Source organism: Odocoileus virginianus, chromosome 14, assembly GCF_023699985.2.
Source record: "Odocoileus virginianus isolate 20LAN1187 ecotype Illinois chromosome 14, Ovbor_1.2, whole genome shotgun sequence".
Lineage (NCBI taxonomy): Eukaryota > Metazoa > Chordata > Mammalia > Artiodactyla > Cervidae > Odocoileus > Odocoileus virginianus.
The window spans coordinates 46,767,000-46,839,088 of record NC_069687.1 but is presented as its reverse complement, the minus strand read 5'-3'; positions in this window follow the sequence as shown (position 1 = coordinate 46,839,088).

Below are 72,089 nucleotides of genomic sequence, written 5' to 3'. Positions count from 1 at the left end.
GCAGTTGCCAAAAACGCATAAACGTAAAACACTGCTGAGGCCATTCATCCATGATAGGGAAAAACAAAAAACAATCAGAAACTATACATCACAGAAATCCCACAGATTTTAAGCATCCCCTTTGGATGGAGGATGAGATAATTACTGAAAAATTGCCAGGGGCTTATAAGCCTGAAAACAAAGGCTCAACAAATGTCATGAGATGATACTCTCATGAACATCTTAAAAAAAGGAAATGATTGGACATCTCCCACTGGGAACAGGTAAAGATGCCATGTGATCTAATAAGACAAAGTCTCTCCAAGGTCTTACTCTTAGAATAGAATCAAATTAAAACCATAATGTGTCCACCCTGACTTCTGGTCTCCTGCCCATATCCCAGGATATAGGAATTTGCTCTCCTATTGGGAGAAAGCCTCTTCAGCTGCTCCTTTGAAAACAACCAAAGCATCCTCTTCCTCCCCAAGTGTTCAGGGTCTTCACGTAAGAACTTGGTCTCCTTACTCCTCTCACCAGAGAACAGGTGAGCTGATGATAAAGAAGAGATTTGTGCCATTTCCCCTCATATATGACAGCCTGGAATTAGGATCAAATAGAAACCTAGAGTTTCTGGCCTCATGCGATCTGGGGAGATACTAAATCTTTCCAAGTTATGTTTGAAAACAAGGAGGTTGAACCAGCTAATCTTTGAGATCTAAAGCCAATCCTTTCTGCCTTTCCAATCTTCTCCCCACCCCTTCTTCCTTCTCCCTCCCTCCTTCCTCTTACCTCATCTTTTCTATTTTTTAATTTCTATCCCCTTCAGATTATAAGATGCTCAGTCTGTGATTATGGATGAGCTGTTTTACAATCGTTCCATATCAAGAACAATAACAATAACAGAGAACACAAACTTGAGCACCAGAATTCTCAGTGTCAGAAGGGGTCAATAAATGAAACTTCACTGAAACATAAAAGGAGGGGATACTTCGTAGTAAAGTTTCTAGGAAACTTTGTAGATTAAAAAATGCCCCTACTACACCTTGCCTACCATCTCTACCTCATTCAACTCCCCCTCCAGTCAAGGCCCATTGAGAAAAGCATTTCCTACTTCTGTGGGCCAAACACCTCCTAAACACCTGTTGAGTGATACATAATTAGTACTTCCTTCTAACTGTATAACCAATTTTCCAAGGATAATTTTTCAGGTATGTGTGGTGGAAAGGAGTCATCTTCCAAAACCACTCTAATTCTCTGTGTTAATGTTTAACCATCTCATCTACCTAGAAGACCAGCCATGAATTTCATACCCAGGCCTGGAACACAAGTCGGATGCATGGCATGGCTCAGAGACACAAACTTTAGCTTCAGACCAACAGGTTTGAATGGCAGCTCCTTTTGTGAGTTATATCTGAAAGGTAGACAAGCTGCTGAATATTTTGATTCTCAGTTTCCTAATTTGTAAAAAGGAAAATATCAACTCATCTGCTTTTTGTGAGGTATCAAAAATCTGGAATATGGTTCACATTTATTAATTTAGAGCAGCATTCAATAAATCATAGCAATCATTAAGGTTATTATGATACATCCTAAAAATACTTGTTTTCACAAAGCAGAGGTTCAACTCCAATGGAAAAAATAATCTTTTTTTACATATAGTAAGTACAAATACTTGTCAGATGTTCCATGTCAGAATTCTGATAGTCAGAATGTGTATAAAATATTCATGTCTCCAGAGCATGTGTACACACACACACACACACACACACACCCTTTAACTTTGATCCAGGTTCTCAATTCTCCATCAACAGAACTTATCACAGCCAGCAGCATTATCAAACTGCAAGAAACATGTCTGAGAAAATATTAATAGTAACTATGTGTCTCTAGTATCCATGCCATATTGAGAACATGATACTCAGATTGACTTAGAGGATGCCATCAAGGTGACCCCAGCTTCTTTTGTGAACCCCTCAAGAGATCCAGAAGGAAAAAGAAATATCTTTTGCCCTCTTCTCCTGCCTCACTTAGAAGTCTCCCATAAGAATTCTAATCCCATCTCACTGCAGAATGAGAGGAATAAGCAAGTTTACTAAGAGACCCAAGTCAACAGTTACATTTTCCTATTGTATATTTTTCATACCATACAATATATGTGAGGGGGTTTGCCCTGACATATCATTTGTGAAGTTAACAACACCTAAAAAAATCTACAGATATAGAAAAGGCTCTTTTTCACCCCCTGGGAAACCAAGTGAGAAATTTAAACATATCCAGCTTTATTTCAGCAGAATCACTGAAATAGAAAGGAAAAACCTCAGGGTAGAAACAAGAGTTCCTCCCCACCCCCTGCCACCACCACCACCATTCATAATTGTGTGCCTTTGACTTGTAACCTCTGAGTCACTACTAGATTTATGAGGCCCGCCATCCACAACCCCTCCTGAGGGAATATGCCCACCCACAGGCCCTGTGGTATAAATGACCACATTTGTACCATGTGACCTACAGTCAACTGGATCAGGGGTTGTGCCTTTAAATATATGGTGATCCATCCATAGGCTGGACTTCAGTCTTTGACCTGGAGGAAAAAGATGACCTGAACCAATTAAATTCCATTCTTCAGAATTCAGCACTGAATTATGCCAAAACACAGGGTTGAGGCAGCTAGTAGCAGGGGCAAGAGCTAAAAAGGGCATCAGGACACGTCATGTGGCAGTAAGGAGCCGCAGAGAACACTGCAAGATGACGGCATATATAAGCTGACATTTTCGGGGAATGGAAAGTACAAGAAAGCAGTGAGCGTGAAAGTCATCTGGTTGATGGGAGGGAAGAAAGGGGATAAACAGAAGGGACTGAGACTCACTCCAGCCTTATCTACCTTCTACCTTCTTCCACCCTTCCAGGTAAGCCTCGTGTTTCACACCTCAGTTCACCCCTCCTCTTTCTTCTTTAGCTCTATTCACTTTCCCAAGCAGACCTCACTGGGCATGATACCCCTCCATCACACGCAGTCCTTGAGCTAGGTCCCAGGTTCCGAGAGCCATTTACCTCTCCAGATAAACATCAAAGGTCTAGACTGAAATGTGAGATTTGATATAGAGTGATGCAAAGCATGAAAAGTGGGACAAGACCCCAAAGAAGGAGCCAATGTGAACTTTATAGGCAGAATATCATTCTGACATTGCCACGGTTATTGAAAACCATTGGCAGAGCTGAAACAGTTTTCCGTGTATATAGGACTATTTTATTTGTTCTTACTAGCCCTTTCCAGGCTGAATCATTCTCACTGTGTAACTTTTCCTCTTAAATGTGTTTTGAATTCTAATGATGGTCATTTTCCAAGTTCAATTCTAAACCTTGGAATTTGGTAGCAATCAGTGCAATTTTGCTTCATGCTATGCTCTTCAATGATAAATTGAGAGAACAGAGAAATCTCAGGTCTCTTTTAGCTCTAATATCTACAAGTTAAGATGTGCTAATCATTAGCGTGATAACTAGAAACAAAGCAAATAGAAAAAAAAGACATCTTGGTTTTAGTATCTGTGCTCTAAAGTAGGGTTTCGGTAGAAACTCCTTACTGGAGCAGGAGCTTAGGAAGAAACATGAGGATTTTTAATTATCTTTTCAGAATATGCTAAATATGAATAAAATAAATTATGTTTATTCAGAAAAAAATAGGTAAAAAGGAGGTCTTGGCAATGGAGTTCGAAGGGCTTAAGATATGGCCTTGCTGCGCTGAGTCACTCAGTCACATCCGACCCTTTGCGACCCCATGGACCCCGCCAGGCTCCTCTGCCCATGGGGATTCTCTAGGCAAGAATACTGGAGTGAGTTGCCATTTCCTTATCCAGGGAAAATATGGCCTTACTTACCCTGAAAATTGAAAGTGTTAGTCACTCAGTTGTGTCCAACTCTGCGACCCCACAGACTGAAGCCCACCAGGCTCCTCTGTCCATGGGATTCTCCAGGCAAGAATACTGGAGTGGGTTGCCATTCCCTTCTCCAGGGGATCTTTCTGACCCAGGGATCAAACCCAGGTCTCCTGCATTATAGGCAGATTCTTTACTGTCTGAGCTGTCAGGGAAGCCCTTACTTATCCTAACATTTTATAAATATGGTCTCTAAAATCTGTCAACCCCCCATGGCTATACTCAACAATTCTCAATGAGTTCAAAGATAAGAAAGATCAGGACTTACTGTTTTGGATTTTAGATAAGGAAACAAGATGTCCTAGATACTTAAAGGGATTGATAATCTGTTTAAACATGCCAACTAATCAGGTGAATCCATCAAACCAATCAAACCCAATGAGCATGTAGCCATGTTGAAATATTCAAGGCTTTGAAAAATCATCAAATACAAAAGAAAAAACAAAACACAAATATTCGTGAAGCCTAATTTTTAAGGGCTTTTTTACCTTGTCTATACCTCCAGGTTTATTGTCCATTCAGATGTTGAAGAGCTTAGAGCGGGAATGTGCCTTCACATGAGTGAGGGATGTCAGCTCCCTCCAGCCAGCTGACATGTATGGAGAGAAATCCTGTGTAGGGTGAGGCTGAGCACTCAGAAAACTGCAAAATTGAGCTTTGGCGCCCTGATGAAGCAAGACAGAGCCCCTGGTTATGCACAGCTCACAAAAAGATGAAAGAGACAAAAAAAACAAACAAACAAACAAAAAAAAGATGAAAGAGACATATTTTTAAATAGCAGTCATGTAACTTTTTATGGTAATGACAAGTTCTTACAATCCAAAGCAGAATATGAAAAAAAAAAAAAACAGCTAAAATTTAACACCCATGAAAAGATTATGAAAACAAAATCTTTTTCTGTTTTTTTTTTTTTATCATAAGGAAGAGTATGTCTCAACTCTACCTCTATATTCCAGAACAGGTCAAGACCACCTCTGTGGAAAGAGGAATCAGCAACATAGAGGAGAATATTTTAGAAACTTGCAGTATATAAATGTCAAGTCAAATCAGGCTATTACTTTCCCCTTCATTGAACCATAATTCAGTGAGAGTTTTATTATGAAAATCAACTAGAAAGCACAGGTCTGTATATCTCTGCCAAATGCTGAGTGCAACAGGGTCCCTCATGTCATTATAGTAAGAAAACACTCTATCTTGAGGATAGGAACCAGAGCTGATATAAAATTTTAATATGTTCATATTGCTTAATACAGTGATATCTTGAGAGAACACACAATAAATAACACTAGGAAATGGCACTGTTCTGCTCCAAGTTAACCAGAAGGAAAATGTGCTCTGAACTTAACTATAAAGCATTAATCTTCCGAATCAGTCTCTAGCTCTATGGTTTTCAGTACACTTTGTTTATGCTTATTTTTGTTGCTTTTGGTTGTGTATTTTATGTCTGCTTCTTTTTTGTATTACCATGTGTATTACCCTTTGCAATTAAACTACACTGCAAATTTTTCAATGTATACTTCACATTTATCAAAATATCTTAATTAATCGGAAAAGATGCGTCACTAAAGATTTTCTTGTTCACACCAACACAAATGACTTAAGGGATTAATGTTTAAGCCTCCTTATATAACCAATAAGTTATCTGAGCCATTTCCCAGGAGTTTAGAGACACTCTGGAAGACTTAAACCTTCTAACTACCTACAAAATGAACTCATCAACTTTATGAACTTGCCATAAAGCCCACTCATGTTCCTTAAATATAACATTTAATATAATCATTGCTGCTGATAAATGCTGTTCAAACAATGAGAACATGGCAGAAGGTCTGAAAATCTTTATTCCTAACAAACATTAAAAGAGCCTCTTTAGAATATACAATTCCAAACCCAAAACATTTTATTTTCCTGTTAGAGTAATACCCACTTGAAGGACCTTAAGCTTGGTACAGTCGATGTAACTCTTTTTTGCAAGGCATAAAGAAAAACCAGGTCCAAACCTCTATTGTCATTCTCCTGCAACAACTTGATTTGAGTTGAGCAATAGCCAAGGATGCTGCCAAAGCCACAATCTGAGCTCTTCCTATAACATGGCAGAATGGGAGCATCTCCAAATAGCAGAGACTCAATCCACCTTGCTGCGTGGAGCCCTCTCCAATAGCCCCAGCATGGTGTGATCCAGACTGCTGACGGATTCTCGGGATGACACACCCACTGGCCTTTCAGGCCATCACTGGGCAACCCCACCTTGGGGAAAGGTTTTCTGTAGACCTTGCAAAGGATCTTTTCAATCTATGCATGACATTGCCAGGCATATGACTAAAGCATCCTACCAGTCTCTGGTTCTTCCTGTATTTTCCCCACACCTATTTACCTCATCTGGGTCAGAGCACCACATTCCTGTCTTGCCTGGTTCTCTGAACCACAGGCTGAGTTCACAGCTCCTGATTTTCACTTCAGCCCTAGATTGCTCTGACAGCTATTCAGTCGTGCTTCTCACATACTACTTAGCACTTTCACAGAGACATCATTTGTCATTTGTTCTCTGGCTCCAAAGAGCTATAAACTATAAGCAAGAGGCCCTCCTACCTTCTGCCAGCTCCTGTTCTATGGGCCTTGAGCACCTCTCCCACCAAGGAGCCAGAATCAGACCATGAAGAGCTGCACCGTCCTGAGACTTCTACTCACATGACCCCATTCTGGTGGTTATAAGGTGGCTCAGCGATAAAGAATCCACAAGGCAGGAGATGCGGATTCAATCCCTGGGTCAGGAAGATCTCCTAGAGAAGGAAGTGGCAACCCACTCCACTATTCTTGCTGGGAAATCCCATGGATAGAGGAGCCTGGCAGGCTGCAGTCCACAGGGTCACAAAGAGTCAGACACCACTGAGCACAGTGACCAGGACCATAAAAATACAGCACATGGTTTACCAAGACGGGAACTGGGGGGTTTCTTTGAACAAAACGAGTTGGATTTCAGAGCCTGCCCAATCTCTCAAGACCAGAGGCCCTGGCAGGAGAGAGGATATGAGGCTAGAACCCAAGGCAGTGCTGCCTTTCCTGTTGAGGCCACGCCTCCTTGCCTTGGTCCTGAGCCAGCGCATCCAGCTTGCTTTGGACTTTGCTCCCTCCAGAGGAAAGTCCATCTTTCCTCTTTCTGTGCCTCTCTTTCACAATCAACCTTAGCACATTTTTCCTTCAGACCTCAGAACTCAGATTCCACCAGCCAGACATGCCAACTTCACTCTAAGTGTATGTTTTAATCTTCTCTACAACTCTGCCACTGTTGCCTTCATCCAGGCTGGCATCACTTCATACTCCCCCTCCTGTCTCCTGCTTGTTAGCCTCAAAACCACATAGCCAGAGTTTTCTATAGCACAGAACTGCCCATATCTTGATCCTCTACATAGAAAACACTGTCCGTCTCACTGGTCATCATGTCCTTTCACTTTGCACCAGAAAAAAAACAAGTTGCATATCGCACCCTGAAGACCTCAAGCCAACTGATTTTCTCCAGACCTGTGTTCAGGCTGTCTTCTCTGCCTACAGTGTCCTGCACCCATATCCCCACTCCAGACTTGAATATGTCTTCTTCATTCCCCAAAACTCTACTTGGACATCACCAGCTCCAGTGAGTCTTTTTTCTCAGTCTCTTAACACTAGAGAGAAGGTTGTGGACTCTTAACACCCAATGCCTCTCCCTAACAGTGTTGTATTGATTGTGACTGTCTACTTAGGTATTTGTGTGCTTCTTGAGGGCAAAGCATGTACTATCTCTCTGAACAGGTAGCATATAGCAGCAACATGTAAAATGTTCATTCTATCTAAGATATTATAAAAAAGAAAATGAACCTGCATATTCAAATATCTGAACAGTTTTTTTTTAATATAGGGCATACCAAGCAAACACATGGGAATAAATGGTTTTATAATCAAGGGTAAATCAGGTAAGTGTTATAGTGATTGAATTGATGGTACTATATGAACATGAATCCCTTATGAGAATGATTTAGCAAAACCTGGAATTGATAGTTCGGAGTCAATTAGAAAATAGAAGGTGGCTTGTATTGAATAGAGTTTATGTTACATGTAAGTCAGAGTACTAGGAGACCTTAGATCTCACAAAAATGTAAACTATACTGCAGAAATAATCACTCTCTAAGCATGGAAATCAATGAATAAGAGTGAATAAGGACCATAAAGTAACACTGTCTTCAGTAACTTATGGAGTAAGCCTTCTTTCAACCACAAGCAAGCAGCAGCCACTAGGGAAAAGCAGAGATCTCTATCAGCCCCTGAGGAGAAAAACAATACCTTCCGGACGAAGACTCCTGCCCAGAAGAGCCGGGGCCTCTGATAAGACAGAGGGAGCTGCGCTCCTTGTAGCCCCACTAACTGTGCCCTGGGAATCCAACTCTGACCATACAACTAGAGTGGTTTCAATACTGGGATAAGTACTGTGACCTGACTTCTGCATCCACTGTTTTTATCTACTTCAATCAGGCAAGATATGCAGAGACAACATATTAGAGAAGATATGGCAGAAAAAACAAACCTGCAGCTAAACAACAGGGATAGCAACCTAAGAAAAACATGAATTCTAGCTTTCCTTTTCTTCCCTCTCCCTCTCTTTGTTCACCTCTCCCCATACGAAGAAATGGAATCTCAGTAGACCCAGGTTTGATCCCTGGGTCAGGAAGATGCCCTGGAGAAGGGAATGGCAACCCACTCCAGTATTCTTGCCTGAAGAATTCCATGAACAGAGGAGCCTGGCAGGGTATAGTCCATGGAGTCAAAAAGAGTCTGACCCATATAGAATTCATCCCATATAAAGAAATCCCTCTTTCTTTTTCTTTAATCTTTCTCTTTTCTTCATCACTCTTATACTTTTCTTCTTTTTAAAAATAAGGAGAAACTGAAAGGGGAAAAGTATGAGATTCTGTGGATTTGGGAGTTTTCATTGGTTCGTTGTCTAAATCTTGGGAATTTTCTCTGGCACATGTACCCGTAACCTCCAGTTATTTCAACAACCATTACTTATAAATGTCTAGAGTTCTTCCCCCAAATCATCTCTCATACCACAGGAGCCTCAATAGCTATATTCAAAAGATCAACATGGACAATTACTATATTCACATTCTCTAGTGGGTTGAATGGTGTCCCTACCACTGAAAAGATACATTATCCAGAACCTGTGAATGTGCCCTTATCTGGGAAAAGGTCTTTGCAGATGGAATTTGGTTAAGGATCTTGAGGAGAGATCATCTTGGTCACCTTAGTTGCCACTACATCCAAGGATACATCTAGAAGCCAAGGAATGCCAAGGACTGCCCACAGCCATCAGAAGTTAAAAGGGAAACATGGAATGGACTCCCCGTCAGAGCCACCAGAAGGAACCAACACTGCAGGTACCTTCCTTTTGGACTTCTAGCCTTCAGACCTGTAAGAAAATAAACTTGTTGCTCTAAGTCACCTGATTTATGATCACTTGTTACGGCAGCCACAGGAAACTAATACATGCAATAGTTATCAAGTCATCTATATAATGCCTGCTTTACCAGCAAGCATTCTATTGTTTCGTGGTTGGAGGAGCATGTTTCCTTAAATACTCCTGAAGATCCCTCCATTTCTTCTGGAGGTCTGAAAACAAGTGCTCTTGGTTACTCACTTGCTCTTTCCTGTTGCCATAGGCGAGGGCCAAATGATGCCATCCCTTGGCCTGACATCTCTGCCCTAAAAACTGGGAACTTCAGTTCTCCTGCAGATACTACTGCTGCCAGTATCAGACGATGTAACGCAGAGAGTAATTTACAACTGCCAGCAGATGTGGCTGATTTTGCTGTCCACATACTACATTGCACAAGACCAAGGGGGTCTATTTACTTTTTTCCCACATGAAAGGTAACCCCTGGGGGCTCTGTAGTGCAGTGAGTGGTCCTTCTCATGGGGCCCCTATAAAACCAGCCCCCTTACCTAGCCCCACCCGTCAGGTCCCAACTTCATTCCAACTGTTAGTCGCTCAGTAGTGTCTGGCTCTTTTTGACTCCATGGACTGTACCCTGCCAGGCTCCTCTGTTCATGGAATTCTCCAGACAAGAATGCTGGAGTGGGTTGCCACTCCCTTCTTCAGGGGACCTTCCTGACTCAGGGATCAAACCCAGGTCTCCTGCATCTTCTGCATTGACAGGAGTATTCTTTACCATCTAAGCCTCCAGGGAAGCCCTAGAGTGAATTTAAGTAGCCCCATTATAATCCAAAATCAAAACAACCATGAAGGCCAAAAGCAAAATCTCCCCCTTGACTCAGTTTAAAGCTCACCTTCTCAGGAGCAGCCTCTTCTGACTCACAGTGGAGATACCTCACCTTTCCAAGATAACTTCATCTTCAACCCCATGTAACCTCACCTCGCACCCCCAAAAGCAATGATATCAAAATTCAGCTGCCCCACATCTCTTCATTCCTCAGAGTTTGGGTTATTCAGTCTTGCGATCACTCACTGAAGACGATAGTATCTGTCTGCATGATGACCATCACTAATTCCCTCCTTCCTGAACATGCACGTTAATCTCATGGTGAAAGGTCAAAGATATTCCACCCCCTTCCACCCTTGTCTGGTCTTTGATGCTTTGACCAACAGGAACTGAAGAGGTGAGCACTTGCCAGCTCCAAGCCTAACCGTTAGGAGGACGGGCACTGTTCACTTTAGAATTTGCCACCGGAGAAGCCACTGAGAAGCCCAGTTGTATACAAGGAAGCCTAGCCTAAGCTTCATTTGTTCTGGCCCCATTTCTTTATATGATGGTTCCCACAGTGTGTGGTGAAGAGTAGGTTTAGCTATCTCTTCTGCTGTATTTTTTTAATCTCAGTTTTGGGGCTCTCATCAACCTTCAAACAAGATACATACCTACATACCCTTCCATTAGAACAAACAGTAATTTACCCCCATAGCAATATCTAAATCCATACTTAGGGGAAAAAAAAGTATTTCTTAGAAACATATGCACAAAAATGTACCTCTGATTCAACTGTCCAAAATAATTGCTATCACTAAACCATTAAAGTACTTACAATCAAATTACTAGTTTCTTCTCAGTTTTCCCCAAGTGGACACTTGCTTTTGCATTTGCCTTTAGTTAAGGAATCTATTTAGTTTTCTCTGCACAAATAAAGAAGTCTGCCCAAAAACAGTGGTCACATTTCGACCTATTTTAAAACTAACACTATACACAGTTTAGAAATGACAATTATTTCCTTCTTCATCACTTGCATCAAAGTTTTAAAAGCTTTGGGAATTATAGATAGGGTACCATGTTACATTTATATGCCTGTGAGCTCAAGTTTTATTCTGAGAAACATTCAAAAGGATGTGAGCCAACATTGCATCACTCTCAACCCTTGATTATCTCTAGAAAGTGTTAATGCACAGAGAAAGGGAAGGAGAAAGCAGAGACAGGGAGCAGATATGGAAAGGACTGTCTCCGGGGGGTCAGAGCCGTTTCAGGAGAAACATTGAAATGAAGACATGAAATTCCAACTCCACTCTACTTCTTTCTCCTTCTTTACTTCCTGGCGATTACACGCACTTCACAAACACAGCGCTGGGACCAGAATACAGTGTAGGAGCAGTCTTAAACTTCAAATGTGCTTCAGATTTTCCAAATATTTGAAATATTCCAAATGAAAATATTCCACTCCTTGAGAGCCAACCCAAAACTGTCCCTTCTGGTGTTCCACCAAGGGATGGTGTTCACATTGTCATCTCTCTGTCACCACCGTTCGTAGTTATAGATAAAGCTGAGTTCACTGCTAAGGTGCAAAAACAAATGCTCAATTTATCCAAGTTACATGCAAACAATAAGGACAAAAACAACTGCTTATAACTTAGCATAAACAAAAAAAGGTTATTCTGAAAGTCTTATTCTCCAATCATTTATAAAGGTAAATACCAGCTTGCTTCAAATACAGAGTCTATATTTATTGTTGTTACTTGACCAAAAATAGACATTTTTAAAAGAAGTAACAAAAGCTCACAAAAGCATCTGTTTTACAATCCAATATGTAATTACAAATAAAAATGTTCAAAATCAGTAACACATTTAGACTAAGGGTCTTTAAAATCCCAAATGTGTACCATTAAACTAAACAATAAATAAAGAAAATCAACACCCCTACAAGAAAAACAGAGTTAACAAAACCTTCACAATCCAGAGGCACTACACTTAAAAAAAGATTTATTAATTATTTCCCTTTAAAAGTACAAAATTAATATATTGTCCCTTTTCATAAGCTTTTACCTGAATGAAAGTTGTGACTTCATAAAATATTAGACTAAAAAGGAGATTCTAGGAATTCCTGGAAATGGAGACAATATTTAAATTCAACCATGGATTAGTAGCTTAAATATATAAAGATCTAGAAAAATAAAACAAGAAAAATATATGAAATCTAATAGAAAAATGGCAAACAGCCTATTCATGTAAACATATTCATCATGGCTCTGTTTAAGCCTTTGTCTAAGAAGATCAATATCATCTGTGGATCTGTTTCTATGGTCTATAACAATTTATTCTCTTTCCCTCTCTGTCTGACCCCCCACATCATTTGTCAAGGATTAATAGTATGCCTTGTAAACTTTGGCTGAATGCCAGAGGTTGTACATGAAACTGTAGAGACTTTGAATAATGTTGTCTTTTGTGGAGAGGGTTTAGCCCTTTTCTCTGAAGATGAAATAGAGGTGGCCACCTTAATCCAGTCATGGCCTGAGTGGTGTCATGGATGAGTTACAGTTCCGGCAAGGCTCTGCCTACCCCTGTATTTCTCTCCTCCTAAGATAAGTGCCCCAGAGTTCCAGATAAAATGGCCCTCTTCCCTCTCTGTGTCTGGTACCCTAATCCTTGTTTTCTCAGCCCACAGGCCTGCTGAAAATGCCACTCTGTTCTTGAAGCTTTTCTGCTTGGCTTTCTTAGCCTCCTACCCTTTAGTATCAATATTCAACAGCTGGCTTGAGGGGAAAAGAGGTAGTGTGTTACATTCATTTCCCTACCCATCCCCTCTCAAAATGATTCTGACTCCTCAGGTTCTAAGTGATGACTTTCAAACTCCACTGGACTTGTAGAAACTCTGCTGATTTTTCTCCCTCTTAGTAACAGTTCTTTCCCCAGATTTGCAATGTCTTCCCCACACCCGGAATTGGCAAATGCTGAAAGAAACCTTCATTTCCCCTTTCCCTGGGATTTTTTCCCTCAAAATACTGACTGCCTCAAAAGTTCTCCAACGCCTGTAAATATGTTTTTTAATCTGGCTTTTCTAAATCCCTTAACCTTTGGTGGGAGCCTTGGGCTGCTGTAAGCACTCAATCATACCTGGAGGCAAAAGCTCAAGGTCTATGAATAACACACAGAGAATCGGAAATCTGGCATATTCATAGCAAGTCTATGAACGCCCTGTGACCCAGAGATCTCATTTCTTGTGCAAGTGTGCTAGTCATGGAATTGTTTGTGGCAGGGACCTGGGGGCATCTTAGGTCACCATCCCTTGGTCAATGGATAAGTACAAAGGATGGACATACACTATAGGGTGCTGTGAGGCAGGGAGAAGTAATGAGCTAGACAGAAACACAGCTGACCTTAGACAATGTGGGGGTAATCCATGCATAATGTATATTTAGCCCCTCTGTATCTGCAGTTCCCCCACAGATTCAACCAATCATGGACCCTGTAGTGGTACAGTATTTACTGTTGAAAAATATCTGCGTATAAATGGACCCATGCAGTTCACACTCACATTTTTCAAGTCAGTTGCATAGCCAACTGGAGAAACCTCAAAAGTACAGAAACAGAGCAAAATTATTCAGTCTAAAAGTGAAATTAAGCACAGACACACATACACAAACACACACATAACATTATATACAGAATATACACATACTTAAGAACACAAACACATTAGAATAAGTGTCTATGGAAGTAGCTCTCAAGGAAGAAGGGGAAAAATACAGGAAAATAAAGAGCAAACACTTTTAGAGATGGTATTATGTACCTGGCATTGTTCTAAGCACTTTGCATTGACTAAAATCCTGTCAACAGTGTGGGGAGACAAATGTTATTATTATCCTTTTTTTATAATTGAGGAAACTGAGGCATAGAGTGGATAAGCAACTTACTCGAGCTCACATAGCTAGTAAGTGGTAGAGCCAGAGGTGAAACCTGGGAAAACTGGAACGAGAGGCTACGCTATGCTGCCTCTCCTGGGAGGGAGGCTTCAGATCAACAGCAGTATTGCTGCTAAGGAATGTGGTGACTTCAACACTCCACCCCAGAGGTCCTGAAATTAATCAACTGATTACTTTATCTATTACTAGATGAGAACATCTGGTAAGCCTGACTACATTGAAGGCTTCAATTTCTTTCTACCAGAAGCTCATCTTTCATGGATATTTTCCTCATTTTCCTTCAGCATAGAGTCTAAATCATTTGAAGTGTATAGTCAGAGTTGAACAGTGATTATATTCTCATCAGAAGCATATGGTTTATATTGTATGCTTCTTTTACTTGAGAATCAAAGACATGACCTTTGGCTATGTCAAGCCTCACAGCTCCCCTCAGAGAATGGGGACTCATAAGAACAAAAATAAAAGATACTATGGAATGTCCAGGAAAATATCAGAAAATTGAATGTACAGAGGAGTCCAGGGGTTCAATACTACATATTGATTTGGGTCCTAGGAGAGGTTCTAAAAATGCTTCTTAAGGCAGAAGGTTAAAAACAGATGTTAATGAAAATAATTCTGGGGTTTCTGGCCTTGAATACACTGAAATCAGTAAACAGAATACTAGAAAAGGTGAGAAAGGAGGATGAGATCGTAACCACTGTTCACAAGAATCTGCCTGTTGACTAATTAAAGCAGTTTTCTAAGAAAGGAATGCAAAAACAAGGATGATGGAGTGGGGAAAAAAGAGGGGAGGTAAGACAGAATGAAGAGGAAAGGGAGGAAGTGCGGAAAGTAAGAAATGGTTGGGAAAGCAAAGAAAGTGGGAGAAGGAAGAGGAGAGGTGGGAAGGATGTGAGAAGATGGAGGAGAGGAAGGGGGAGTTAAGATGCCAGAGCACAAGGAACAAAGTATCCATTCTGTTTCATAAAAGTAACTTTTCCCCTTACAAAGTGGCTTGCAAGTCTATTCCTCTGGGAAATCCTATCACAGTGAAAATCAATTGCTTTTACTATTCCCACCTCCTCTAACACACTCACTCTCTCTCTCACACACACACACACACTTTTTTCTTCATTGTATTGACAGTCAAAGCTTAGATACAGATTTCAAGTAAATGATACCAGATGTCCCCCCATCTCCTGCCGATGCTATTCACATGCACATACATCACCACATGTGATATGTGGGCCATTTTCTTATTTGCTCTCAGATCCAGAGCCTGTCTGTCCCCTCTTAGCTTTAGATCCACTGCAGCTTTGTATCCCTTTGCTGACTAGTTTCTGGTTCGTTCAGTCAATGAGTAGGGGGCACTAGCGGATTGGAAAGGGAGAGAAGCCAGGGTAGGTGTCCCCACTCTCCTCACTGGAGGCAGTGTCTCCAGTGGTGCCTATGCCTCTTGCTTGACCTCCGCTCCTGCCAGACACGCCTTCTCCAAGTTTTCAGCTGCAGTCCAGTGGCCCTGACGCCTAGGCTCTAGTAGCCCTACCTCCTCCTGTTATCCCTCCAACTAGAGATGCTCAATGCCTCTTCAGTAGTCAGCTCTGAACTGACCTGCCTCCCCTTGTCTTCAGCTCCTAAATCACCTCTATTTCCGGGTCCCCATCTGCAGTTCCCCCTACTGGGCACAGCCCAGATTTCCTGCCTGGAGCCTGTCTGATACACTTGCAACCAAGATCAGTGGTATAGGATGACACACAGCCCACCCCTCCTGTTCTCAACTCTTTTATGTGGTAGGCATATCAACTTCTACCCCAAGGGATCCACTTCTTAGTCAATCCTAGGAACCTGTGAGTTGTTTTTTACATGATAAAAGGAACGTTATGGCTATGATTAAGTTATAGGTCTTGCAATGGGGAGATTATCCTGGATTATCCAAGTGGACCCAATCTAATTCCAAAGCTCTTATAAGTGAAAGAGGGAGGCAGGAGGTTCAGAATCCAAGAAGGAGATATGATGGTGGAAGCAGAAGTCAAAGTGATATGATTGCTGGAGAAGGCCAGAGGCCAGGGATGCAGACAGTCTCTAGATTGTAGGAAAAGCCTAGAGCATTCAAGCCCCTCCTGTTACCTTGATTTTAGCCCAGGGAAATCCATTTTGGACTTCTTACCTCCAGAATTATAAGATCATAAATTTGTATTATTTAGGAACTTCCCTGGCATTCCTATGGTTAACACTCTGTATTTCCAATGCAGGGGGCACAGGTTCAACCCCTGGTTGGGAGACGAAGCTCCCACATACCACATGTACAAAGAAAGAAAGAAAAAAAACTGCATTATTTAAAACCATTAAGTTTGTTCTAATTTGTTTCAGCAACAATGGGAAACTAATACATTCTGCAAGGGTCACCTACCCGAGGGAGCACAGAACACTGAAAGAAACTGTAGACACTTCTGGGAGAATCCTGGGCATCGTGGGCTCACAGGCAAGAAAAAGGAATGGAAAAAGCAATAACCCCTTCACTGAGGGTCAACAAGTCTCAACACCAGTCTCAACAGGAACATATGTGAGGGTCTTAATACAAACTAAGGAATGACAAAATTCAACTCAGAGCCAATATGACAAGCAAAACACCCGACTGGATGTAACAATGTTACTGGAGCTGCCTGCTCTTCCACTTCACAGTGTCCTCTCTGTAAGGATGCCAGGGAAATTTTCTGAGTTCAGTATCAGAAACCATTATGTTTCACCTATTTGACTACTTTGATCTTACTTAATAGATTCTGTGAAATGTGTTCAAGCCATACTTCCCCTTCTTATTTGACTCTTAGAACAGTTAAGGCTTAAATTATTTCACCTGTGACCACAGGCCAGGCCTTAATGAGATGCCTTCTGTGGACTAACCTCACTTCTGACTCCCCTGTCCCTTCCTACCTTTCCTCACATTTCTTATTTTAAATTTATTTTATCCTGCATGCTTTATCCTGCATACCCATCAAAATAAAATGAAGACCCTTTTGACACAAGTTAGGATATAGTAAGTGAATAAACAAATCAGTTATCTACAATGGATGCTACTGGCAAGAGAGAATGGAAGGAGAGAACGACATGAATGATACATGACGAAATGGCTAAGGCAATCAGAAGTGAAGTTGAGACTGGACAATATTGAGATAAACGTATTTTCAGTTAAGTGAAGATGTATTTTGAAGTATTCAAGTCAGACAAAGGAGCCAAGAGTTCTCTATCATCCCTCCACCAAATCTCCCTCGGCTCTCTGATCAGGACTGCAGACAGACAGACAGAAGAACTGCCAGCGGTGTGATGAAGAGCTGTAGACACTAGGAAATCCCCGTTGGGGGTGGGGCACTCACAACAAATGAACGGATGTCCTCAGATGTGGTTCTTAGCACTGGCCGATATTAGCCTAGATATTTTTCCTTCTTTTCCTGAAAAAGACAAGAACACACGCATACTACGGAGCCTACCAAACTGCAGATAAAACAGACCCAGAAATGTTCCTTTGGACTCCTCCATGTGATTTCCTACCTTCAATGAGATTTTGCAGGCAGGCTTTGTATCTGCGTAAAAACAGCCATGGTCCAAGCAAATGCTATTCATAATGATTATTTGAAGATTTATAATAGGGAGGGTATAATCACTACCTGAATTAACAATATAGACTAAAGGCATCAGGTAACTGAGTTTCAGACCAAAAATAACTTGACAGCAGGGAACATAATTGCTTATTTATACAAATGATCTGTGCACCCAGGCATTCTGTGTAAATAGATCATTATAGCCTTTTCCAAGACATTATAATCCATTAAGTAAATTAGACATGCATTACAAGTCCTAATGATACAGCCCCATGACCAAATACCTCCAGAAACATTTATCCAGTTCATCTCTCAGACCAGCCTAACTCAAAATGAGAGCATTCAGCTGAGAAAACTACCAGGCGGTTCTGTTTTGAGAAAAGGTAAGAGCTGGATCTCAAGGTTCAGGGAGTTGATACCTTCCTTGTGCTACTGAGCAATAGGTGATTTTTCAGAACCAACCCCTCCCTTTGAATCGCTAAATGATGAGATTTTTAATAACTACCAATAAGACTATGGACAGGAACTTGAGCAAACTCCAAGAGATGGTGAGAGACAGAGAGGCCTGGCCTCCTACAGTCCATGGGGTCACAAAGAGTTGGACAGGACTTGATGACTGAACAACAATAAAACTTTTCTCTTCATTCATTGCATAATGGTTTTCTTCTGAATGGCTTCAGTAGGTTTCATCTTTCATCCTTACTACTGTGACTCTTGATTGACTAAGAATAATAATTCCCAGGCCTTTCCCAAACAGTTCTGCCCTCATTATCTCTTGCCTGGATTATTCTGGTAGCTTCTTACTGGTTTGCTGGTCTCTGGTCTCTCTCTCTCCACTCAATTAATGCTTAGCAGCAGATGAATCTTCCTTAAGCAAAACTAGTAAGTATACTCTGTTTTGCCACATATGCAAACACATATTTTATCGTCAATTATTAATCTGAGAAAAACTAGATAATTTCCCAGATTAAAATCAACCATGACGGTTTTAATTTAATCAACAATCCATGATGCCTCCCTGCTTACAACCAAGGTGACCTTGAGTTTCAATCTGCCCTGGACAGACACAAGCCCTTATATCCACTGTTCTGATACAATTCTTAAGAGCATTCCTTTCACTATCAAGAGTGTCCCAGGTCTGGACAATAATTTTACTGTTCAAATGTAGGGGAAAGCCGAAACTCTTTGGCTTAAAGTTCATACTTACCTATCCAGAACAGGAATTGCTCCAGACATAAATGTGTTAAGCACAAGACTGAAATCCCAGTAAAGTCTGAGGACCAACTAACCACCCTGGCCACCATTCACACCAAACTCTTCCAAGACAAAGAATACTGCCCTTTAAAATCATCTACCTTAAAGACTAGAAAAGACCCTCCAAGTCAAGCAACTCCAGCATTTAATCAATGGGCAAACTAAGGCACAACTAGCTGATGATGGAGCCAGACACAGGCAACTGTGCCTCCTAACTCTTGACCCAGGGCATTTTTTCTTCTGCAAGGAGTGAGAATGTGAGAAAGAGGTTTTTAATCTCAGTATCAGAATACATGTTAAACTGAGCTGTTGACATTCCTCCATGCCCAGCAGGTATGCCAGCATTTAAGAAGACTCTACTTGTGTGAGGGATGCTATCTGTTCTTGTGAAGCAGTAAAGCTTTATGACTCACAGAGACATCACTCACAACCTCAATTTCATTAACAGTTCCTATGCATTTAAGAAAGGAAACAAGTTCATTTTCAATTCAATGAGGCAAATAGACAACCTATTGAATGAGAGACAATAGCTATGTCCAATAAGGGGTTAATATCCAAAACATATAAAATTCAAATAACTCAATATCAAAAAACCAAGCAGCCTAATTTTAAACAATAGACAAGAGATGTAACTAGGCAGGTCTCTTTTCCAAAGAAGACATAAGATAGCCATCAGGCACATCAAAAGATGCTCAACATCACTAATCACTGGGGAAATGCAAATCAAAACCACAATGAGCTATCACATCACACCTGTCAAAATGGCTATCAACAAAAGACAGATATTATCAAGGATATGGAGAAAAGGAAACCCTTGTACACTTGGTGAGAACATAAATTGATACAGCCACTTTGGAAAACAATAAGGAGAGTCCTCAAAACACTAAAAATTGAAGAACTGTATGATCTGGAAATTCCACTCCTGGTTACACTTTAAAAAATTACTAATTTGAAAAGAAATATGCATCCCAGTGTTCATAGCAGCATTAGTTACAATTGCCAAGATACAGAAGCAACCTAGGTGTCCATCAATAGATGAATGGATAAAGATGTGGAATGTGTATATGTACAGTGAAATACTGTTCAGCTATTAAAAAATGAAATATTGCCATCTGCCACTATATGGATGGAGGGTACTATGCTTAGTGAAATAAGACAGAGGAAGAACAAATACTGTATGTTATCACTTATATGTAGAATCTAAAAACGTAAAACAAAAGAATGAATATAATAAAACCTAAACAGAATTAACAGACATAGAGAACACACTAGGGGTTACCAGTGGGAAGAGAGAAGAGAAAGGGGTAGCAGATTAACAGGTACAAACTACTATGTATAAAATAAATAAGATATATGGATATATTGTCAAAACATGAAATACACCCAATATCTTGTAACTTTATTTTTTTCCATTTATTTTTATTAGTTGGAGGCTAATTACTTTACAATATTGTAGTGGTTTTTGCCATACATTGACATGAATCTTTAAATGGAATACAACCTATGAAATATTGAATCACTGTGTTGTACACTTGAGACTAATATACTATTGTAAACCAAGTATGCTTCAATTTAAAAAAAAAAAGAAACTAGGGCCTTACACCCCATGGCCCAAACAAAATTACAATGTGTCTCCAGCTTCCTTGGTGTATTTGTTTCTTGTCTAATCCACAGGATCTGAGCAGGAGCTCAGCTCTCTATCCCTCCGTGATGTCTTTCTTTCTTCCCTTGCTTCTCTCCACTGTGATTAGAGGCGACAGGTACCCACTCGAGTATCCTTGTCATTCCCATGCTGCTTCCAGGGTCACACTGATGGGAAGAGTGATAAGAAAGGATGGGTCACCTCAGTCAAACTCCCTCGCAGTGTATTTCCTCTTTCAGCTTTGAATTGTTACAGCCAAGCAATGGGAGTTTTAGGAAAGGATTAAAAGTATGAGGTAGGTGTAATGGTTAGCCTTATGTGTCCACTTGGCTGGGCTACAGTCTCCAGTTGTTCAGTCAGGCAATAACCTAGGTGTTTCTATGTTCGTACAACTGGCCCTCTGTATCCACAGGTTCTGCATCTGTAGAGTCAACCAACCACAGAGCAAAAATGTTCAGTAAAAAAGATTCCATAAAGTTCCAAGAAGCAAACTTGAATTTGCTGTGTGCCAGCAGCAATTTGGACTTCCCTGGTAGCTCAGAAGGTAAAGAATCTGCCTGCAATGCAGGAGAGCTGGGTTCAATCCCTGGGTTGGAAAGATCCCCTGGAGGAGGGCATGGCAATCCACTCCATGGAGAATCCCCATGGACCAAGGAGATTAGTGGGTTAGAGTCCATGGGGGTCCCAAAGAGTGGGACACAACTGAGTGACTAAGCACAACAATCCACATAGAATTTACACTGTATTTGCAACTATTTACCCAGCATTTACATTGTATTAGGTATCATAAGTAATCTAGAGATGATTTCAGCCATCTTTCAATCTAGAGATCCCCTCAACCACATGAGGGGATGTGTGTAGATTATATGCAAATACTATGCCATTTTCTGTGAAGGACTTGAGTATCCACAGAATTTGGCATTCATGGGGGATCTAGAACCAATCCCCCTCAGATAATGAGGGGACTGTATTTTGCAGATGTGATTAAAGTCCATAATCATTTGATTTTCAGGAATGGAGATTATCCAAAATAATCTGAGGGCCTGACTCAATCAGATGAAAGTCCTGAAGAGCTAATCTGAGGCTTCCCAAAAAAAGAAAGTCAGCCTGTGGACAGCAGCTTCACCTAATGTCCAGGAGTTACAGGATAATCTTCCTGAAGGCCAATCACATGGATTTCAGACATGTTTACATTTCAAAGTTGCTTTATCAGCCACCACAATCACATAAGCATTAGCACAACCATACAGTTCTTTACAATAAATCTCTTAAAATAGAACTCTGACTGGTCTGTTTCTTGATTAAACCCTGACTGATAAAGTGGGGACAAAAACTCTTGGCTTTTCTTTCCTTTTATTGTATAATTATATAATGTCATAGGCTTCCAACTGAAATATATTAGAGACCTAGTCAGGTCCAGACCTTCCAGCAGGTAGTCAGAGCCCAGTGGAAACAGTCCCCTCACTGGAGTCCATCCCCCTCCCTCTTTTCTACCTCATCACTCAATCTTTTGACATGCACACATCACAGCTATATATGTATAAGGCTTCACAAAAGATGGGCTCTCTTTTCTGGCTTTACTTTAGAATCCTCTGAGGTGAAGGATTGGCCCCACACCATACCACATGAACCTGAATCCTGGGGATGGGGTCTGGGCATGACTGTTTATGAGCTCCCAGATGACTAATGGTCTTCCCTGGTGGCTTAGGCGATAAAGAATCTGCCCAAAATGCATAAGATCCAGGTTTGATCCCTGGATCAAGAAGATCCCTGGATCGAGAAGATCCCCTGGAGAAGGGAATGGCAACCCATTTCAGTATTCTGGCCTAGAGAATTCCATTGACAGAGGAGCCTGGCCGTCTACAGTCCATGGGGTCACAAAGAATCAGACATGACTGTAACAGCCCACAGATGACTCAGTGTGAGCCAGGGTTGACAGGCTTACTAGCCAATTGTAATTATAGCTGCGTACTCAGTTGCTCTGTCTTGTCTGACTCTTTGCGACCCCATGGACTATAGCTCACCAGGCTCCTCTGTGCATGGGACTGTCCTAGCAAGAATATTGGAGCAGGTTGCCATTTCCTCCTCCAGAGGATCTTCCTTCCTAGGGATCAAATTGCATCTCCTGCATGTCCCGCATTGGCAGATGGATTCTTTGCCGTGGAGCTGCCGTGTTAACTGCAATGTCAACTAAAATCATTCTTCCCTAGATAGTCTAGATAAGATTGTCTGAAATCTCCTTGTGGGTAGTCCAGTGTCCTTGTTAAGATTTCTGCACATTTACTGGGGCACTTATAGTCCTATAGTCCTATGGAAAGGTTGCCAGGCTTAGCAAATAAAAATAAAGGATACCCAGTTCAATAGCAGAATGTCTCGATCTATTGAAAAAGACTGAACATAGGACACTTAGGGCATCTTGACAAAATCAATACATGCTTCAGGATAAAATCATGAAATACAAGGCAATGTTCTGTATGGAGAGAATGCCTGGCAACTCTATGACCCATGGACACTCTACAACCCAAACTCTTTCTCTCACTGAACTGCTTTGATTTATTTAGTCTGCTTATAATCCTATATGTTCTGTCAGGATTCTGCGTACATGAAATCATACGTACATCTCACTTTCTGCCCTTAATTTCACCCTTGTGGGTAAGTGACTTTACTGGGGGATTGAGAAGGAGGGTATTAATATCACAGCAACACGAACAACTGAAGGTTGAATTCGAGGTACCTTGTAGTACACAGTTAATGATCACTTCACTTAATTGTTTAGTTTCTTCCTCTTCTATCCTCCTTTTCCCAAATCCAAATTCCCACTTTTTTCTAATGAGGTATGCTTTAGCAACTCTACAGTTGCTTTCTCATCTTCTATCTGAGATAACTTACCAAGATACAGCCCTCAACAAAAACAGACCCTTCTCTATGAGGGATTCTAGTGCCACCTAGAAAAACACTTATTTTTCACCCATTCCATGATTATGCTAACATTTTCTATGTCAACAAATACTCCTTTGGGTCCTTACCATTTGGGAAACCATTTATCCTGCACCTCCAGTTTTCAATATAAGAGAGCACTTCTGTTTTTAAGTCAACATTATCTTTCTAAGGGGAGCAAAGTGAGCTAGGGAACTGGATCACCTAGAACTGCACAGTCCGTTAGCCTGACTGGTTAGCTGGAATGTGCAATGTTATTAAGTCAGCCTTTGGGATAAATGCAGTTTTCCAACATGTGCTAATCATCACCATTACCTGGGCCTATTAAAAGGCACAGTTTCCGACTCACAGACCAGACTTTGAGAATCAGAACCACAATGGAGGTGATTTGAATAATTAGCCAAGTTTAGTAAACATTATTTTAAGCACTTAAAGACCCTGCTAAAATATAAACAAAGACATTTTCCATATGGGTGTATGTTAGTCATTCAGTCATGTCTGACTCTTTGTGACTCCATGGACTATAGCCCGCCAGGCTCCCCAGTCCATGGAATTCTCCAGGCAAGAGTACTGGAGTGGGTGGCCACTCCCTTCTCCAGGGGATCTTCCCAACCTAAGGATCAAACCCAGGCAAATTTTTTACTGTCTGAGCCATGGAAGGATCAACATAAACTGATTCCATTAAGCAGTCCTGGAGAGAAGATTCACTGGCAGTTTACTTAAATCTCTAAGTCTCGTTCTCATTGGCTCAGTGGCTAGGCTAGAATAATCTCTGAAGTTTCCCTCAACTCAAGAATTTTAGAATTCTGCACCACTAGATTCAATAATGAGGCTTCCAGACCACAGTCCAGGGGACTGACGCAGGGGAAGGAATAAAGCCAGGAGGAGATCAATTTTAAGAGCCCAAACAGTGAGAAAGGAAGCAAAACCTTGTCAAAAAGGATACTTTAAACTGGGGGTTCCTGAGTCCAGTGGGAACACAAGAGGCACTCAGGAGGCAGCTGTGACTAAGAGCACAGATGGGGGGTCTCCATTACACTGGATCACTGTGCCTTGGGACAAATAAAGGACCACCCCTTTATCTCTTCATATAAAAATTAATGGTCACACACATCGAAACATGTATATTATCTATAGTGAAACAGATCACCAGCCCAGGTTGGATGCATGAGACAAGTGCTCGGGTCTGGTGCACTGGGAAGACCCAGAGGGATCGGGGTAGAGAGGGAGGTGGGAGGGGGGATCGGGATGGGGAATTCATGTAAATCCATGGCTGACTCATGTCAATGTATGACAAAACCCACTACAATACTGTAAAGTAATTAGCCTCCAACTAACAAAAATAAATGAAAAAAAAATTAAAGCCAAAATCAAAAGCAAAAAAATAAATAAATAAATTTTAAAAAATAAAAAGAATGTCAACCTTTTTTTAATAAGGAGGAAAAAAAAATAGTGGTCAGATGTCCCTAATGTTCCTGAGGGATAGGCCAGCCTGCTCCTATTCCCACCAAGAGTTGCAGCATGGGTGTTAACAAGGGGGGATGGGACATCCCTAAAGTACTTACTAATGGAGCAAGCCATTCCACCACCCCAAATATCCAACTTTCTGTCCCAAACACATTTAACAGACCAGCAGCTAACTCAGCACAGAGGTGCAACAATTAGAAAATGATCAGCAGGCGCTTGTTTAGCTGTGCTGGGCAGAGTACGGCAGAGTCAGGATTAGGTGTCCATAAAGGACACAGAGAGGGAAAGGGCCATTTCCATGTCATTTATTCATCCTTTAAAGATGGCTGCAACAATATGGAATTCAGGTATGAAAGCTTCAAATCACTCAGGCAAAACGAAAGATAAATGGCAAAATGCCATTTTTACCTATTGTTCAAATAGAACTAAGATTTTTCAAGAAAATCTGGACTACTGCCAGAAGTTTCAAAGCAATAACTACAACTGTTCCAAAGAAATGCAAGCAAATGGTTAAGACACTGATAAGTAAGGCAATACTTCTATAATGTTAATTCCATATAAAGTGAAGAAGATGGGAAGAGGGGAGGAGGGGGATGAGAGGAGATGGTAGGTGTAACATGTAAAAATAAGAAGACTATCGTACTGTGAACCCTTTTTATAAAGAGGTTGCTAAAGAAGGAAGTGGGAGAAAGGGAAATAAAAAGGAGGTACGCTGTGTCAGCCGAGAGGTTACTGAACGCCTCAGATGGAGCCCCAGACCTGGCACATTGAGATCCCTGTCTCAAGAGTCCTGTAGGAGCAGGCAGAAGTTGAGTCAGAGTGAAAGAAGGACAGAAAGAAGGACAGGAGTTAGAAAGCCTGAGCTGGTTACCTTTGTAACCATGGACAAGGAACCCGGCTGCTGTGCCTGTCTCCTTATTTATAGATGGAGCATATAAAGCTGAACTCACTGAATGGTTAAAGGATTAGAAACACTGTGACAGCCCATACAGGGTTCCCTGCTAGCTCAGCTGGTTAAGAATCTGCCTGCAAAAAAAAAAAAAAAAAAGAATCTGCCTGCAGAATCAGGAGACCTGGTTCGACTTCTGGGTCAGGAAGATCCCCTGGAGAATGGATAGGCTACCCATTCCACTATGCTTCAGCTTCCTTGGTGACTCAGATGTAAAGAATCCACCTGCAATGCAGGAGACCTGAGTTCAATCCCTGGGTGTGGAACACTCACTCCAGCATTCTTGCCTGGAGAATCCCCATGGACAGAGGAGCCTGGCAGGCTACAGTCCATGGGGTCACAAAGAGTTGGACACCACTGACTAAGCACAGCACAGAAGTCCACACACCTACTAAAGTGTCTGATAGCTACTGATATGACCTGAAATCCTCATCATGCTTATGATCATTCTTATTTGCTAGAGGCCTTTTGGATATATTCACAATATAAACTGTCAGATGTTCCCTCTCAGAGAAATTATACATCTCCAGCAACATGTTATCAGACTTGCTTTTGCTAATCAAAGCCAACATAAGAATGTCAGAATTCTGAAGACTGAGAAACAAGGCTGATGAACTTTGATGACAGGAAAGTGAGAAGGAAGAATACAGATGGAACACACTTTCTTCGTTTCTGACAAGGAAGAGGAAGGAGGGCGGCACATACAATAGAAGCCTGGCAGGGTTGCCCAGGCAACAGGAAGTCAGGCTGAGGACCCTGCAGAATCCACTGGAAGAAGCCTCAAATCTGAGATAATGAGGCATTGAATAAAAATCTGCCTCTCTCACAAATGTGTCCCTGGTGAATGCTTGGTAGTTTGCCCTTTTAAGGGCACTGACTCAGAAGCCTGGCTGCCAGGGTTTGAAACTCAACCTGGTCACTTCTTAGCTGTGTAACTTTGAGCAAGCCACATAACTGCCTTGTGCTTTGCTTCCTCAGATGCACATCGGAGAGAATGCTGGAATTATACCAAGGGGTGCTGCAAGCGTTATGCACACTTAGCATCAAAGGAACACTGCATCAAGGGCCAGTCTTGTAACTAACATCATTATTTACTCGATAATATCCCACATAAACCCTGAGTAAACATTTTAATTACTTATCTGTATCTGCTACTATTTTTGACTTTTAATTAATTTATACTCTCACTAATTAAATCTCTCAGATTCATAGGTTAGCAAGTCTTAACAGTTTTGAACTTGGAGGGCTCCTTTATCTAAATGATGTTAAGGATTCAGGCACAATAGGTTAGCAATTGTTGAAAAAAATACACTAATTCAGTAAATTTTCTTAAAGTAGAATTACTATTATTTTTGTAACAACAATACCTGCTAGTGGCCTTTTTTAAGTTCAACCAATTAAAAAATACAAAAAAAAAAAAAAGATTCCAAAGGTCACTTACAATCCCAGTACCTAAAATAGCAAGCACCAACGTGACATGCATATGAGTCCAGGCATTTTACAAGGTAAGTGATCCTAGAAAAAGTATTTACTGTCAGGAAAGTATGACAAATTCGGTTGGAGAAGGAGTGTGACTCAGGCTATTGGAATTTGATGAAAACCCCTCCAGAACACTCCCCCATTTCGTTTGTAGGCCGTGGCAGCAAAGAAAATCTAAATCAGTTCAGTGGACAAGATGGAGAGCCTACCACATTCAGTCTTAATCACACGTGTTACAGCTCCTCTCCTGAATGTCAGAATAATTCAAAAGCAGAACTCCCTGCCATCCACATCAGCCACAAGAGCCACTCCTGACTTCAAAAGGAGGCCGCAAAAGGAGGTGTAACCACAGCCCTGAGACAGCCTTGCCAAATACGGCCAATAAAGTTTAAATCACTTGAAGCTCAGTTCCAAATAAATATGTTTCTAATAAAAGTGTGTTTTCATAGATCTTCACTGATGCTGACATTCTTGGCTTGGGAAGCACTGGGGTTTTATCTCTAAAGAAGGCAGGCCCAAGAACAGAGTTGAGGAGGCAGGCAGGTAGCCATAGAATTATATGAACCAAGCTACCCAGAAATGTAACTACTTTCCACATTCCCATATAAGAAAGGAGGGGAAGAACAGGAGTAGAATGTTTAGAATTGTCTGTGTACAGGCAGAATCTCTTCCTCCATTTTTGGTCCAGAATAAATAAATCATATTTCTTCTATTGTACTGCTATGTGTTGTTCATTAACCCGTCATTAAAAAGCATATAAATAATCCTATTTTTAGTAAAGTGATGTCCCAAACACTGTGTAGAGAATCAGAGTCCCTTCAGAGCTACAATCTCACATCTCTCTAAGCAGTTTATATTTTAGAAACTTCTAATGAGACTATAAAAACTTTTTTTTTTATAAACACTGGCAAATATATCTGCCACAGGGTGGTTTTAAGTATTTTAATGACTGCATTAATAACTTACTCTTTTAAATTACCCTTTATTATCACTGATCTAAAGCATGTGCCTTAAAGAATATCTATACCAAGAGGATTATTTTAAACAATTCTCTGAAAGAAAGTTTAAGGAATTCATTTTAATAAGAGACTTAAAACTCATAAAGAGCAAGTTATTACTTTGCCATACTGCTCAGCATAAAACTTCAAAATGGTGACCTCTGACCATTGGTCAATTGATCATTGATTTTTAGAGTTAGGTCCAGTAAAAGAAAGTGACTCTTGTTATGGGCTGAATTTTATCCCCCAAAATTCACATGTTCAAGCCCTAACCCTCCATGTGACAGTATTTGGCGATAAAGCCAAAGGTGAAGGTGGACTGAAAGTGTTAGTCCTTCAGTCATGTCAGACTCTTTGTAACCCCATGAACTTTAGCCCACCAGGCTCCTCTGTCCATGGGATTTCTCAGGCAAGAATGCTGGAGTGGGTTACCATTCCGTTCTCCGGGGGATCTTCCCAAACCAGAGGTCAAACCTGGGTCTCCCGTGTTGCAGGCAGATTCTTTATTGTCTGAGCTACAGGGAAGTCCAAAGCCAAAGGTAATTCAGGTTAGATGAGGTCCAAAGGTCCTCATGCAACAGGATCGCTGTTCTTATAAAACAAGGAAGAGATAGCAGGGATACCACCCTCCTGCTCTCCAGACACAGCAAGAGGCAGCTACTACTAGCCAGGAGGAGGGGTCTCACTGGAAACTACCTTGATCTTGGACGTCCAGCCTCCAGAACAGTGAGAAAGTAAATTTCTATTGGTAATGTCACCATCTATGACATTTTACTATGGCAGCCCAAGCTGACAAATACACCCCAGACAAGGAATTCCAAAACAGTATGGTAAATGCTATGAAAATGGGAAGAAGCCCAGAGGCTGCAGACAATACAGGAGAGGCAGCTCACATGCAATCAGTTCAGGAAGGGCTTTGCAGAGAAGTGACTCTTAAGCTGAAACTCACAGCGTGGATGAAAACAGTGTTTCTCCAAGTGTGGTCGGAGGACATCTGGGAGACTCTGAGACCTTCTCAGAGGGGTCCCTGAAGTTCTACCTCTCCCAGCTGTTATGAGTTGAACTGTGTCTCCCCCAAAAAAGTTACTTTGGAGTCCTAACCCCCATAACTCAGAATGTGGCTTAATTTGGAGATAGTCTTTACAGAGATAATTAAAATGAGGTTATTAGAGATGGCCTTTGATATTGATTACATATTAAAATAACAATATTTTGGATATATTAGATTAAAAATATATTATTAAAATTAATTCTATATGATTCTTTTACCTTTTAAAGACTAGAAAACTTAAATGACAGTGCTGGTCTAGCCAAACTTAGCTAGAGACTGAAGGTCAATAGAAAATAGTATATCTAAGTTTTTTTTTTTTAAATGAAGTTTGTTTATTAATCTCTTTAAGATTTTGGAGCTTAAGCAACCTTGCTTGGGACCACTCTTGCCACCAGTGAGCGTCCAACAGGAAGAGGGAGCATTTTCCTCCTAACTTTAAAAAAGGCATCTAAGCAACAGCTGAGGCCCTCTAGGGATAGTACCATTCAGAGATCAGGAGGACGGCATTGAGGAGCTGTGCATGTTGATTCAAGAACCTCTAACCCCCCCCCAAAAAAAAAAATAATACTAGCTGGAGATTACAAAAGGATCTGGGTTTCCCTTGTTAGGAGGCCAAGGCTTGGAACTAATGGGACCTTCTTCATAGCCTCAGGCTAGTGAAGTCAAAGGACATTAGAGACACAGTGACTGCTTCAAGAGTACACCTCTTAAAATGCCTGTAGCTGCAGGTAAGAAAACAATTCAAAGTAGCATAAGCAACAGGAGAATGTCTTACATAACAGAAAATTCAGAGACAAAACAAGATAGAGAAACTGTTGATCAACAAGGTTCAAAATGGTGAGCAAATATTGTTTCTTTTTGTCCCTCCCTTTTTTCATTCCAACCCAATATACCATTCCAAATGCTTGGAATGCTGTTTTGTCTGGGGTTTTTCTCATGGTCATATAATTTCATTGGTGGTATTTGAAACTACATGTTTCATTTACTCCCACCCCTGGAGAGAAAAAGTAACTTTCCCTGTCTCATTCTTAAAAGCAAATAAGAATGTTCTCCACAGTGTCAACCTCAAATTGGCACTTGCCTGTCAACTACAAATTGGCACTTGCCTGTCACCTACAAATTGGCACTTGCCACGAGCATTGTCAGCAACCGAACAACAAGGGCATCTGCCTCTGTGGAGACTGAACCCGGTACTGCGGCAGCTGCTGAACTTCAGCACTCCCTGCGGGATTTCAGGGCGGAGTGAGGCATTCTGTGCTCCAGTCTGGTGGAATAGGTCTTTAGATAGTTAGATATTCTTAGGAACTGATTTCATGATCTTAATTCATGCATCTCTTCATATCTAGAAAAGCGCTAAATCCTTTCATGATGAAATCAGCTCCTCGTGACTAGCAGAAAACCTTTTATAAAAATGAATGCTTAATTAACTCCCCCTTCACCAAAAGCTTACATGTTGACCTTCCCCCCTGCCTCTTTGGAGCAGTCTCTCAGAGCTGTCTGAGGTACTATCTCCCAGGCTGCGGTCCCCATTTCGCCCCAAATAAAACTTAACTCTCAAGTTGTGCACCTTTTTTAGTCAATAACAGCTACCAGGAAAGTCTCCTCCCGTCTCGTTGGCCAGACTTGGGTCACATGCCCATTCTTGAACCAGTCACTGACCGGGGTGATGGGATTACACTTAGACCAATCGGGTTTCCTTTTCCAGAGCTGAAGGGTAGGGTAGCATCCTCTGAGAAACTTGCCTTGCAAGAGGGTGAGGTGGTTGACTGGACAAAATTCTGGTCATTTTAGGAAGGTCGGAATTAAAGAATTCTACTGGGTAGGCAACCCATAGTGTCTGTAGCAACTGTTTAAGAAGGAGCCATCTGATAAGGGTTTAATGTCCAAAATACATGAAAAACTTATACAATGCAACAGGAAGAACCAACAATCTGGTTGAAAAATGGGCAGAGGATCGGAATAGACATTTATCCAAAGAAGACATACAATGGCCAACAAGTACACAAAAAGTGCTCACCATCACTAATGCAAATCAGAGCCACATTAAGATATCACTTCATGTCTGTTAGATCAGTTATCATTAAAAATACAAGAAATGACAAACGTTGACAAGGATGTCGAGGAAAGAGAACATTTGCACATTGTTGGTGGGAATGTAAATTTGTGCAGATACTATGGAAAATAGAATGGAGTGTTCTCAAAAAATTAAACATAGAACTACCATATGATCCATCAATCCCATTCTAAGTACTTATCCAAAGGAAACAAAATCCTAACTTAAAAACGTACCTGTACCCTCATGTTCATTACAGCATTATTCACAATTGCCAAGACATGTAAATAGCCTAGATGACCATCAATATATGAATGGATAAAGAAAATAAGATATACACACATACTGGAATATATTTAAATCATGAAAAAGGAGAAAATCCTGCCATTTGTAATAATGTGAATGAAACTTCAGGACATTATGCTAAGTGAAATAAGTCAATGATAAATATTTATGATCTCAGCTCTATGTGGAATCAAAAGAAAAAAATTGAACTTATAGATGCAGAAAAGAGATTGGTGGTTGCTAAAGATGGATGGTAGGGAGTGGGCAAAATGAGTGAAGGTAGCCAAAGTTACAAACTTCCAGATAGCAGATAACAAATAAGTTCTGGGGATGTAATGTACAGTATAATGAATATAGTTTACAATGTGGTACTGTATATTTGAAAGTTGCTAAGAGATTAGAGCATAAAAGGCTCATCACAAGAAAAATATTTTTGTCTAACTATATCTGCTGATGGATGTTAACTAAAGGAATTGTGGTGATCATCTGGCAATATATACACATCAAATTATATTGCACACCTGAAATTAAATTCAATGTTGTATGTCACTTATATCTCAATTCTTTAAAAAAAAAAAAAAGAGAGAGTGAGAAGGATCCAATGGGGAGAAAGTTTAAAAACACAAAAGGGGGAATAGTACTTATAGCCAATTATTCTCCTGAACCAACTTCCCTCAGCCTCGCATCAGCCCTGCAACTAGTTTGGCTCAGGGAAAACCACCTAATTTTAAGTGGCCGAAGCAACAGGTCATTGTGAAAGAGCATGTAAAAACAAAGATTCTATTTCAAAGCTGAAGATAAAGGACTTCCAAAACATTTGTTTGGTACTATCTGGACCTCCTCTGCCTCTGTAAATGGTGAAGAATCAAATAATCCTTAGTTTCTCGCTCCATTTCTAGCAGATATGCTTAACCCATCTTTATGTTCCATCTCTTTGCCTTTTCATATTCCCCCAAGCTTTTCAGCCTACAGGAATGAAAGTGTGTTCGCTTGTGACTATTTTCCAAGCCTCATTTGATATAGATAGGCCATAATCTAAGAGGAAGGAATTAACTTGTAGGATCAGGGTTTACTTCCTAACTGAGCGGGGGACAAAAGACATCCTTTAGTTACTGTTATGTTTATCACAAAACAGCTTAGGTTTTTTAACTCTTGGCATTAAATATTCTAATTCCCCCACATGACTCCTTCTGTAGTGGCCCAAAGGTCAAGATATACAGAAGGAACTGGAACTCCACAAAGTTGTCTCTTCACGGAGCACAATGAAACACAATGAGCATACACAGTCGGAGCTAGTAATTAAAGGAAACAAATCGTGCTGACAGGGCTCCAATCAGCCAGTGGAATTTTGGAGTTAGAAGAGAACTTCAAGACAATCTAGCCCTCTGTGTCAGGCAAAATAATGCACCCCCACCAAAATACTCAACGGCCTGATCCTGTGAACCTGTGAACAAGTTACTTTACACGGAAAGGGGTAATTTGCAGATGTTTTTAAGTTAAGGAATTTGAAATAAAGATTATCCTAGATTCTCTGGGTGGGCCCAGTGTAATCACAAAGGTTCTTATAAGTGAAAGAGGTGGGCGGGAGAGTCAGAAATGGGTTTTGTTGATGGAAGCAGAGGTCAGAGGGATGCAATTGCTGCTGGAAGGGGTCCCTGAGCTGAGAAATGCAGGCAACCCATGGAAGCTAGAAAAGAGAAGCAAGCTGATCCTCCCCTAGAGTTGCCAGAAGAAACGTGGCTCTGCCAGTACCTGCATTTTAGACTCCTGACCTCTAGAACTATAAAAGAACAAACTTGTGCTGTCTTACATCACTTATGCTTCCTTCTTTCATTTCTATTACTGCACTACAGTAATATTTTTGTTTATTATCTAACTAGATTCTGAGCATTTCCAGGGCACAAATCCTCTTTTCATCTCTAATAACGCCTGACACAGACTTCTGACCCACAAAAATCATCTAGCAAATATCTGTTGTATGTGTGTGTGTTAGTTGCTCAGTCATGTCCAACTCTTCACAACCCCATGGACTGTAGCCCACCAGGATCCTCTGTCCAGGGAATTCTCCAGGCAAGAATACTGGAGTGGGTTGCCATTTCCTTCTCCAGGGGATCTTCCTGACCCAGGGAGCAAACCTGTGTCTCCTGCATTTCAGACAAATTCTTTACTGTCTGAGCAACCAGAGGAATTCAGATATCTGGGAGCTGGAAACAATCAGGGAATAAAAACAAAAGAAGTAAGAAGGCCAAAGACATCTCCCATGAGGGGCTCCAAAAGCCCAGGCTCACTTCAATCACATCCTGTCCAGACAAATGGGAGGAGAGCCAGTTTTAATGGCTGGGACACAGGGTACAACTCTGAGGAAGGAAGGGCTCAGAGTCAAGGAGAAGGCCTCAATGTTTGTATAGCTATGGGCTCAAAATGCTGCAGGAGCAACCAAAATGGTATCAGGAGGTGATGCTGAGCCTTCAAGTTTCTCTGCAGAAACGGATAATATTCTCCAAATTGCAGTGGCTTCCAGGATCCTCAGCTTCATCTGGAAAATAGACCAGTCCCGTTGGACATAACATGGACTCCATGAATCACAGCTTGCCCCAGGGTTTTGTACTAAGCCTGAGTGCCACACCAGTTATGCCAGGGGCCCTCCCCAAAGATTTTCAGATGCACCTTGGGGGAGACCAATCTCCATCCTCCTGGGTGCTGGCTGTCAGGTGACCAGGTTGCCTGAAGCCACATTCTCCTGCCCTCGCCCACAAGAAGCTAGGACTATGGGGTCAAGCCTCAGAGAGAAGCAGAAATGAAAGTGAGACCTGGACAGGCCTGAGCCCTCAAAGGTCCCAGGAGCTGCCCTGGTTTGTGTAGCTCTTCCTTGAATTCTGTGAACCATACCAATAACTCTGCCTGGGGCTCATTCTGCTTGAAATCGGTTGCCCTGTCACTGTTAGAGGAATGCCTGGCAAACACGCTGGGTGTTATGTACAACCAAGCAAAACAAAGTTGGTGTCGTTTCCAGCGTCGCCTCACACCACGTTCTCTGAATGGGAGCCTCCCCTCCTGCGCATCACTTTATATCTGCAGGCAGCTGTCCTCACCCTCCCGGGTCAGCCTCTTGGCCATGATGTACAAGTGCTGCCAAGACCACATTTTTAGTGTCCCCAGAGCCACAGAATGTGGAAAACAGCCTGCAGCAGGAGACAGGCAAGGGGGGAAGTTTGGGGGGTGGGCTGCGAGCATTTATTTCTATATAAATACCTCCTTTGCTAAAAACTGAGCTAATCAAAACTTTCTCCTCTTCTCCATTTCACCAGCTTTGGTTGTTGCTGTTCCAGAATATTATGCGGCAGATCATAGACATGAGCCAAACATTCATGAGGAGGTTCAAAGAGGGAAGGAGGGGAATTTCTTGAATAATACCCTTTATTTGGTCAAGCAATGAATCCCCTACTTTGGCTGAAGCAGAGTCATTCACAAAGTTTCCAGCTTCTGAGTCCTGTTTTCATTCTTTCCAGCCTCTCCCACTGAAGGCTCCGGCCCTCGGAAAGGGGCCCCATCTACTGCATCATGTCTCTGTACCTCACAATGTGTTGAGTACAAAAGGAAATCAATCCAAAAACATTTCTGGGCAACCCATTATCACAGGGTGCACTCAACTCTCAGGGTTCAAAGCACTGTGTGAGATATGGTCCCTGCTCAAGGAGGCAATGATAATGATGAAGGTAATGATAGCAGCTAACAGTTACTGAGACCATGCCACGTGCTGGGTCTGCTTGGAGGATCTAATCTAACACTAGAAGAAACCAGAAGAGCATTATCTTCAGTTTGTAACCCCACCCCCCCAAAAAAAAGAAGCTCTATATTGCTCTTATAGCTCAACAACAAAACAAGCAAAAAAGAACCCAATTGAAAAATGGGCGTTACTCCAAAAAAGACATATAGATACCCAACAGGCACATGAAAAGATTCTCAACATCACTAATTATTAGAGAAATGAAAATAAAAACCACAGTGAGGTACCACCTCACACCAGTCAATATGGCCATCATTAAAAAGTCTAAAAATAGCCAGTGCTGGAGAGTGTGTGGAGAAAAGGGAATCCTCTTACACTGTTGGTAGGAATGTAAATTGGTATAGCTATTATGGAGCACAGTGTGGAGGTTCCTTAAAAAACTGAAAATAGAGCTATCATATGATCCAGCGATCTCACTGCTGGGCATATATCCAGAGAAAATCAGAATTCGAAAAGATACACACACCCTTATGTTCATAGTAGCACTATTCACAATAGCCATCAACAGACAAATGGATAAAGAAGGTGTGGTACATCAATACAATGAAATATGACTCTATTACAAAAGAGAATGAAATAATGCCATTTGTAGCAACATGGTTGCAACTAGAGATTATGATACTAAGTGAAGCAAGTCAGAAAAAAATAGACAAATACCATATGATATCACTTAAATGCAGAATCTAAAATATGACACAAATGAACCTATCTAGACTCACAGACACAGAGAACAGGTGGCTATCGAGAAGGAGGGTCGTGGGGGATGGACAGACTGGGAGTCTGGGGTTTGGAGGAGGGCGTGGCAACCCACTCCAGTATTCTTGCCTGGAGAATCCCCATGGACAGAGCAGCCTGGCAGGCTACAGTCCCTGGGGTCTCAAGAGTCGGACACGACTGAATGACTAAGCACAGAGCAGACTCACAGACATACAGACACGTAGCTACCAAGGGAGGGGGTGGGAAGGAGGGGTGGACTGGGAGTTTGGGATTAGGAGATGCAAACTATTACATATACAGGGGATAAACAACAAAGTCCCATTGCATAGCACAGGGAACTATATTCAGTATCCTGAGACAAACCATAGTGGAAAAGAATATAAAAAAGAATATATACATATATATGTGTGTATAACTGAGTCACTTTACTGTACAGCAGAAATTAACATTGTAAATCAACTATACTTCAATTTAAAAAAGAAAAAAAGACACAGAGGTTCTAATAAAAACTGTCTTGTGCAAGGTTTCATAAAACATTGAGTAATTGGGACTCAAACTCAGGTCCGAATTCCAAGTTTCTGCACTTAAAACCTTAAGAGATGAAAACTCTGTTACAGGGGGTAACTTATAGAGACATATGCATGCACACAAATTGCACAAATGGGGTAAAATGTTAACACTTAAGAGAATCTGAGAGAAGAGATATGAGGTTTAATTGTACTGTACCTGCAACTTTTTATAAGTTTGAAATTATTTTGAAATAGACTATTTAACTAAAAAGTATGCCTAACTTGGGGCACTCTATGTTGAAATGGAGCTGTATTTCTGCTGTGACAATGAGACAGGAGAAAATAGTTGTCCTAACTTATATCTCCTTGTTAATGAGCATTATGCTTTTCATAATTTTCATTGCCATGTGTATTTTCATTTTTAGTCAATTTTCTGTTTGTGACTTTTTCCACTTTTTCTAGCGGGTGTGCTAGAGCTCTGTGCTAGCTCTCCCAGATCTCATCTTATGAGCTGGACCCATCATTTCCCAGCTGCTGGTGGCTCACAGATGCAGATCTCACCTTATGATCCCAGATCTCATCTTGTGAGCTGGAGCCATCATTTCCCAGCTGCTGGTGGCTCACAGATGCATCCATCACAGAGCGTGCCTTCACTCCGGGAAACTGTCTCACCCACGGGTACTCCCCTTTCCAGTGGGCAGCTGATAACCAGTGACTGTCTAAAGTGATAACATGAGGCCTGGCCCACAGCCTGAACTTGGGATAATTCTGAAACCCATCGAGTTCCTAGTAAATTTGGATGAACACTCAGTTGCAACCACTTTGTGAATCACTGCCTCCCTCCTTGTCATCTGTCTGCCTCACTAATTTTCATGTGTATTTCAGATAGCACTCTCCAACAAGCCTTCTGCACACAACTCTCCATCTCAGAACCTGTTTCCTGGGAACCCAAGACAGGCAGAACATCTTTTACTTATTGAAATGAAATAAGAGCTATGCTGGTCATCATTAAAACTTGGAAGTCCACAAACGCTTAAGAGAATTTAAACTGTTCACTGTCAATCCACTCACTAACAGTGCCAATCCACTCACTATTATCACTAACATCTTCTACATTACTCATAACTACATAACACTTACAGAGAACCTATCATGTGCTTTTCAATTGCTCTGGAGCCAAGAACTTTCTGTTCAGGCCCAGATGCATCACTTACCCAATTACCTAATTTCTCTAGGCTTTGGGTTTCCCAGGTGGAGCTAGGGGTAAAGAACCTGTCTGCTAATGCAGGAGACATAAGAGACATGGGTTCAATCCCTGGGTCAGGAAGATCCCCTGGAGAAGTAAATGGCAACCCACTCCAGTATTCTTGCCTGGAGAATTCCATGGACAGAAGAGCCTGTTGGGCTATAGTCCATAGGCTTGCAAAGAGTCAGACATGACTGAAGCAACTTAGCATAGAGCTCTAGGCTTCAGCTGTCTCACTTATCATGTGGGGATAATATCAATTCCTACTTCTTATGGGTGGTAATTGAATTAGTTCAATAGTGTAAAGGTGATACCTGCTATATAGAAAATACCATGAGGATGATCTTCACAGCCATCCAACGAGGCAGCCTATTTTACTACTCAGGACCATCAGAAGTACTCAGAACTACACTAACTCTTGCATATACTTTAGTTAAAAAAATGTACAAAAATACAAAATAGCTATCAGAAGTACAGGAAGTTACAGCTTTAGTTCATATCATGTTTCACAGTTCTACAGCAGTATATAATAATCTCCTTCAAATCTCATTCCAACCAAAATTCTGAGTATTCAAGTAAACAGCTGCAAGTAATTCAAACCATAGTCGTAATATATACTAGGCTTTCCATGTGTAACTTGAATTATATAAAGACATGCTTGACATTATCTTATGTTTCAAGGCAACTATGGCTCTACTCTTTAAATCCATTTTATTATACTTAGGTTAATTGCAAACCCTGAAAATGTGGTGCTGCTGCTGCTAAGTCACGTCAGTCATGACTTACTGACAATTTGAGTACTTCTTGGTTTCTTCTAGAAAAGACATTTGAATGCAGTGACAGTGACTGAATAATTCTGTGAAGTTAAAGGCTAGGAATAAGGCTTCTGTTGCCAAATCAAGGGACTAAAAGAACAAACTTGGCATGAAAAAAGTATGATTTCAAATTTGCATATCAATTTTTGCAACTGATGCTTCTTCCAGTATTTTAAAAATAATTTGTATGGTTTATGCCCCAGGCATTCCTTTATACTTGACTCCATGGGATGCAGAAAGGCAAATGTCAACCTATCAATCACTCTAAATTTCAGCATTACAAATTTTCTACTTGAAGGTTTTGGGGGAAAATGGCGTTTCCCACACTTATTCCCTGGGAAATACACACCCTTTTGCAATGCTTCATGACCAAAGAAAGGTTTACTTACAGGATGATGTGTCTATTCAAGCCTTATAATGCTCATTTAAAATAAGTATTAATTCATTAAAAGTAAGATAACTAAATAACACCCTTCAAGATTTCCCTGGTTGTCCAGCAACAGTTAAGAATTGTCTTCTAATGCAGAGGATATGGGTTTGATCCATGGTTGGGGAAATAAGATTCCACTTACCTCGGGGAAACTAAGCCTACATGTTACAACTACTGAAACCGTGCACTCTGGAGCCTACACCCCACAACTAGAGAGAAGCCCATGAGTCACAAGGATGATCTGGGGCTGCAACTAAGACCTGACATGGCCAAATAAATAAATAAATACAAAAAAAAAAAAAAAAAACACCCTTCTCTTTGCAAGTTACTCTCTGTGCATCGTTTTCCTAACCTATAGTATGCAGGTAATAACAGTACCTACCTCAGGGACTCCTTGCAAGGGTCAGTGACTTAATAAATGTAAAACTTCCAGAACAATGCCTGGAACACAATAAATACTATTTAAGTCTTAGCTACTACAACATTATAGATCATGTAAAAAGCAAGGGAATTCCAGAAAAACATCTACTTCTGCTTCACTGACCACACAAAAGCCTTTGACTATGTGGATCACAACAAATTGTGACAAATTCTTAAAGAAATGGGAATACCACACCACTTTACCTGCCTCCTGAGAAATCTGCATGCAGGTCAAGAAGCAAGAGTTAGATCTGGACATGGAACAACAGAATGGTTCCAAATTGGGAAAGGAGTAGGTCAAGGCTTTACATCGTCACCCAGCTTATTTAATGTATATGCAGAGAACATCATGTGAAATGCTGGGCTGGATGAAGCTCTAACTGGAATCAAGATTGCCAGGAGAAAAATCAATAACCTCAGGTACGCAGACGACACCACCCTAATGGCAGAAAGTGAAGAAGAACTAAACAGTCTCTTGATGAAGGTGAAAGAAAAAAGTGAAAAACTGGCTTAAAACTCAACATTCAAAAAATTAAGATCATGGCTCCAGGTCCCATCACTTCATGGCAAATAAATGCGAAAACAATGGAAACAGTAACAGGCTTTATTTTCTTGGGCTCCAAAATCACTGCAGATAATGTCTGCAGCCATGAAATTGAAAGATGTTTGCTCCTTGGAAGAAAAGCTATGACAAACCTAGACAGCATATTCAAAAGCAGAGATATCACTTTGTTGACAAAGGTCCATATAGTTAAAGCTATGGTTTTTCCAGAAGTCATGTATGGATGTGAGAGTTGGATCATAACGAAGGCATAATGCCAAAGAATTGATGCTTTCAAACTATGGTGCTGGAGAAGACTCTTGAGAGTCTCTTGGACAGCAAGATCAAACCAGTCAATCCTAAAGGAAATCAGTCCTGAATATTCATTGGAAGGACTGATGCTGAAACTGAAGCTTCAATATTTTGGCTACCTGATGTGAAGAGCTGACTTACTGGGAAAGACCCTGATGCTGGGAAAGACTGAGAGCAGGAGAAGTGTGTGTGTGTGGGGTGGGGGTGGGGGGCAGGGGGAGGGGTATGACAGAAAATGAGTTGCTTGGATAGCATCATCAACTCAATGGTCATGAGTTTGAGCAAACTCTGGGAGATAGTGGTGGACAGGGAAACCTGGCAAGCGCTGTCCATGTGGTCGCAAAGAGTTGGACACAACTGAGTGACTGAACAACAATTACAACTTTATTGTTATTATTATCATCACCATAACCATCATCACTGCTGTTATTAAATACAAGTTTTATTCCATGTCCCTTATGGGTTTCCCTGGTGGCTCAGGTAGTAAAGAATCCACCTGCAATGTGGGAGACCTGGGTTTGATCCCTGGGTTGGGAAGATCCCCTGGAGAAGGGAAAGGCTACCCACTCCAGTATTATGTCCCTTCTATATTCAAAGTAAAGTAATTTTACTTATTTGTACTATTCTGTGAGTCAGTCTTTTCTTCTAATTCACACTGGCTTTTCTCCCCAACTTTATACACATTAATGAAATTTGACAATTACACTTACTTTCTGCCTATTCATAATGTGACAGGCACTTACTATGAGACTTTCAAACACAAATAAAGCCTCACAATTTTTTCTGCAAAAGAGCAAAGAAAATAACTAATTCTATTTTATTCTTGATTAGAGATATTTGTTCTATTCCTAATTGAAAAACTGTAAGATGCCAAATCTGGAGAGATTTTTAAATGTATTTCATTTTATATCTTTTCAAATTACTGTCAACTCAATAGACATGAGTTCAAGCAAACTCTGCGAGATAGTGAAGGACAGAGAAGCCTGGCATGCTGCAGTCCACAGGATTGCAAGGAATCAGACACAAGTGAGCAACTGAACAACAACAAAATTACTGTCAGGAAAGCTCAGGGCAAAATGCAGGGACTGATGAAACCAAACTTCAGTATCATTACTAGGGCTAATTGTAGCTCATTACATAGAAAAAAAAAACTTCATCTTCTAAATTCAAAGTGCATAGTTTCTAAGTATTTTCTTTCATGCAAAGGAAATAAATGAACATAAATAATTCAAAGTCAATACCACTAAAAAGTCAATATTCTTCCCTTCAGTGGGAAATAGTGGTTTAAATTTAATATTTAAAGATAAAGAATAAGCACTTAAAGCAGATAATTGTAACTGAGTTTAAAAAAAAATGGAGTGGAAGAAGAGATGGGTAGGTGCCCAAAACAACTAGAAGCCATTTGTAACTGTGCCGACTTGTCCCCATGGCACAAGTGGCCGGTCCAGACAGCCTCAGAACGGTGGTTTGCTCTGCAAAGCTTGTAGGAGACGGAAGAGAAGGGTCTGGTGGCCGTGACACAAAAGCCTCCAGCCCTGCTTCTATTTGCCTGAACATGGAAATAAATTGTACCAGGGCCAGTGTGAGATAAAATGGTTCATTAAGCCCACCAAAGATGCCTTGAGCCCTCCCTTTTCAAACTCTTCTCAACTTCAGTGACCCAGAATGTTTCTGCTTATAAAACTCTTCTTTCCTGGCAAAATGAGGAGAGGACCCATGCCATCATTTGTACTTGGAATGAAGTTTATCTGCACTTCCTTCAGCCTCTCATCTGAAATTCCACCTTCAAGCCTTCTATCTCTATTCATAGAAATAAGAATATTTGGCCTCTGCAAAAGGAGTTTAAGAAGCTGTCATAGTTTCCCATTGCTTCTATAACAAATTACCATAAATTTAGTGGCTTATACAACATGCATTATCTTCTAGTTCCAGAGGTTAAAAGTTCAAAATAGACCATCATAAGCATTAGGTCTCTTCTAGATTCAAAGGGAGAATCCACTTCCCCTCTTCTGGAGGCTGCCCACGTGTCCTGATTCACGGCTGTATTAACCTGACCTCTCTGATGCTGACCCCTCCTGCTTCCCTTTTATAAAGACCCTCGTGATTCCATAGGGCCTACCAGGGTGAGCCAGGCTAATCCTCTCATCTCAAGAGCCTTAACCTAATCACATCTGCAAATACATGGTCAGGGACAGTAACACGTTCACAGGTTTCAGGGATTAGGACATGGAGGAAGAGTGGGGGTCAGGGAAGACTAGAGTGTATTATCCCACTTACCACAGAAGCTGGTCCCTGCTCCACAGACTATGCTTTAGCATTGCTGCTCCTTGAGACCTGGAGCCTTTCCTGCCTGGACTCTAATCCACCTGTTTTCATATTCTCTCCTTTTCTCCACTGCTTTCCAATTCCTTTGTCCCAAGGTCACTAAATATCTATTACCCCAAACTCTTCAGTCTCACTGTGAATCCTTCTCTGGATGATGTAACCTGGTGCTACCCCTTCTGTTCCTGCCACATCCCACCACCTGCCCATTCATGATATCCGCCCCTGTTTCTGTCCTAGTAATACAACACCCAGTATATTGCTATGATACTGCTGTCCCTACCTTGGCTTAAGAACTGCCCCCACCTGGGGCTAGGATATACTGTTTAAGAAACTTTGGCTTGGAGGGGAGAGAAAACAGAATGTTCATGAAAGAGAACTGCAGATGGAATGGGCATTAGTGGGAAGAGCATAGAGAAACCAGTCCTGAACGTTTCTGCTTATAAAACTCTTCTTTCCTGCCAATTTGTTCTTGGAATGTTGTATAAGCAGAAACCAGTCTTTATGTTTGAATCTCTGATGAGAGGGAAAAATCACCATTAAAGTCTATTTAGAAAACTAACAGCATTAAAAGGAAATAAAATTAAAGGTGAAAATTTGTTTTGGCTATGCAAACATCCTTTTAAATGATTTATGCCTTCATGAGAGGAGCTAATCTTCCATGAATGTATCAGATCAGTTTGGTTGTAAGTTTTTTGGGTTGCTACACTAAGCACAGTACAACTTACAGAGCAATGAGAATGGTTTTACAGCCCACGGAGAGTCAGAATTGCATGCTCTCCTTCACTCTCACAATTTTCTCTGACCAGGTCTCACACAGTAAGACCATAGAGCCACATCACTATGAAATGAGAAGGAGTATTGCCAGATAACATCATTGAGAGCCCGCTAAAGGCCAATAATTCCTGAAAACATCCCAGACCATCGTGGCTTTCTTTGGATAATCCTACTCTCCATCTCACATATGTGCATGGAGGGTGGGGAGGGAGATACCATCCATGTTCTATTCTCAGTGTTGTGGTACAGACTCATTTTTCTTTCCTCCTCTTCTCTTCAGGGAACTATAAAACCTCTAAGCCCTGGAGTCCGAGCTTCTCTTATCCCACAGTAGAATTACAGGTCTTTATGTTAAAAAGTCTAGACTCCCAGAGGTTTTAGAGTTAGTAGTAGAAGAAGAGAAAAGAACTCAACATGGTGAGTAAGGAAGGAAGGGTTCGCTAATTCCCATGTGTTGAAAGGGTAACAGGGATTCGGGGAAATCTCTAGAGAAGAAGGTACTCATGCATCACTTTAGATGCAGAAACAGCCAGCCATTCACCTCTGAAGCCATGGAGTACCAGAGAGGGTACCAGTGGCTTAGCCCAAATCAGCAAGAGAACTGAGGATGTGGAACTACATTGTTACTTAATTAAAGACAACTCTCCTCACCCCACCTCCTTCCACTTTCTGACTGGGGTGGAATCTTTGCTTCCTGCAGTGTCCAGTCCACACTGTCCAGAAGTGGGGATTGAGCACTGCCTATTTCTGCTGTGGCTTAGCCTGAATCTGTGAGAGAGTGTCTGAGAGCCCCTGGATGGAGTGGTGCCCCATACAAGACGGAGAAGGAGACTCAACTGCAAACCTCAGAGGAAATGAGGCAAACGACCACCAAAAACCAAACCAAGGCCTTTCTCCATGATTGGGGGTGAGAGGGGGGTGGCTTATGACTCTTCTGCCAAACACATTCCCTGGTGTAAGTGCTAGGGAATGACATAGATTCCAAAACCATGGCTAAAATCAGCTATGGCAGTGTTTTGGCAAATGTAATCAAGGATCCAGATTTATTTTAACTTGGGGGAAAGAAAAGCAATATAGCATTTCTTTCACTTAGGAGTAAATTCATGTGTTTTACCTAAATATGAGTAGGAAACAAATTTTTACATTTTGCATCTGTCCCACACATATATATTATTTTTAAATTTGTTTCTCTAATGGGAAAAAAAATTTCAAAAAGAGAGATCCTGTGTAAAATATGGGAATACAGATTACAATTTGTGTTTACATGAGAGGGAATAAAACCTACACATATTAAAAGATAAAGAAAGACAGGTACTTCATTTGAAGAAAAATCTGCCTACGAAATGAACTTTATTGAAAGAACTTAAAAAAATTAGCTCAACCTTCACAGCTCATCAAATACTGCATTTCAAAAGTGAGTACATAAGGAACTCTAAACAAAGCTTACCACATGTGTCAAAGTAGATACTTGATTGATTCTGTTCTTTCTTCTCAGTTTTTAGATTTCATAAATCATTTCACCAAAAAGTTATAAGCCTTTAAAGTCCTTTCCAGTGATTTATCTTTATCTTTCATAGGTGATGGCTTTGCTCTACTTTCATATTTTTAAAAGAAACAGCTCAAAACATCTCAGATGTTTCTCTTTAATGTCATAAGGCTTCCTAGGTCTTATTTCATTCCGTGTTTTTGTTGTTGTTGTTGTTGTTAAGGGAGTTGTTTTTTTAAAAAAAAAAAAATTATCAGATAGTACACAGTTACTCAAAATAATTTACCATTAATTTTCTATGAGGTTGAATTCATTAACTCTCAAGAGTATCAAGACTGAGTAATTAGATAACTGATTAGAAGAGGCCTCTAGTAAACAGTGTAAATATGGTGCTTTTTTAAAAGAAACTATTCCCAGAAAATGCATGGGATTATTTCAATGAAATGTCTCCACAAATGGAATTTCCCAAATTGGCAAGCCTTGGCAAGCCAGCTTCTTGCCCTGTCACCCATTAGAGGGCTGTGGTCCTGGGTGGGAGGAGGGAGAAGGGGGCAGGTGAGGGAGAGGAGTTGTATAGATAGAGCACAATTGTATATTAAGCAGAATCCTGGTTGGAAAAAAAAAAAACCAAAAACCTAATGAGGCACTGTGTGCTCAGTCACTTAGTCATGTCTGACTCTTTGCCACCCCCGTGGACCGCAGCCCACTGGGCTCCTATGTCCATGAAGCGCTAAGTTCCCTGATAAAATGATTCTTTCCCACAGGATTTATTTATGGAGCAAGATACTCTGTTCCACATCTAATTAGAGAAAAGCACTGTGGCACAAAGGAGTGAAAGATCACTGAAATTAATACATCATGGTCTTGTCTCCTAAAGGACCTAACATCTATGAGAAAAAAAACCATTACATACTGTTTAGCAATATCTCTACTGTATCCCTAAAGCTGTCAATCCTGCATTATAAGCAAACCACAAAGGGTATATATCATCTATATTTAATAAAAATAAGTGATACAGTAAGCTATACTTCCGTTTATAAATTGCTCTTTTTAGTTTTCTGTTTTTTTTTTTTGCTGCGCTGGGTCTTGCTGCTGCACGTGGACTTTCTCCAGCTGCAGTGAGCAGGGGCTTCTCTCTGGTTGCGACAAGTGGGCTTCTCATTGCGGTGGCTTCTTTTGTCGTGGAGCATGGGTTCCAGGGTTCTCGGGCTCGATAGTTGTGCACGGGCTTAGCTGCCCCGCGGCATGTGGAATCCCCCCAGACCAGGGATCGAACCAGTGTTTCCGGCATTGCAAGGTGGATTCTTAACCACTGGACCAACTAGGGAGGCCCCTACAGAGTATTTATGCTTATACATTCACTATTTCTTATCCTTAAAATAAACCAATGAAGTAGGAATTATTAAAATCCCTATTTTACAGGTGAAATTGAAGGTGAGAGAAATAAGAGCAGGGAACTTATACTCTTTCTGCCTTCAAAATAGAGGCTGTTGCCAGTGTAACTGCTGCTGGAAGACTGGCTTGCGGGGAGCACCCTCTATTCCTATCAGAAGCGCTTGGCAGCATCTGCCCCCTGCCCCCATCTGTTGGACCTGGCTGGGGTCTGCTGGCAACTCAGTGACCACCACTCCTGGGCGCTGCCCGTTTCACTAGGCTGACAACCACGCTGTGTACAGCCAGCCCTCTCAGCAAGGCCACATCTCTTGAACCTGTCCTCTCTTTGTGTTTCTAACTTTTGCTCTGACCACCCTGTCTCAGCAAAGCATGAGCCATGTCTGCCCACATGATTCACTACGTATCAGCTCACTGCACGCCTCACATCGCCTCCTCTCTGGGTCTCCTGATCAAACACGTGACACTGACATCCCGGTGTCAGTTAGTAAAGCCCTCACTGCTGGCAATGCCATGATCAAAATACTAATTAAAGCGTAAACCAGAGATTCTCAGGCATTTTCATTCTTCATGATTCCCAACTCTACCAAATCCCCACCATTCTACACACACTACACACACACACACACACACACACACACACACACACACACACACACTCCTTTTGCATTGATTAGAGAGTTGATAATACCACGTTCATTCATTCATTCATTCTGATTCAATTCAGTCGCTCAGTCATGTCCAACTCTTTGTGACCCCATGGACTGCAGCACACCAGGCTTCCTTGTTCATCACCAGCTCCTAGAGCCTATTCAAACTCGTGTCCATCGTATCAGTGATGCCACCCAACCATCTCATCCTCTGTTGTGCCCTTCTCCTCCCACCTTCAAGCTTTCCCAGCATCAGGGTCTTTTCTAATGAGTCAGTTCTTTGCATCAGGTGGTCAAAGGATTAGGTAATTTATAACTCTGAAGTTGTTTATAAAAATTATTTTTTAAAATCTTAAACACATATATGGCACCTACTGTATACCAAATGCTGCTCTAAGCACTTTATAAATAATAACTCATTTAATCCTGGTAATCCATGTTTCCCTTTCACAGATAGGAAAAGAGGTCCCTTGCCCAAGATCACTCGCTAGGAAGTAGGGCCAAGTTTCTACCTCTCAGAGTCTATAATCCTATGCCCTATGACCTCCTAGTTGAGGCACATCACAGGTGATTTCAAGAAAGCATGGATGAAAATGAATACTGGCATAGAACGAACTGAAAAACATGGACTATCACACTGAGGAGAGAAGAGTGACCTCAAAAGATGGATCAGGTAGCAGTGCAGAGACCCTCCACTCACAAATCAAGCATTGCTTGGGAATTTCAGGTTTCCCAATTTCCTCAACCCGTTTCCTTCCCTCTCCATCCTCAATACACCAAATATAACCAATTTGAAAACATCTCACCATCCGCTCTCCTTCTAGCTCACATGGGAGGGCTGATTTACAATATTTTCTGCCTCCTAACTGTCAAGATATGCAGGGATTATATAAGTCCATAAACAGAGGTAATGCCGTCACAATTTATAAACAATTGTTTTCGAAGCTGCCGCACACAGGCACTTCCCCTGAGCTTGCAAATGGAAAACAAAACAAAACCCCCAGTACCTCTATATTCATCTCTCACAATTGTTTCAGTAAGGGGGTTGGTGGTTTTGGTTTGGTTTTGGGGTTTGTTTTTTGTTTGGGTTTTTCTTTTCTTGATTCACTTGATATTCAACCACGTGGTCCTGCATTGACAGTTAGTTTGACCCACACTCCTTTGTAGACCTTTTGTGTGGCAGCATTACAGACATCTCAGTGTTTTCCTTAGATTCCAGTTTACTTAATGATCACTTAGTGAAAGTGGTAGTGTTAGAGCTGAGGAATTTATGTTATAATATTGGTTCTTCTCTGGTCTAAAAAGGACTAATTGTTCCCCATTCTGTGCTGCTGCAACTCCTTCCTTCACTGAGTTACAATTGACCAGTATTTAACTATCTGGGTGGGCTTCTGGTAATAATTAAACTGCCATCTCCATTAAATCCCAAGGACAGCAAACAGCAGGAGCAAATCAGCAGGGCTGGCACTGACATGTCACCATCATCCAGAGGACAGCTTGAAGGGCATTCATGTATTCTTTCTCTGTTCTTCAGCCCATAGAACTATAAACATCTGATGATAAAGCATCCTTTAAAAACTCTGAATAATTTATGGGCTCTTGCTTATAGCAGGGTCCTATTGTTTTTTAACACTTCATTTCTACAATTAGGCAGTGAATTTGGAAACACATTAAAGAGTCCTTCAAATAATACTATAATTCACACCCTAATAAGGACCAGATTTGGAATACTTAACCCCTAACCACAGCATTTATAATAAAGAGAAAAAGAGAGGGAGAGAAAGAGAAAGAAAGAACATTTTGGAAGTAAAGCATGGATTACTGGCAAAAAAAATTCCTAAAATCCAGAAATGAACACAAGTTCTACCTCTCCAAGTGCTTCACTGTGATCAAAAAAAAAAAAAACAAGAAAGAAAGAAAACATCCTTAGGCTCTTGTCTCCAATATCCAAAACCCAGAGAGGAGATGCATCAGTTAAAACTAGATTGGGCAGCATTATAAAGAAAGAAGTTAGAAACAACAGTGGTGTGAACACATAATAGGCGCCTGGGGTAGACAGTCAAGGGCTAATCTGGTGAACCCATAATTAGGGGCCCAGGCTTCCACTTTGTGGCCTTCTCCATCCTCAGGCTGCCCACGCATGGTTTAAGATGGTTGCTTGAGCTCCAGCCACTGTGTCTACATTCCAAACAGCAAGGAAAAGGAAGGAGTAAAGAAGGAACTTGCTCACCCTCTTAAAGAACACTTTGGACACCCCCAGCATACTTCTGAATGACGTTTCATTCTCCAAATTTAATCCATGGCCACACCTTAGTCACAAGGAAGCAGAAAAGGTAGACTTTTACCAAGTAGCAAAGAGCCAGTGTTAAAAGCAAGACAACAGACCAAAATGGAGTTGCTTATGCTAAACCTCATATCACCAAACACTTAATTACAGTTTTGATTATTCCACAAACGGTATCTTAAAGCAATCAGAAATCATCTGATCAGCACTAGCTAGCTACTCTGCCTGATAAACACCTGCCATCCCCTGAAGGAAAGTCACCTTAAAATAACCAACCCACTTTTTGCCTAGCGTGACTTCCTTGTTCCTGCTTCCTTCTGACTACAAAGGTTTTTCATCTGTACAGCTTCTTGGATTGCCTTTGTATCTGCTAGACTGGATATTACCCAATTCAAATTTTTGCTCAAATAAACTCTTAAAATGTTTAATATGCCTCAGTTTATCTTTTAGCACCAGCTTCATAAGAAATAGAGGATGGATTTAGGGAAGCAGTCTCTGCAGGCTTCCCTTCTGGGATATTAAAATGTGTCAGCGAAATACTAATATTATTTCTCCAAACATGGCATTTAGGCAATATTACATAGCAATCAATTGTTTTCTCTTTTCCACTCAGCTCTCTCTGACCTGTACTATAGCTTTCTTGCCCATCAGCACCATTCCCAGATCTGACAATGTCCTTCAGGTTTTCAGCTGGGGTATCTACATTGACTGTACTGTTTAGAGTCATGGAATTAGAAGATGGCTCTGAGAAAAACCTACCAAAACACCAAAAGGTGATCATAAATATGAGAAGTAACTTGTACTACAAACTAAGAAGAGACAGAATTCACTGCTGAAACTGTTGCAGTGATGATCAGCGACACAATGGAAAGCTGTCATGATCTTTACAAGAGGGAGGTGTGAGGACAAGAAAAGCTGAAACTTACAGGTCATGTGATACACATCAGACACACCAGCCCCGCTAGTACTATGCTAATCCTTGTCCTCATTTAACTGTCAAAAGAACTCTATCACCAGCCCAGGTTGGGTGCATGAGACAAGTGCTGGGGCCTGGTGCACTGGGAAGACCCAGAGGGATCGGGTGGAGAGGGAGGTGGCAGGGGGGACCAGGATGGGGAATACATGTAAATCCATGGCTAATTCATTTCAATGTATGACAAAAACCACTGCAATGATGTAAAGTAATTAGCCTCCAACTAATAAAAATAAATGGAAAAAATAAATAAATTAATTAATTAATTAAAAAAAGAACTCTATGACCCAGGTAACGTTTTTTTAAAATACTTTATAAATAAGGAAATTTAAATTCAGAAAGGTTTAGAAATTTGTCTGAGGTCATATACACAGTAAATAGCAGAAATAAAATGAAAGACTTAGAAAGGATCATGAAGATTACTGACCAGTGAAGCAAGAGCTCTTGCACACAAAAACAGGCCATCCTGTGAGGAGCAGGGACCTTTGCTGGAGGGAAACAGCCAGGGTGGGGCAGCCCAGCAGAAGGGGAATTCAACCACACCTTGAACTCCCTCTCAGCACCTCCGCTGATCTCCTGCAGATGCCCTTGTTACCTGAACCCATGCAAAAGTCCAAAGTCAAGAGGGTCTTTGAAATAGCCTACATTAACTCAGCCTCCCAGAGCAGAAAGAAGGGTTGAAAGGGGAAAGCTGAATCTGGAGGGCAAACAAGATCCCAGCACAGAAGTCAGGCCATCACTGTCCTCTCTGTTATAGTCAAGGACAACAATGGGCAAGCAATATAACCTTGACCATTTTGCCATAAAATTTCCCTTCTCAGGCTTCCCTGATCGCTCAGTGGTGAAGAATCTGCCTGCCAATGCAGGGGACACAGGTTCAATTTCTGGTCTGGGGAGATCCCACACACTGAGGGCAACTAAGCCCACGTGCCACAACTGCTGGGCCTGTACTCTAGACCCCACGAGCCACAACTACTGAATCTATGTGCTGCAACTACTAAAACCCATGCCCTAGAGCCTGTGCTCCTCAATAAGAGAAAGCCAGCAGGCAGCAACAAAGACCCAGCACTGCCATAAATAAACAAATAAATTTTTTTTTTTTAATTCCCTTCTCATTTTCCCACCCACCCCTCTAAGGCAGAGTAAGAATGCAGGGTGTGATCTACCACCCTCTTAGTACCAGTAGATAAGAAGTTAGAACTTCAGCTAACTATGTTTACAAGTTTCCAAAGCCTGATCTAAACTATGTTAGAGAGAGGCAACTAAATATCCTATTTTTAAATTATGTTTGGGGTAGGGCAGAAATCGCAGAACTCCTGCAGATAACTTCTTCCATAGTTTGAAGACACAATCAAGAATATTCTTCTTTCATTTGACACATCTATTCATCAAAGTGTCTTCTACTTAGATCTCATGGTTTTCTTCAGGGAAAGAGAATAGCATGGCAGCAACATTCTGCAAGTGGCTGTTCCCTGACTTGCAGACATACCTTTTCCAAGATTTTCCACCTTAGGTAAGAAAGTCTCTGTTCCATCCTCTGTAAGTGATCTGTTTTACCTTTTTCCTGATCCTTTTGCACACTATCCTGCCTGCTTTCCTAGTCTTTTCTAGCTCAACACTTGCTTTCCACCTACTCACTTCTTCAAGAAATCCTGTTTAAACTAACTCATTCCCCAAAGGAGTTTTGGTTTACTTGAAATTTCCACAGCAATTATGCTCGTCAGCAAAACACTGTGGATCCTTGATGCCTGTTAGCACTGCCTGAATTTTCCCTCAACTAAGATTTGGTGTATAGAGATCAGCTTCATTGTTTTTCATGAGGAGGTACTCTTTCATCACACGAACTTAAGATTGTTTTTAATTAATTTCCTGCTGGTGGACACAAATTCATTCCTTCATTTTTTTCACTGTTAGGAACAATGCTACATTGAACAAAGCTGTAAATATACTTCTGGGCCCCTTTAGGAGTATTCTGTAGGACAGATGCTAAAGACTAGATCTGATTGGTCAAAGAGTTAACATATTTATTATTTTAACAGATACTACCTTTAAAAAAAATTCATAGCCATTTAGTCTCCTTCTTAGTGCATGAGAGTGTCCTCTTCCCTCTCCCAAACCCATCTTGCAACAACAGATACTACTAATTATGAAAATGTCTCCTCAATAGGATAGGCAAAAGTGGTATTGGAACATAGTTAATTTGGATTTCGATGATTACCAGTTAAATTGAGCATCTTTTAGTTGTTACTAGAGCATTTCTGTTTCTCCTTCAACTTGCCACTCAACTACTTCCTACTCTCTTACTGAAATGTCTTTATCTCATTAACTTATAGATATTATCTATATAATACAGATTAAGCCTTCATTTCTGTCACGTATGACAAATATCCTCTCCTTCTTTCATGCATGCCATTCATTAGTTGGTTTCTTTGTGGATATAAATTTTGAGGTTTTATGTGGGAAAATATCTGAACCTCATATCTCTTCATAATCATAAAACATGAGAACTTAAAAAAGCATAAAACTTTTCCTCCCTCTTTCTTCTTCTCTTCCCTCAGCATTCTATCCTCCTCTATTTCCCCCACCACCACACACACACACTTCCCTCTCCCTCTGTCCCCGTCTCCCACTTCTCTTTGTTCACATGGCTCTGAAATTTCTCATCCATTGTTCTGAGCGTTTTATGTACTTTTTCAATCTAGAAACACTCCCTCAGGTTTGGAAATGTTTCTTGGATTACTTTTAAAATGTCTTCCCCTCTGTTTTCTCCATTCTCACTTTCTGAAACATCTGGAAATTTTGAATTGGTTCTTTAAATTTTCTTCTCTCTCTGGTCTGTCTTGTGGTCTTTTTGCAATACAGGTTTTGGGAGATTTTTCTCAACTTTTTCTTCCACATCTGCTACTGTTTTGAATTTTCTTTTGTGTTTCTAATTTTCAAACAATTTTACTTTGGTCCTTTAAATGTTTTGTTTTTATAGTTTTCTGATTTTCATATTATAAATGGAATACCATGTTTTTCCAGGGTATTAATAAGAGTACATTTGTTCTTTACTTTTTCTTTTAAGTTTTGTCTTCCTGCATAATCTGTTTTTCCCAGGTTTCTTTTTTTTTTTTTCCATTTTTTTTTTTACTGGTCTCTGGCTTTCATGTCAGAGGTTTCCCTTAAACATCTAGTGATTCTTACCATCCACTCACATTTAAGAGTGAAACTGGAGCCCATTATACAGAGTGAAGTAAGCCAGAAAGATAAAGACCAATACAGTATACTAATGCATACATATGGAATTTAGAAAGATGGTAACGATAACCCTATATGCAAAACAGAAAAAGAGACACAGATGTACAGAACAGACTTTTGGACTCTGTGGGAGAAGGCGAGGATGGGATGTTTAGAGAGAAAAGCATTGAAGCATGTATATTATCAAGGGTGAAACAGATCACCAGCCCAGCTTGTATGCACGAGACAAGTGCTCGGGCCTGGTGCACTGGGAAGACCCAGAGGGATCGGGTGCAGAGGGAGGTGGGAGGGGGGATCGGGATGGGGAATTCATGTAAATCCATGGCCGATTCATGTCAATGTATGGCAAAAACCACTACAATGTTGTAAAGTAATTAGCCTCCAACTAATAAAAATAAATGGAAAAAAAAAATAAGAGTGAAGTGCTACAAAGCTGGTGATAAGCTCTGTGCCTGGAGTTTGACCATGAGGGAGGTCTGCACTTGCAAACATGTTCAGGCAGTCTTTTCTTGGACCAGTTATGTACCATGCTAGAAAGGCATAATCCAAGGCAAAGAATAAACAGGGGAAGAAGGCTGGTGATCTTAATGGTCAGAGAGTAAGCTTTCACTCAACACTTTATATACTTTATTTTCAACGTGCACCCACCCTCAACTCTACCTACGGCCCCCCACCCCAGTCCAGACCTTCTGTTTATGCACTTCAGACAGTAAGCTTATAGCCACAGCCACTCGGAGGAGGAGACAGAGATGGTCTGCAACTGCATGGACTGAGGTAGGATCGAGGGGCCTACTGCTAATAAACAAGGCTTCAGCCCACCACTCTGGACCAAGCCCTGCCTTTGCCTCCAACTTCCAGGGGCACCTGGCACTGCCAACTCCTGAAACAAGGGACCATGGCGTAAATCAAGTTTCTCTTCTTTCCCACTGCCAGTTTAAAAGTCAGCTCTCTCTGTTCTGTTGGATCAGCAACCTTCTTCTTTCTGCTTTCCAATTCCAAAAATGTTGTTGCTGTTGTCTCCTCTCCAGGTCTATTTTCCCTTGTGAGATTATAGCTTTAAAAAATATTTTCCTATAATTATAAAGGGTTTTTAAAGAGAGTGGAGGCTAGCAAATATGTTTGATTCACCAACTTTAACTAGAAAGTTCTTAGTACTAAATTTTAATACACATATTTAAACACATTTTTCTATCAATCTCCAGTGTTAAAGAGTATCTATATCTCACACATGCCCATATACACATATAAAGAAGAAGACAACAGAGACAAGAATCTTAACACAATTTGAAATTTCTTCTGTACCTTGCTTTGTCTCCTCAGGTAAAATTATAATTAAATTCCAGATTATGACACATTAATTTTGCTTATTGCTGTTGTTACTTGTAGATGCTAAGTCTCGTCCAACCCTTTGCAATCCCATGGACTGCAGCACGCCAAGCTTCCCTGTCCTCCACTGTCTCCCGGAGTTTGCTCAAGTTCATGTGCATTGAGTCGGTGATACTATACAACCATCTCATCCTCTGCTTCCCTTCTCTTCTCTTGCCTTCAATCTTTCCCAGCATCAGGGTCATTTCCTAATAACTAACAATATTAATGGTTTCTTTGCTCATATTGCTTCTTCCATTCACTTAACAGAGATCTGAGTATTTTCTCTGTTTTCAAAATTATTTTAACACCACATATTCTTCCCTCGTGTAGCTTACATAAATAGTGGGAGAAATGGACAATAAACAAACTAGCATGTAACTAAATATCAATGTTTTACCTAGTTATATTTGTTCCATAAAATAAGACAAAGTGAGGAAACCGGGAAAAAAAGAAGGATGATATTTCATATAATGTGGCCAGGAAAGGTCTTTCTAGCAAGAGTAAGTCTGCACAGAGACCCACACCACGTAACAGTGCAAGCTTCACACACCAGTATTATCTAGTCCTGTTCAGCATCCATTCCCTCTCCCTTCTACACTCTCCACTATATGACAGAGGCTGGACATCTACATTTCTTAGACTTCCTTGCCAGCAGTTTCTGCAAGCAGTTAGGTTCAGCCAACAGGGCTCATGTAAGAGTGTGCATAGGAGGAAGTAGGTTCATGCCTCCAGGATCCACTGGTCTTACTTTGTACCCCATCATCCAGAGGAAGTTGGTGCTTTGGCATGATGGGCTAGCTTATTGAAAATTCAGTAACAGCACCATCTGGAGACAGCACCTTGCAAGGGCCAGGTGCTGTCCTACAAGTTGTCACCTATGGTCCTAGAAAATACGCAATGGATAGTGTTGTTTCCACTCTAGTCACACTAAGTCCAGGAAGCAAAAATATACATAGCAGTGGCTTATTTATGAATACAACCTATAAACCACTCATGATATGTTCATTACCTTCCTCACGTGTTTGGAGTCTGCCAGACAGAAGTGTTAGGTCCCAGCAATCCCAACAGGGAGGCATGACAAGTGTTCCATTAAATGAGAAGTTGCAATGAATCTCCTGGCCACTTAAGGCCTCTTAGGCCACTGAACCGACCATCAAAGAAGGGAATTACTCTCCCACCTGGAATGACTATTCTGTATTATAAGAGGAAATTAGGGTTGTTACTGAATGAAGAGGCAGAAAGATGACACATGGAACCCAGGGAATCTTTGGAGCACATTCTATCTCTGCTCCGTAATAAGGCTTTAAAATAACCCAATATAAATAGGACCCCTAACAACTCAGACTCTAAATAAATCCAATATAGTTGGGGAGAGAGCTCAGACTTTTCAGGAGACAATATAGTTACTTTATCAGGTAAAAACATATCCTGATTAACTGGCATTCTGGATGAGGACAAAAATAATATGAATGAAGACAGTAACAAATTTCAACTACAGCCTTGTGACCAGATAAAACAAAGACTGCAATAATTATGCATATTTTATTTCTTATTTTGAAATTTATATATTTGTGTACTTCTCCTTTCTGTAATTTCCTTTCTGTAATATTTTATATAATTTATGTTTACATTATATTCACCTTATTTTTTCAAAAGGAATGTTAAGTGGAATACAATGAATGTGGGAAAGGCCATTTTGAAATACAGAAATGAGGAAGATGAAAAGGAACGAGTGAATAAGACAGTAAAAGCCAGCCAGGGAGTAGAAGAAAGGAGTGTCGTGCTCTGGAAATGAAGACAAGATAAGATATAAAGAAGAAAGGAGGGATTTTCCTTGTACAATACTGCTGAGGAATCCATATGAGATTAAAGAACTTATCATTGGATTTGATAACTTGTTGATTATTAATGAGCAGCTGAGAGTGTGTTTCGTGGAATATGTGGTTCAAACCCTGACCATAAAGTGGGTTTTAATAAGAGGTAATAAAGTAGAAACAGTGAGCATAGTCTGTTGCCAAGGGGCGGGAAGTTATAAGAGCTTGGCAGCTGGGGGGGATACAGTTTTAGAGGAGGAATCTTTCAAAACCAGCAATATTATATTTTAGTAACCTTTGGACAATGTTCTGGTGGAGGAGAAAGGTGATGAGACAAAAAAGAAGGGGGAAAACCTTAGGAAGAAGTCATAGAGGAGGAAAGGGAACGGAGTTTAGCAGGAAAGTAAAGAGATTTACCTGAGTGGAGAATATGATGATTAGTCTATTGTAACAAGAGGCAGGACAGAAAACATAGTCACAGATGCAGACAGATTAGGAGGTAGAAATATTCGAGGGTATTTATATTTCTTTTTTTATCTCCAACAAACTAGGAGTCAAATATATCAGCTAAGTACGGATGAGTGGGGAAGACTGGAGGGTTGGCTTAAAGAAGAAGAGGGAAAGAAATACTAGTCAGAAAATGGAAAGGCAAACTTATTAGGGATCCATATTAGAAATTCTGAGTAATAATGACAGCATGAAATTTCTGGTCAACAATATAAAATGAGATCAGTTATCAAGATCATATTTTACTAGAGCTACATTCAGCTACTTAGATATAGAGAAGTTGTCATTTGGATTTATCTGGCAGTTGAGGATTTTTTTTTTCAGACAAAAAACAAGAGTTGCAAAAGGGCTTGGGGTGCCTAGAAGTGTATAAGCATGGTAGAAACCACGGAAGCTCTGTTAGAAGTAAAAATGGATGGCAACAGCAAGCTGGTTATAACACAGAAACCGGCAGGCTGAAAGACTGAAGGTCCCAAAAGATTGAAGGGGTCAAATACTGAACTGGAGAGACAGAAGACAGCTTGACATGGAGATTTCAAAGTTGATACAGTTGCTGTTTATGACAAGATATAAAGGATGACCAAGGGAGTGGAAAAAATGACCACTGGAAATGAGAAACTAAGGAACTAACTGAATGATGAAACTTTTCTAAGTTATAACTAAGTGTAGAGAGGAACAGACCAAGTTCTCAATGAATGAGGAAGAGTCAAGTAACGACAGAATTTGTGCAACAAGGGAAGTTCAGGCACTTCAAAATAATTAGGATTTTTAGGAAAGGGGAATATTTTTTGAGAACAGCAACCAGAGAAAAGAGAAAATTTACCCCGACTTCAAGCTCTGTCGTGTGAGGGGGTTCCTTTCAGAAAAACAGTCAAGTTTCAGAAAGAATAAACAAAATGGAAAAAAAAAATTTAAAGAATTTCTTTTTCCCAAATCTTCCTCCTTCTTAGATACATGTTTTCATTTTAATGGCATACATTCTCTGAAGACTTCTTCAGGGAAAGTCTGTAGACAGTCTTCACTGTTTAATAAATGTCTTTATTTGCTCTCAAGCATATGTGTTTTGCTGCATAAAGAACTCTAAGTTCCAAATAAATATCTTAACCTCTCTATCACATAGTTTTCTTTTTGTATGTTTGGACTGAGTTCAGGGACATTCCTCCACTATGTCTTCCAGCTTATGAGTTTTACCTTCAGTTGTGACCATCCCAATATACATTTCATCTGGTATTTGATTTTTGTAATTCACTCTTAGCATTTAATACCAATAATTTTGATTGGTTTTTTCATATCATTCTATTTTTGGTCCATGGCAGTAAAACCACCTAATATTCTTCTGAGAATTTTAACTTAGTTTATATGAAAGCCTTCTTTTGTTTGCCTTTTGAACTCTAATTCCTCATGCATTAGTTCTTTTATTTATTAAATTCGGTGTGGTGCCCCTCCTTTGCCTTCTGAGGTGGCTCAGAAGTAAAAATAATAATAATAAATCCACCTGTCAATGCAGGAGACGCAGGTTCAATCCCTCAGTCAGGAAGATCCCCTGGAGGAGGAAATGGCAACCCACTCCAGTATTCTTGCCTGGGAAATCCCATGGACAGAGGAGCCTGGTGATCTATAGTCCGCGGTGGGCCACAAAGAATCGGACATGACTGAGCACACACACACTCACACCTTTTCTTTACAGTATGGGCTCTCTTCGAGATTTTAGCAATTCCTGGTTAAGTATTTGCATGTATGAGAATTCCTGTTTTCAAGTCAATTAATAAGCATTCTATTTACAACAGCTAGCCCTTTGTGGTTGCATGGGGAGGTGAGGTAATATTTGAAGTTGGGTGGAGTATATGAGGAGACTGTCTTAAGTACAGGAATTCTTCAGTCCTCTCAGAGATGGTCTGCAGTTTACTATCCAGCTCTGTCCCTGAGACTCCAATACCCAAGACGTGATCAGCCTGGAATTTCCAACTTAAAGAGTTAGAGTTTATTCTAGAAGCAATTACTGAAGTCATCTGCTCCATTCCTTCACCCCTTCTCCTTTCTTTTCTCCTTGCAGAGATTTTAAATTGCTTCAGTCTCCTTTTCTTCTCTATCTGGATACAACACTCATCTTGGGAGTGCTCCTTATTGAGGCTATTTTGTTTTGAAGGCAAGTCTCTGAGTTGTATCTTAGGAGGAAATTCTACTTCTGTCTGCTGCTTAAACTGAGAGAGGAGGGAGAAAAAAGAATTTCCAAGTGTAATTCTTTATTAGTATCCCTATGACCATTCCAGTCCCATCACTTCATAGCAAATACATGGGTAAAAACTGGAAATAGTGGCAGATTTTATTGTCTTGGGCTTCAAAATCCCTGCAGACACTGACTGCAGCCTTGAAATTAAAAGACACTTGCTCCTTGAAAGAAAAGCTATGACAAACCTAGATAACATATTAAAAAGCAGAGCTATCACTTTGCCAATAAAGGTCAGTATAATCAAAGCTATGGTTTTTCCCGTAGTCATGTATGGATGTGAGAGTTGGACCGTAAAGAAGGCTGAGCTTCTTTCAGCCTTCTGAAAAAAGGCTGAAAGAATTGATGCTTTCAAACTGGCTCTAGAGAAGACTTTGAGAGTCCCTTGGACAGCAAGGAGATAAAACCAGTCAATCCTAAAGGAAATCAACCCTGAATATTCACTGGAAGCACTGATGCTGAAGCTGGAACACCAATACTATGGCCACCTGGTGCTAAGAGCTGACTCCCTGGAAAAGACCTTGATGCTGGGAAAGGTTGAAGGCAGGAGGAGAAGGGCACAAACAACAGAGGATGAGATGGTTGGATGGCATCACCAACTCGATGAACATGAGTTTGAGCAAGCTCCAGGAGTTGGTGATGGACTGAGAAGCCTGGTGTGCTGCAGTCCATGGGGTCAGAGAGAAGTCAGACGTGACTGAGTGACTGACCAATAGATAAATAAAAGAATTCATTACGGCTTCCCAGGTGTCTTAGTGGTAAATAATCCACCTGCCAGTGCTGGAGATGCAAGACATGCAGGTTTGATCCTTGGGTCTTGAAGATCCCTGGAGAAGGAAATGGCAACCTACTCCAGTATTCTTGCCAGAAAAATTCCATGGACAGAGGAGCCTACCAGGCTATAGTCTATGGAGTTGCAAAATGTTGGACACCACTGAGCATACAAACACACATCAAAATATAAAACTTTCATGCAAGAATACTATCAAGAAAGTGAAAAAGACAACCCTCAGAATAAAGAAAATATCTGCAAGTCATGTCTAAAATACATTAAAAAAAAAGTCTTACAACTCAACAACAAACACAGTCCAGTTTTTAAATGGGCAAAGGATTCAAATAAATGTTTCTTCAAAGGTATAGATACAAATGGGCAGTAAGCACATGGAAAGATGCTCAGTATCATCAGTCATTAGAAAATGCAAATCAAACCACAATGAGATACTTCAAACTTACCTGGATGGCTATGCTTTTTTTTTTTAAGGAAAACAATCAGGACTGGAGAAATTGTAACTTTTGTACACTGATGATGGGATTTATAAAATGATTCAACCTTTGTGGAAAGCAGTTTGGCAGTTCTCCAAAAAGCTAAACATAAGAGTTAGCATATGACCCAGAAAATCCACTCCTAGGTGAATACCCAAAAGAATTGAAACAGGTTTTCCAACAGATGCTTGCAGATGAAAGTTCCTAAACAGCCTACATAATACTAGCTGGGAGTTGGTGATAGACAGGGAGGCCTCGAGGGTTGGGATATATGGGGTTGCAAAGAGTCGGACAGGACTGAGTGACTGAACTGAACTGAATACTAGCTGTTGAACTGATACAGTTTCAACTGTTTACTGGATACACAGTTTCAGTTTTGCAAGATGAAAAAGTTCTAGAGATTGATAGCACAACAATGCAAATATACTTCATACTACTGAACTGTACCCTTGAAAATGGTTAAGATGGCAAGTTTTATGTTATGGTATTTACAACTAAATTTTTTAAGTCCACACACTGACTTTAAACTCCCAATTTTATTTTATTTTATTTTCTCTTTTTTTTTCCATTTATTTTTATTAGTTGGAGGCTAATTACTTTACATCATTACAGTAGTTTTTGTCATACATTGAAATGAATTAGCTATGGATTTACATGTATTCCCCATCCCAGTCCCCCCTCCCACCTCCCTCTCCACATGATCCCTCTGGGTCTTCCCAGTGCACCAGGCCCGAGCACTTGTCTCATGCATCCAACCTGGGCTGGTGATCTGTTTCACCCTAGATAATATACATGTTTCAATGCTGTTCTCTTGAAACATCCCACCCTCGCCTTCTCCCAGAGTCCACAAGTCTGTTCTATACATCTGAGTCTCTTTTTCTGTTTTGCATATAGGGTTATCGTTACCATCTTTCTAAAGTCCATATATATATGTGTTAGTATACTGTAATGGTCTTTATCTTTCTGGCTTACTTCGCTCTGTATAATGGGCTCCAGTTTCATCCATCTCATTAGAACTGATTCAAATGAATTCTTTTTAATGGCTGTAAACTCCCAATTTTAAACCACTTCATTTTAAGGAGCACCCTTAAAATATATCAAATATTTAAATTTAAGCCAAAAATAAAAATTTATTTCTGTTCAACAAGCATTTTTACATATGTTCTTTTATTTGAACAAAGACATTGTATTATTGTTATCTTTTCAATAGCCCTTGTCTGAGTTTCCATTCACTTTTGAGGATAACATAGCACATTCTGCATGTTGGAGATAAGTGAGCAGGAATTGGGTAATACAGTCCCTGTGCTCACTGTGTAGAACTACAAGAGCTAAAAGTTTCAGAAAGATTTATTTTTTGAGAAAATTATATTCTTGTCAAATCCTTTTTCAGTAAATTGAACAGGAGACCAAGGGATGCACAGACTAAAATTTATCTCCAAACTTCCTTATAACCCTCCTCTACACACACACACTCCGTTCTGCATCGGACCATGTTTTGTCAGAACTCTCCACTGTGATCCATCCATCTTGGGTGACCCTATACAGCATGGCTCATTCTTAAAAAGATGGGAATACCAGACCACCTTACCTGCCTTCTGAGAAACCTGCAGGCAGGTCAAGAAGCAACAGTTAGAACTGGACATGGAACAATGGACGGGTTTGAAATTGGGAAAATAGTATGTCAGGGCTGTATATTGTCACCCTGCCTATTTAACTTACATGCAGAGTACATTATGCAAAGTGCCAGGTTGGATGAAGCACCAGCTGGAAACAAGATTGCTGGCAGAAATATCAATAACCTCAAATATGCGGATGATACCATCCTTAGGGCAGAAAGCAAATAACTAAAGAGCCTCCTGATGAAAGTGAAAGAGAAGAGTGAAAAAGGTGGCTTAAAACTCAAGATTCAAAAACCTAAGATCATGGCATCTGATCCTATCATTTCATGGCAAATATATGGGGAAACAATGGAAACAGTGACATACTTTATTTTCCTGGGCTCCAAAATCACTGCAGAAACTGACTGCAGCCTTGAAGTTAAGACACTCTTGCTCCTTGGAAGAAAGGCTATGACAAACCTAGATAACATAGTAAAAAGGCAGAGATGTCACTTCGCTGACAAAGGTTGGTATAGTCAAATCTATGGTTTTTCCAGAAGTCATGTATGGATGTGAGAGTTGGACTATAAAGAAGGGTGAGTGCCAAAGAATTGATGCTGATGCTTTCAAACTGTGGTATTGGAGAAGACTCTTGAGAGTCCCCTTTGGACATCAATGAGATCAAACCAGTCAATCCTAAAGGAAATCAACGCTGAATATTCACTGGAAGGATTGATGCTGAAGCTGAAACGCCAATACTATGGCTACCTGATGCTAAGAGCTGACTCATTGAAACAACCCTGATGTGAGAAAGACTGAAGGCAGGAGGAGAAGGGGATGACAAGATGAGATGGTTGGACGGCATCACCAACTCAATGGACATGAGTTTGAGCAAGCTCTGGGAGATGGTGATGGACAAGGAAGCCTGATGTGCTGCAGTCCATGGGGTCGCAAAGAGTCAGACACAACTGAGCGACTGAACAACACATACACACACCACCACCACCACAGCATACCACACACTGGGGTCTTTATAGAAAACCAGGTGCTACAAACTACAGTCAAGTTATTATGACAACACAGTTGTCTCTAAGATGATAAAGTCAATATACTTTCAAATTGTCAAAAAAAGAGCACTAATTGTTACACACAGTCTTGAATGATCTTTCATTTAAGATTATGGTCCATTGTTGCAGCAGGTACAATAAGTCTCCTAGGATCAAAAAGTTAGAAGCAGTTCCAAAAGAATATTTTACCCATAAACATATCTTTATTGCCAAATAGTACCATACCACTTAAAAACATCAAGCCAGACCCATATGTTTAGCTCCTTGGCTGCTTACCAATGTCACTTGGCAGCCAAGGACATTATAGGGGCACTTGACCCTAGAAAGGTTCAGCAGAAAAGTGTTATTTCCAGGCTCTACTTGTTATTGTCAAACTTTCCTTTTCCCTACCCTACCTCCCCTCTCCACCCGCCAGCCAGACAACAAGACGACTGCATGTTCTCTCTTGTTCCTTCCTGTCCAGCCTCCCTCCCATCCTTCTCTCACTCACACACACCTTTATTTTTTTTTTCTTCTGTCATCAGTTTATTTTTTTATTTTATTTTTTCCATTTATTTTTATTAGTTGGAGGCTAATTACTTTACATCATTACAGTAGTTTTTGTCATACATTGAAACGAATTAGCCATGGATTTACATGTATTCCCCATCCCGGTCCCCCCTCCCACCTCCCTCTCCACCCGATCCCTCTGGGTCTTCCCAGTGCACCAGGCCCAAGCACTTGTCTCATGCACCCAACCTGGGCTAGTGATCTATTTCACCCTAGATAATATACACATTTCGATGCTGTTCTCTTGAAACATCCCACCCTCGCCTTCTCCCACAGAGTCCACAAGTCTGTTCTATACATCTGAGTCTCTTTTTCTGTTTTGCATATAGGGTTATCGTTACCATCTTTCTAAATTCCATATATATGTGTTAGTATACTGTAATGGTCTTCATCTTTCTGGCTTACTTCGCTCTGTATAATGGGCTCCAGTTTCATCCATCTCATTAGAACTGATTCAAATGAATTCTTTTTAATGGTTGAGTAATATTCCATGGTGTATATGTACCACAGCTTCCTCATCCATTCATCTGCTGATGGGCATCTGGGTTGCTTCCATGTCCTGGCTATTATAGACAGTGCTGCGATGAACATTGGGGTGCATGTGTCTCTTTCAGATCTGGTTTCCTCGGTGTGTATGCCCAGAAGTGGGATTGCTGGGTCATATGGCAGTTCTATTTCCAGCTTTTTAAGAAATCTCCACACTGTTTTCCATAGTGGCTGTACTAATTTGCATTCCCACCAACAGTCACACACACACCTTTAAAAACAAATGGCCCTGAGGTGATCATTGGACACCTGAAACTAATATTACAAATAAACTATATTTCAATAAAAATGTTCCTTATACTCACTGAGATTCAAATGCCCTCCTCAAATATGAGGGGGCTGAACCATGATTAAGTGAAGTCACTCAGTCATATCCAACTCTTTGCAACCCCATGGACTGTAGCCCACCAGGCTCCTTGGTCCATGGGATTTTCCAGGCAGGAGTACTGGAGTGGGTTGCCGTTTCCTTCTCCAGGGGATCTTCCCGACCCAGGGATCAAACCTTGGTCTCCCACATTGCAGGCAGACGCTTTACCATCTGAGCCACCAAGGAAGCTTTTTAAAATTCTCATTCCAAGTTAGGATGTTGGCACACCTTGAACAGAGCTCTTGCCTTGGTTATTGCACAGTGCTGCCAGCTCCTCATGAATCTTCACAATCCTAAGTGAGATCAAAAAGAGGCTGGCCTAGCCCAGTGGCCACAGCCAGGAGGTTGTGGTCTAATGGAAACACCAGTTAGAACAAGTTATCACATGCGGGCCAAGCCCTTTCATGATCCCAACCCTCTCTCCTCTTCTCGAAATTCCATTTCCAAAGACCAAGATAGATGATAAATGTATCCACGACCAGCACCATTCCCTCTGTCAGGCCTCACCAAGTATGAGACAGAGGGACCACAGGGACTCCTGCAGAAGACAGACTGGGTAAGTGCTGATCATATTTCTGAAACTCGGGGACCTACCCTGTTCGGAGAAATTTTATCTCTTGCTTACAGCACGTGCATGAAAAGTGAAAGTGAAAGCCTCTCAATCGTGTCCGACTCTTTGCGACCTCATGGACTATAGAGTTCATGGAATTCTCCAGGTCAGAATACTGGAGTAGGTAGCCATTCCCTTCTCCAGGGGATCTTCTCAACCCAGGGATCAAACCCAGGTCTCCCACATTGCAGGCGGATTCTTTACCAGCTGAGCCAGCAGGGAAGCCCAAAATAACACACTCTGGTACAGTTTAGGCCACCACAACTACGAAGATGAAGAACGAAGAGATTGTTTTCAATGAGTCAAAAAGAGATTGGGCCTAGTTGGGTCTGAGCTCATCTCAGAGTTATCATTATTCCTAAATTTCTAGGTAGAGTTAATAGGAGAATGTAGCGCATCTGGGGGGCTTCACAGGTAGCTCAGTGGTTAAGAATCCGTGTGCCAAGCAGGAGATGCAGGTTTGATCCCTGGGTTGGAAAGATCCCCTGGAGAAGGAAATAGCAACCCGCTGCAGTATCCTTGCCTGGAGAATCCCAGAGACAGAGGAGCCTGGCGGGCTGTAGTCCATGGGGTCGCACAAGAGTCGGACACGACTGAGTGACTAAACAGCAGGACTGCATTTGCCACTTTTACCCCATGGGAGGTAACTTCAAGTGCAAGGCAATTCTCCGAGGATGGAAGAGTGAAGAAGGAGAAAAGCAATTATTTATAGATTTTACGTTACCAGAGTTTGGTTTTGTTTTCTCTGAAAAAGTATTTCCCCATTGCCTAGAGTAGATCCATTGTCTAACTGGGTCTTGCCCTCCTCGGCAAACAGCTCATCTCTGTGTGTGGCCCACTTGGGACCAGTGGGAGGGGTGGGTGAGGCATGCTACTCCAGCCATCCCAAGGGAACATTTTAAGACCAAAGGCAGGAAGCCTCTTACTATTGAATCGTTTTCTTCCCACCAAAGATACACACCAAAAAAAATGAGAAATAAATAAATGAGAGGTACACTAAGACACTAGACCCTTTCTCTTGACAACTCAGCTGAGGTCCAGGGTTCTTATTTGGTGATCTGGGTGGTCAATGTTCAGAGGCCTGTGGACTAAAGTAAACCTCATTTCTGTCTTCTCCACACCCTGCTTCTATCTTAGCATTTGTCTAGTTTGAAAATAACTCTATTAAATAGAAGTTTCCAGCAAGGTCTACTAAGATAACATTTCATTTAGCCTTCAGTGCAGAATTTATAAATGAGCAAACTTGCTTTGCCTCCAAAAACCAATCCAGAAACTATTCTCTAAGAACTGGGCTAACTGAAATACTACAGTATGATGTGCAAAGGAGCATCTGGAGATTATAGAAAGATCCTATTAAGTGTTGGCAAGAGGACTTTTGTGACACTCACTTGTTCATTGACCTCCCAGCTTCATTATTTTCTGTCTTGTAATAGGCAGAATAATGGCTCCCAAAGATGCCCACATCCTGACCCCTGACACTTATGAACATGTTGCCTTCCATGGCAAAAGGGACTTTGTAGATGTGGTTAAGAAACTGGAGATGGGCCCATTCATATAATACAGGAGAATCTCCTTAATCCACAAGAGGAAAGCAAAAGAATCAAAGTCAAACAAAAAACAAAAGATGTGACAAAGGCACCAGAGGTTAGAGTGATGTGCTCTGAAGGTGGAGGAAAGTATCACAAGCCAAGAAATGCAGGTAATCCCTAGAAGCCAGAAAAGGAAACAAAATAGATTTTTCCTCAGAAGAAACACAGCTTCGCTGACACCTTGATTTTGGATTTCTGAACTCTAGAAATATTAAAGAATGACTCTGCATTGTTTTAAGGTACCAAGTTTGTGGTGATTGGCTATAGCAACAAAGGGAAACTGATAGTCTCCCCTCCTCCCACCTGTTCCCATTTTTATTCATTCAAGGACCTAATTCCAGCCAACTACACCTCCTGGCCATCGTGATGCTTCTGAATGATGCTCCACTCATCAATGAGAAGAACAAGCTGAGGTTGACAAGATGATAGAAGCCAGGGTATTACCTTCCCCTCTTCCTGCTCTGGACAAGGTCTCCAGCAATCGCTGGTTCCTTTCCTTGGTCTCCTGTTTCCTGTCATTAACCCCAGGGGTCCAGGCTGTAGAAATACCAGCACCTCACCTTGTTCCTTCAGCCGTACCTCTGGGTAGAGCCGTACCTCTGCTTGTATAGCCCTTCTAACACCTTTATAGTGAATTCAGCACATTAAATTCCCTGTATTAAAGTATCTAATGTGAGTTATGTTTTCCTGGCTGGATCCTTTCAAGAACCAGCCCTGTTCCTGATGTCTGCTTACACTGTTTTCCTGTACTAGTGCCGATGGTTCACCAGCGGCTGAGATGACTCCTACCTTTAAATTCTCTCCATATTTTTTAGATCACGGCAGAGTAATGTTGATGGCTTTCCAGGGGATTGACCCTCCCCTCATGCCCTGCCTCTGTCAGCATAATGAATTGGATAATTCCATACAACCTCGGTTGAGTTGCAGTTTCATTAGTTTATGCAAATTGGCATAATTCAGGTGTGAATCAATCAGCCTCTTTCTATGATCTAGTGACCTAGAAAAATGAGAGCAACTATGTTCTATAAGGAGTTCTTGTTCAATCAGCCTAAATTTCATTAGTACATTAGAAGGCACATTTTTTGGTATGTGAACCGAAAGATCATTCCTGTCAATTTTGTTTAGCTTTATTGCTGCAGCTGAGGCAATCAGGCAAGGTTTTATTTAAGACATTGCTCAATGAGGCCATCATTTGGAACAATTCAATATATTATTAGTTCTTGAGCTTTATTTGCCAAGGTCTGAGAAATGGTGGTCTTCAGAGACATAGCACTGGTCCCTCTGAACAGAATCTCAAGATCTAATTACTACCCTATGGCATTAATTTGCTAGAGCAAATACCACTAACTGGGCATCTTAAACAACAGAAACTTACTGTCTCACAGTTCTGGAGCTAGAAGTTCAAAATCAAGGTGTTGCCAAGGTCAGCTCCTTCTGAGATCTGGCAGGGAGAATCTGGCAATCCTTGGTGTCCCTTGGCTTTTGGAGCATTGCTCTCATCTGCTTTGATCTTCACATGATGCTCCGTGTATGTGTATATCTGTCTCCAAATTTCCCCTTTCTAAAAGGAGAACAGATACTGGATTAGGGCCCACCCTGACCTCATTTTAACATATCACCTCTGAAAAGACCCTGTCTCCAAATAAGGTCACTTTCTAGAGAACTGGGGGGATAGGACTTCAACATATGAATTGGTGGGGGAGGGAGCAGGATTTAACCCATAGCACCTGCTCTCCAAGGAAAGACTTCTGGTCCTCATGGTTTTATTTCTGGTGGGCTGGGTTCACAGTCCACATGCCTCAACCTTTCACTTTTAGAGTATTCACAGGTTTCTCTTGTTTCAATGTCACAAATAAAACACATTTAACCCAATGAACTACTTTTGTTCATGTTAATGTTCTCTCCAATGGGAGTAGCAAGATTGAGTTTGAGAAATCTTTCTTATTAACCCAAAGGACACTAAGACATCTAGAGGACTCTGCTCTGCATTCTTTTTATGATTACTCATAAATTAAGGATCCTGATGAACTAATGACATCTGGTTGTATATTCCTATTAATCAAGTGATGTCAGAACAAAGGTAAGGTATTTTCAAGACTATATACCAGAAGTAAGAAGTGATAACAGACTGTACATGGAGGAAAAGATCCTCCAGTATCACATTATTAAGGCAGAACTAGAACCACTCTGCTGTATGACCCTTTTTCATCCTAAGACTATATTTGAACAGGAAATCAAGTCCTTAAATAATGTATGTTCCCACTTTTTATTCATTCTTTAGTTGAGGGACAATTTATTTAGAATATTTTTTAGAAATTGAGTTCTCAAGAACAATATTTTTTAAATTCTATATAAGTATAGGACTAGACGATTTGAAGCCCAGAGAAATGTCTGTGTTAATAAGATTATAGGTGATAGGTACTGGTATACAAAGGCATGCTCACAGAACATACAGAACATTCCTTCTCTCAGTTACAGAAAAATAAAACAGAAATGCAGAAACATTTTTAACCTGATCAAAGTTACTTCAGACACAGTTCCTAAAGAACACATCCCTAAAGCAATCTGAATTTAAAGCCACTCGTCTCATGTTTAGAAGCAAAGAAATCAATCATATAAAAAGAAAAAGCAACCAGTAACCACTAGCTTTAGTCACTAAAGAAATAGTCATTTTCTTTGACATTTCCTTTGTGATTCATCATCTTCTGAAAGTATATGAACAGTGTATACAAAGCAAATATTGAGGAGAAGGTATGATACTGGGATAAATGGTTTCTGATTGAACCTTCACATCAGTTTTCTGGAACTGCAAGATATTTTATGAGAAACTTTACTGAGGAAAGAACATGCTGGAAAAAAAATGCATGGAAGCCCAGAATAATGTTTCTCCACAGGTCCATTTTAAACTAGCGACTCGATACCAAGGGCCAGCTCCATAGCTCAGGCACAAGCACTCCATAACCCCACTGTATTAACAAAGCAATTTGATCCACTTCCACAGTGGGATTCTCACAGACTCCTTCCCAACTACAAGCCATGAAGTTGTTATCTTCAGTTGCTCCTGCCAAGTCCCAGGCCGGTAATCTAAGCATCTTTAGAGCAAACCTTGTTTTTCCTCTTATGCCTAAGTTATCACCACCTTGATTCATTTATCGTGCTAAAATATAGCAAAGATTTTTCACATAAAGCCCTTTTGTTAAGACTGAGAACTGTAGCATGCTAAGGGTTGTCAGCAAAAATCACAAAGAAACAAATACTCCTTTGAAGAAACTTCAGTCTTTCTGTGAACCACACACACTAAAAATTAGTTGATTATAGCTCTCAAATAGGAAACATTCTTATACCCTGATTGGGAGGGAGGGAGGCAACCTGATGGAAAAGTCTTCTTTGTTGTGTCTTCGCTGTGTATTTAGTCACTCGAAAGGATCAGACGTATCAAAGAGTTTGGCAAGAAATCTTTCCTTCCCTTTCCAATTTCCCACAGATTTTACAAACTTTGGCCCTTGAACACACAAAACCATACAAGCCCATTACTGTAAACTTACTCTGCTTGAAAATTAATAGACAGAACAACTTTGTATTCCAGTCACAATCTGAAATTGCAGTTCTTAAAATTTGGAATCAAGCTGAACACTCTAAGTTAGAACAAAGGATAGTTCAGTCCTTTATGTCTGGAAGAAAATTAGCAATAATACCTGTAGTCTCCAGGTCCATATGGATGAGGTGGAGGTAAAAGTATGTAATTTCAGTTGCTTCCTTTTCTCTTTCATCCCCTCCTCCATATTCATCCCATATTCATACTGTTTATATAAGCACATTTCCATTTCCAGAACCCTACCATGTACTAAATTTGGAATTTAATAATGTATTTTAATCTGGGGGGGGTTTCTTTTTGAAAACCAACATTTACTGGCAAGTATGATACTTATAATAATAGTATAAAGTTTACTAGAGGGCTCCAGAGTCAAACTACCCAAGTTCTAATCCTAGTGCTAGCAATACTTACTATTAAATTGAAACATGAAATTGCCCTCTTTGTAGGCAGGGGGAAAAAAATGAATCATCACCACTCCATATAATTCAGCTTAATAGGATCTCTAAAATCCATTAAAAAAATTAGAAATAATAGTTGCTTTGAGTAATCAATGAGATAATAAGAAGGTTTTGGTTTCATGTGTGTGTGTGTATGCTCAGTCGTGTCCGATTCTTTGTGACCCCATGGACTGTAGCCTGCCAGGCTCCTCTGTCCATGGAACTTTTCAGGCAAGAATACTGAAGTGGATTGCCATTTTCTACTCCACGGAATCTTCCCGACCCAGGGATCAAACCCGTGTCGTGTGCCTAGTGCATCGGCAGGTGGATTCTTTACCACAGGGCCACCTGGGCTACAAAAGAGGCAAATAAACAATATGGCAAGACAGTGCTTCTCAAACTTAGGAATTTCCTGGTGATCTGATTACAAGGCAGATCCTGATTCAGAGATTTGAGTTGGACCCTAAGATTCTGCATTTCTAATAAGCACCCAGATTATACAGACACTGCTAGCCCAGGGCCAGTTTGAGTGACAGGTATTCTAAGATATTTCCCTTCTCTGATGAGAGAAGTCACTTGGGGTGTTTTGTTAAAAATACTCCTTCCCAGGTTCCTCCCCTGGAGGCTTTCATTCAATGGTCTGTGATGGGGCCCAGGTTGCTTATTTTTAACAAATACCTGAAGGTGGGTCTCATTATTAGAAAAGTATGAGGATCACTACTATAAATAAAAGAGGTAGAAACAAAATTCTATGTGAATTAAGACTAGGAAGAGATTATCTCTAACAGAGAGGTCAAAAGATGCTTCCCAGTGAAGGCAACCTGTAAAATAGACCTTAAAAGATGAGTGAGATTTGACTCTAGCAGGGCGTGGAGGCAAGCA